The following is a 72,089-nucleotide window of genomic DNA, read 5'->3' on the forward strand; positions in this document are numbered from 1 at the left end:
TGTCCCTCTGTGCAGAGAGAATTTAGAGTCTGGTTTTGCTAATGGTTCCGTTATGGTTGGGTTGGTTGAGACACTCCCAATGTCAGGTGTAACTTTCTTACTTGGAAATGATATTGGTGGAAGTCAAGTGTGTCCAGCTCCTCAGTTGTCTAGTGAGCCAGTGGCTGCGTCCCAGGATTGTGATGTCCCTGATGTGTTCCCTGCATGTGCTGTCACTAGGGCTAAGTCTAAAGTTACTGGTGATTTAGAGGATAATGATGATGATGATGTTATCCTAGCTGACACTTTTCTTGCTAATTTGGACCACTCACCAGATGAGGCAGTACCCCGTAGTGTCGATAATTTGTCTCGTCAAGAGTTGGTTGAGTTGCAGGTTGCTGACCCTGAGTTGAAAGGTCTAGCTAACTCTGCTTACAGTGAAGAAGAGTCAGCTGGTGCTTCTACTTGTTATTATGTAAAGTCAGGAGTACTTATGAGGAAGTGGAGACCTCCAACAGCATCAGCCAACTGTGAATGGGAGGTTGTACATCAAGTTGTCATCCCTCGTGTTTGTAGGCAGGATATCATTCGAGTGGCTCATGATTCCAGTTTGGCAGGACACCTTGGAGTGAGGAAGACTGTGGCACGCATTTTGAAACACTTCTACTGGCCAGGTATCTTCAGGGATGTTTCCTGGTATTGTAAGTCTTGTCACACCTGTCAAGTTGTGGGGAAGTGTAATCAGACCGAAAAGGTTGCACCTCTAATTCCCATTCCTCCTTTTGAGGCGCCTTTCACCCGTGTGTTGGTGGATATTGTGGGCCCTCTTCCTAAGACTTCTTCAAGATTTTCTTAAGTGTTGACCCTGATTGATATGGCTACTCGTTATCCTGAAGCCATTCCACTTAGAAACATCTCAGCAAAGAACGTGGTTAAGGAAATGCTAGGGTTCTTCACAAAGTTTGGTCTGCCCAAGGAGGTACAGTCAGACTGGGGAAGTAACTTCATGTCAAATGTTTTCAAGCAGTCTCTGAAAGAGTTGGGCATCACCCAGATCACGTCTTCAGCTTACCATCCCCAGACCCAAGGAGCGTTGGAGAGATATCATCAAACACTCAAATCGATGCTCAAGAAATACTGTTTGGAACATCAGAAAGACTGGGATAAAGGTCTTCCATTCGTTGTGTTTGCCGCAAGAGAATCTCCAAATGAATCACTGGGCTTCTCACCTTTTGAACTACTGTTTGGCCATGAAGTAAGAGGACCCCTTAAGTTACTCAAGGAATGCTGGCTGTCGGAGGAAGATGACGTCAACCTGCTGGAGTATGTGATGAAGTTCAAAGAACGGCTGTCCACTGCTTTACAGCTGGCGAGAGAGAATTTAGGAGCTGCTCAGGAGAAGATGAAGACTTGGTATGATAAGAAGTCCAGGTTACGCCACTTTCAGCCAGGAGATCAGGTTTTGATTCTGCTACCAGTTCATAGGCAACCTCTTCAAGCCAAGTTTAGTGGCCCTTATTTCGTGGAGAAGAAACTCAGTGATGTCAACTATGTCATCGCCACACCAGATCGTAGAAAGAGCAAGCAACTATGTCACATCAACATGCTAAAGTTATATCACAGGCGGGACGAAAATAATCCAGTCTGCACTGTAGCTGTTCCACCCGAGTCTACAAGTGAAGTTCTCCCATGCAGCATGAGCCTGAGTGATAGTTTGGGGAAGAATCCTGATATCATGAATGATCTCCAGACTAAGCTTTCTCATCTACCTCCCAAGGAAAGGCAGGAGTTTTCGGCATTACTGCAGGAGTACCCGCAAGTGTTCCGTGCCACTCCAGGAAGAACTACTGTGTTGATGCATGATGTCGAGGTTGGAGACGCAAAGCCAATTAAATTGCCTCCTTACCGTGTGAACCCAGTGAAAGTTCCTCTCATCCAGAAGGAGCTTGGCTACCTGTTGGACCACAAGATGATTGAGCCCTGTCAGAGCGAGTGGAGTTCTCCTGTCACTTTAGTCCCTAAGCCAGGTGGGTCACAGCGGCTTTGCATTGACTACAGACGTGTTAATCAGATAACCAAAACAGACACTTACCCTCTCCCTCGCGTGGAAGATTGCATAGACAAGATCGGAAAGGCTAGGTACATAAGTAAGTTTGATTTGTTAAAGGGATACTGGCAAGTACCTATGACTGAACGTGCTAGGGAGATCTCATGTTTTGTAACATTAGGAAAGACTTTTGCATGTTCTGTAATGCCATATACAGATTGTTTTAGAGTAATAAGAAATTTCCTTTGTAAATTTCTTTTTTCTTTGTGGGGAGGTGTTACATAGCCTATGATTTCATTATCCTTTGTGTAATTTTAACGCACAGTATGCTGCATGTTTGATCACGAGCGTGTTCTGCCTCAGTCCCCCCCTTCTACCGTTATAGTAGAGTAAGTAGTCCTTTCTGTTATTCAGTGCGGGATTGTCAACTCTTCGTCCCCATGACTTCATTTGCGCGTCCTTCTTACAAGTTTTATCAAGCTCTGCCGGCCCCTATATAATGAGCTCAGTCTCTGCATCATTGCCACTTAGATCTGCTCCTCATTTTGTTCACATCTCTGTCCTCCCCTGTACAGTTATTATTATTGTGAATTTCTCAGGAAGTCTCCAACCATCTAGCAGCTGTGTGATTTGAGTATGGGTGTTGTTGCATTTTTTCTTGTACTGTGTAGCATAAGGTTAATTCTTGGGCCTAGTGAGGTTTTTGATTAATGTTGGGTTTTATGTCAGTCATTTTTGATAATAGTTTGTATCTGTAATAATTTATCTGGCATTCACTGAGTATTATCTGGTATCTCATTTTATCAGGGCTGACTTAGATAAATTTACTCTTGCTAATTTCGTGTTAATAGAGGCTATTGCAGTTAACCATATATTTAACCTGTTTATTTGCCATTACATTATCCTTATGAGTCCTGAATGTTTTGTTGTTAGTTTGAGCATTAAACTTTAACTTGTAATTTTACCTAACTCTTTTGTTTTGAACCTGGAACTTTACGGGACAGTAGTGACTCTTAGTATTCTCACTTAAAGTGTACGTTATCTTTCTCTGTTCCGTAACACAATAAATACAATAAGGGTGAAATATGACGAAGAAAAATGGGAAACACGTGAGAGCCCGGGGTTAGTGTGGTGAGGATGATGGCGGGAATAGTGACTTTTATGGCTATGGTGGTGATGATTAAGTGGCTGTGGTGGGGGAAGGTTCAGTGTGTGGTTGACTGTGGTTGTGGTGGAGGGGGTTAACTGGCTGTGGTGGTGAAAATTTCGGTGCGTGGTTGACTGTGGTTGTGGTGGAGGTGGTTGAGTTAGGTGGCTGTGGTGGTGGTGGTTAAGTTAGGTGGCACTGGTGGGGGAAGGTTCAGTGTGTGGTTGACTGTGGTTGTGGTGGAGGTGGTGTGAGTCCTGAATGCGCGGTTCTGATGAAGGAAATGAGAGTTCCTGATAGGGAGGAAGTGGATGTTAGATGAGTGTGATTTATACTTCCTAAGACACTGGTTGAACTATACGTCTATCTATCTATCTATTGCCAGACGCCTCAATCCCGTTTGGGGTGGCCACAAACAAATCGCCTCCAAGTTGCCCTGTCCCCCGCCATTTCACTCCCCTGCTCCCAACTCACACCCCCCTCTCTCATATACCTCTCCACCCCATCCCTCCATCTCATCCTCGGCCTCCCCCTCCCTCTTCCCCCCTCCACCTCACTCACATACACTCTCTTCCTCAGTCTTTCACCCTCCATCCTCTCCACATGGCCAAACCACCTCAGTGTGTTCCTCATAACGCTTCCTATCACATCCACATCAACACCACAACGCTCCTTTATATCCTCATTCGTCAGCCTGTCTCTCCACGTGACTCCACAGGCTCCTCTTAAATAACTCATTTCCACTGCTCTCACTCTTGACTTGTGTCCTTCCAACAATGTCCAAGCTTCACTTGCGTACGTTAGAGTTGGTATCACAATACTGTCATGTAGTAACTTTTTCACTTCCATGCTCACTTCCCTGTTTCTTATCACTGCTTTCAAGAAACCAGCAACCTTTCTTCCCGCTGTACCCTTTCAAGCACTTCACCCTCCAAACCTCCATCCTTACTCATCACACTACCCAAATACTTAAACGTACTCACATTTTCCAATTCCTCACCATCCAACCTCGCTGTACATTCACTAACTTCACCTCTCTCAAAGACCATCACTTTACTCTTCCCTACATTCACCTTCAGGTTCCGTTTCTTACACACTCTCTCAAACTCATCCACCAAGCCTTGCAGCTCCCCTTCGTCTTCACTCAACAACACAGTATCATCTGCAAACAACAGTACAGGGAGTTTCCAACACTATCCTCTCTCACCAGGGCCACTCCAACATCCACTACCCTACCTTGTACCTCTTTTATTACCCCATCCATTTACAGATTGAACAACCATGGAGACATGACACATCCCTGTTTCAAACCAACTTTCAAAGAGAAAAATTCACTTAATTCACCATCCACACGCACTGCAGCCTTCGCACCATCGTACATACTCTTCACAGCTTTCAACAACTTCCCATCTACTCCATATATTCTTAACACTTTCCACAATCCTTGTCTATCCACCCTGTCATATGCTTTCTCCAAATCCATGAAAGCCGCATACAACTTCTTTCCCTTCTCTAGAAACTTTTCCACTAAAGATCTAAGAATGAATATCTGATCTACACAACCTCTTCCCTTCCTAAAGCCTCCCTGTTCTTCTCCAACTAATTTCTCTGTTCTTTCTCTAACTCTGTCTATAAGTATCCTACCATACACTTTTCCTATTATACTAAGAAGACAAATGCCCCTATGATTACCACACACTTCTTTTTCCCCTTTTCCTTTGTAAAAAGCGATCAATGAGATTACAAAAAATTATCAATGCCGATTTTTAAAACGTCCTTGTAGCTTCAAACTCCCCAGTGGTCAATTAATGCTTTAGTTCTGGCCGTGTTTATCAAGGCCTGGTGTTGATAGTGTCTCCCCCACACCCCCTCCCCAGACCCTCCTCGTGTACACCAAGTCAATTACACAGTGCTGGCTGTTACCACCCCTTGTTGTGGGGTGTTGGTGTGGCTGGATTGATGGCTAGGTGTGTAAGAGTGGTCACCCCTTTCCCACCCACCCCCCAAACACACACACACACACACACACACACACACACACAATCTCTGAATTTTACAAGAGAAAAATAAATTATGCATCACAACAACTAAATTCCTATGCCTGATCTCATATAGTACTGCAATGAAGGATACCATCTAATACTTTATATCCTATAGGGAAAAGCCACATACCGGTATCTTACGAAAAAAACTCACACATCTTTCGCAAACCTTATGTTGACAATTATTTCGACCAGTATTTTTATCAGTGACTGTGAGGATGATGATGCAGCCAAGGTGTGGTGTGGTGCAGTGTGGTGTGGTGTGGCGTGGTGTGGTGTGGTGTGGTGTGGTGTGGTGTGGTGTGGCGTGGCGTGGTGTGGTGTGACGGTGGAGGTGGTGGCCCCTGGCTTTATAAGGACTGAAGAAACCAATATTAATGAACCAGGTACTACGTAGGCCATCAAGAAATCAATGTCGACTACAGAACTGGTATATACTGTGCTTATGTAGAGGGTACGACAGAGGGAGCAGGCTTAATTGACTCTATTTAGCTCTGCCTGATTCTGTTAAATCATCTTTGCCCAGGTTATCGTCCATTTCCAGCTAATTTCACGAATTCTGTGGCAGATAGAGAGGATGCTACCACTCCACATACTTTCCATACCACTTCTTCGTGACTAGCATCATATTCTAGTGCTTATTATTAGGAGTCAACAGTCAAGATGGACAGATGGAAATTTTAGGCCAAGTTAGAGTAAAAACAGCATAGTTCTTCCTTCACTGATGTTGCTGAACCCAGATGTAAATGACCATGAGAGTGTTACAGATGGTGCTCTCTCTCTCTCTCTCTCTCTCACACACACACACACACACACACACACACACACACACACACACACACACACACACACACACACACACACACACACTATATCCCTTTAAAAGCAGATGGGAAAAGATGGAAGGATAGCTAATGAAAAAGATAAACGACGTCAGGGAGAACAGGAGCGTGCTGGTATCAAGGGGTGCCACGGGCCAGTATTTTCGTCAGATAAGGAAGCCCCCTAACACCTTTTCCTAGGCTATTTATTCTGCTTAATACACCTTACCACCTCCTTGGGTGTTAAGTCATCCTGATATCGTCATAATCTGCAAAAATGACGTGCAGCATTATACTAACCAGTCGTATCCGAAAATAAATCGGCTAGAGAGGTGTTAGGGAGCCTCCTTTACCGGTAAGAATATGGGGCACAGTCTTGGCATGTACTGTGGTAAAGCTATCCTCGGGGCTCTGTTGTCTGCTTGGTGCTGTCTTCCTCTCGGTGCTGTCTTCCTCTCGGTGCTGTCTTCCTCTCGGTGCTGTCTGCATAGTGCTGTCTTCCTCTCGGAAAATTCTGTCTGGTGCTGTCTTCCTACCAAAGACCCGCCGGCACGTCGTGAAAATACCCCCGCTAATACCAATACACCAGTCCTGTATGAGACAGCCCTAGCATGTATTCAATATGGACGGTGGGTATTGGCGCCGAAGTGGTGACATGTGGAGGTGTATGACACGTTGGAGGACTTCTGGGCCTCAGAGAAAGGACTTAAGCTTATGCCCAGAGTCAGACGAAAAAGAAAAAGAAATTAACAGCTTTGGATCATGTGACTCATCCGCTGTCTTGTAAATGCGACTGACGGCTGTTGGACGCTGCTGTCATGGCTGTTACACCTAACTGCTCTGCCACTAACAGCCCTGGATCGTTACGTGGCTCACCTCCTGTCTTGCTGTGTTGGAGGACCTGACCTGAAGGGTGCCAGAGTGGAGAAGGCTCTGAAAGGAAGTGAAGAGCGAGAAAGTAAAGTCAGATGAGAGAGAGAGAGAGAGAGAGAGAGAGAGAGAGAGAGAGAGAGAGAGAGAAGGCTATGAAAAGTTGATAAGAAAGGAAGGAAATGTTATGAGAAACACAACAACATCCCTCATCTTCATCTCATTCTTCTCTCTCTAACTTCCTTCCATTTATTCATTCATACCTTTCTTTCTCTTGATCAGCTCCTCCCCCTATGTCCGTCTGTCTGTCTGTCCTCCCCTCACACACACACACACACACACACACACACACACACACACACACAATAACCAAACAACACTTGACCCTCTACAATAAGGTGTCAAGATAAACGTTCCCGCAATTGACCTCTTGCACCATAGCTGAAAATGGATCACCAGCATGAGGCATCGTTGAGGAGGTATGGCTCTCACTAAGGATTCAATCGTACACGTTATAACAATGCTAATGTTTATGGTTCGTACGAGCGCTATCATCACCCTCGAAAGTGTCTCTGGAAGCAGGAAAAGAGGAGTGGTGGCTTAGTCTGGTACGATCTGAAAGACTGATTATGGAAGCGCTAACAGTCACACCCCTCGTATACCCATCCCGTGTCGAACATACCAAGCTGAGGGGTATATCAAGCTGCACATCATATTAAGCTGTGTGAGGGAAGAAGCACCACCAACACTGCCTACCCTTGCTTACACTCACCCCGTGTCCAGCGTAGTAAACAGAGTGAAGAGGTCTGGTGGTGGTGATGGGGTAAAGGTCCAACCCAGGTAAGGTTCAATCAGTCGGGCCACACTTATTAACAATACCTATACTATCTATCTCTCTATAGCTAGACACCTAAATCCCGTAAGGGGTGGCCACAAACAAATCGCCTCCATGTCGCCCTGTCCCCTGCCAATTCGCTGCCCTCCCCCCAGCTCATACCCCCCTCTCTCACATAGCCTACCTCTCCACTCCATCCCACCAACTCATCCTTGGCCTCCCCCTCTTGTTGTATTTCGTTTTTAGGTTCAAAGTGAGAAATTTTGGATACACGGGCCACAATTACAATCATAATCTTTCACTGCACTAAGTAATAATGATACAGAACTTAGTAACGTTTAACTAGTGACTTATTCAATAGCGGGTAAACCGAGACCAAGGCCCGCATTCCCGTCAGTTAAGGAGGCTCCCTAGCACCTCTTCCTAGGCGATTTATTTTCCAGACTATCCTATAATATTCTGTTTTTTGCTTCTTGTATCTTTTTAATGTTATCACAGGCTGCATTAATAACACACGAGAATATAGTAACGGGGCGGAATCAGAAATAAATAGGTAAGGAAGAGGTGTTAAGTCAGCTTCCTAACCGCGCAAGAATACCGCCCAAACACCTTAACCCTTGACTTTATGCCCTTGTGGACGGCTAAAGCTCCCAAACACCTTTTTCTTACCGACTTATTTCTGAACATGACACGCTGGTATTCCCTCGTGGCTATGTTATATTTGCAAACTATATGAATGTTAGAATGAAGTGAACAAGAAAAAATGGATAATTAATGTACTATGGAAAATAAATCGCTAATGAAAAGGTGCTAAGGAGAATATGGAATCAAGAATTTCAAGACAAATATTTTCATGCATTTCTTTTTTCAGAGACCCATTTAGTCCTTTTTTTTTCTCTTTTTCTTGTTTCTTCTAACCTATTCCAATTACTTCTCTCTCTCTCTCTCTCTCTCTCTCTCTCTCCCTCCCCTTCCATGTCTACATTTTTCTTTCTTATCTCTGCATCCCTGTCTCCTATCTCTCTCTCTATTTCTCCCACAAATATTACTCTGTAACTTCGTTCTTCCACCATTTCCACATCCACTTCTCTCTCTCCTAAAATAAACCCCTTCCACCTCCCGTTCCACATTCCCTATCCCCACCAGCCATCCTTTCCTCCCTTCCTTTCAGTCTCACCTTCCTTCCCTCACCGCCACACTTTCACGCCCAACCCATTTATTTACGAGAAGTCTGAGCACTTTTATTAAACCACATAATGACTAGCTTGGCCACTGATAGAAGAGATACTGACCAGCCAAGTGTGCCAAATCATTCAGGTGTCGTCTCTCATAAGCTTTTAGCGATGGTCCGATGGTGCTTGTACAATTATCAACCCCGCAACTGGTCAGGGGTGGAAATATATAGCCTGTTACGTGGGCGATATTACCCGTGGTTGATAAGCGGAGAGACGTGTAAGTTGTTAGGAGGGAGTAAAGGTAGAGATGGGGGGATGAGGTGAGAAGAGGATAAGTAAGAGTGAGGTGAATGAGAAGAGAGGAGGAGAGAGTGCATGAAGAGGAACGGAAAAGAACAAATATTTAAGAGGATGACGAGAAAAGAAAGATGAATAAAGAAGATGCACTATAAAGGGAAAAGGAAAGTTAAAAATGACATGAGAGAAATGGGACAAAGAATACAGGAAAGGGAATGGAAAGAAAGGACTGACCAAAATGAATTTAGAGTAATTATGTGACAAAAAAAAAAAAAAAAGGAAAAAAAGGTGACGGGACTAACACGGCAGGGACAAACCAGAAGGGAGGAAGGGAGTGGAGAAGGATGCAAGGATGAATAAGAAATAAAGAAAATGTTAACGTGAAATTACTGGGGAATTGACTTAAGACAGAAAAGGTTCAGGACTGACAGGGTGCTTGGAGCATCCATTCATCCATCAACCAATCCTACGTTGCCCCATAAGGAGCGTAGGAGCCTGGGGCTAGGCAAGTTGGTCCTGACATTTAAGATGAGAGTGACCAGCCTCACTCATCCCTGAGTGGCATTACATGAGCAATAAACCCCAACCACCCCTTGGATATAAACCTTCACCGGCTCAATCCGATCGGAGTGCCGTAATTACCGACTAAACCACCAGGCGCCAAAATTTGGTTATATGGTTACCACCCAGTGTAGTAAATGGTTTCCTGGTGTAGAGGAATCCATTTGGCTTGTCACTCAGTGTAGAGTCACCCATAGGCAGAAGGAAGAGGAGAGAATGATGGAAAGAAAGACAGAAGAGGGAGTGTAAAGTCACCCTTAGGCAGAAGGACGAGGAAAGAATGAAGGAAAGAAAGACAGAAAAGGATGGAAGGAAAGAAGGATAGACGAGAGGAAAGGGCAGACACCCGAGAGCAGCACTACATGGAGCAAAATGGGAGTAATTTAATCTGGACGGAGATAAAAAAAATAATTCCAAAGATTCAGAACTCCACCCACACCAACAGACCGTGCCACATACCCTCGCATGTCACTACCTGAGTACTAATACCGAAACGCCTACAAAAATATGCTAAGGTACAGAATATACTAGATATTCTTTCAGGACTGGTGACTTGGATGTAGTAGGAGTTATTTATGATGTACTGGTGGGTCTCACTGAAGGGTAATTAATGAACTATGAAACAAAAGGGTAGCAGATGAGGCGAGACGGGGGAGGAGAAGGGAAGGGGAAGGGAAGGAAAGGGAAGGGGAAAGGTAAAGGTAAAGGTAAAGGGAAGGGAAGGAGAAAAAATCGTGGACTGGAGAGTGAAAGGCGAGTATAAGGGACTGATATAAGTTTTAGAGAGATGGAAGGCCGACGAGGATGGAAGAATGCAGACTGGAAAAGAAGAAGGTATGTGGGAGGAAGGATAATGGAGGAAGATAAGCAGGGAATAGGAGGAAGGAAGAAATGAGCGACGTGTAGCCTAGAGGAGACGGAACGTGGTAATATAAAGGATTCTGTCACTGGAGAAATGGGATCGATTAACAAGCATAAAAGTATCAACTGGGTGAGCTTCATGGGCCTTCCGATAATGCCCTCGGAGTTATGAGGTGCGGGAGGGTGAGCTTGTGGTGTGTGGTATGGTGTGGTGTGGTGTGGGGTGTTCTGGTGTCGGTAGGTGTGACCTGTCTCATGTCACTAAACTGTAAGGATGTGAAGCACCTCCCATTCAAAAATTGGTTCCGTAGTGAGAGACAGCCGGACCGCGCCGCTCCTAAAGATAGTCCTGTATCTGATAACACTGGAGACAAAAGAAACGTAAGATGGTAAGAGAGGATGAAGGAGAAATGTTTAGAAATATTTACGTATTCTGAACGACAGCAAAAACGAAGGATTTCCAACAAGAAAATAAACCTTTGAATTTCCAGTTAAATTTAACACCACAATATTTTGTTTGATATTAGGACAATTTCCAGTGAATCTATGGTTAAAAGAAATATTATTTCTCTCCTTATTCTTGGAAACTGTCCCTAACGTCGTAAGGGCTTTTAAACACTCGTAAACAGAGAGAGAGAGAGAGAGAGAGAGAGAGAGAGCAGTATACCCCACCAACACCACCACTGCCCTAACATCAGCAACACCACAACACAATAATTAACACAGGTGAGTTACGGAAACCAGGTGGGCGGGTACAAGGTGAAGGGGGCGGACAGGTGAAGCTATCCTCTTCCTCCTCCTCCCCCCTCCCCCTCCCTTCCTCTTTCCCTCCCTCTCTCTCCCTGTCGCTCCCCTCTTCTTTCATTTCTCTATCCCCTCTCTTCCAATTCCACTTCTTCCCTCCCTTCAGCATCTTTCCTCTCCTCTTTCCGCACCACACCCTTCCGTCCCTCTCAGACAAACGTAGTGGATTTTACCTAAGTCCAATGAGGTCTATTTTGATCATCTCATCACTATCACATTTATCCAGACCAGTTCGAATCAATTCAGGTCTAGTCCATGGATATTTGTATTTCTGAGATGCATGTTTTGTTGACGTTTATGGAGAAATGAGGAAAATACCGGTAATAACAATAATAATAATCATCATCATCATCATCATCATCATCATCATCATCAAGGCATGTGGATGTAAAGGACTGGGTGGGACGGGCTGATATGAGGGTGGGTGGTGAAGTGGGCGGCCTAGAGAGGTGGTAATAATAGCGGGTGGGCGGCAAGAAGTGGGTGGGACGGCTGAGATGCAGGTGGGGGAAGAAGTGGGCGGTGTAGATTGTGTGTCTTGGCCAGTGACGGAATAATTCAATATTTTCTCCAAGAATAACAATATTAAGAAGAATGGAAAACTAAGGAGTAAAAATATGCCTATAAAAACACACTAGACACTCACACTTACCGGTATATACACACTTATAGACACTCACTTATAGACACACTTATAGACACAAACGCTTACAGACAATCACACTTATAGACACTCTTACTTCCATACACTAACACTTATAAACACTCACAGGCACTAACGCTTTGACACTCACACTTATGGATACTCATACAGACACTCACACTTATAGACACTCACTCATAGACACTAACGCTTCGACACTCACACTTAGACACTCACTATTAGACACACTTGGAGAGTAAAACTTACACTCACTCAATGTCACTCACACAGACACTCACATTTTATATACCCGGTACATACTGACAGAAACACACACTCACTCATAGACTCTAGCGCTTACACTCACACTTACAGACACTCATACTTACTGACATTCACTTACAGACACACATTCACTTGTATACAGTCACTTAAACTCACACTTATAGACACTAATCGACACACACTTATGGACACTCATTCATTGTCACTCACACTTATAGACACTTACCGACACACTTATGGACACTCGCTCGTTGTCACACTTAGACACTCACACTTATATACACTTATAGACACACTTTCACTCATAGACACTAACGCTTACACTCACACTTATAGACACTCAGACACTCGCACTTATACACACACTTACAGACATTCATTTACAGACACGCACACTTATAGACACACAGACACTCACTTATAGCCACACATATAGACACTCACACTTATGGACACACTCATTGTCACTCACACTTACAGTCACACTTATAGACACTCACACTTATAGACACACTTATAGACACTCACTTATAGACACTCACACTTATAGACGCTCAGACTTATAGACACTCACACTCACCTTGCTTTCCACGGCACACTGTCTGGCTGAAGGTGATGATATGGCTCTGTAATAAAGACAATATCAACGGCCATTAACCCTACGTAAGCTACAGGATTCAGAATTATAACAGGTCTTGTATAGGTATTATTCACTGGTAAATAATGGCAGGATTATAGCAGACCATGGGCCTGTGTGTGTGTGTGTGTGTGTGTGTGTGTGTGTGTGTGTGTGTGTGTGTGTGTGTGTGTGTGTGTGTGTGTGTGTGTGTGTGTGTGAGGATGGTAAGAAGTGAGACGGGGAAGACGGGGAAGACAACGACAGGAGAGAGAGAGAGAGAGAGAGAGAGAGGGAGAGAGAGAGAGAGAGAGAGAGAGAGAGAGAGAGAGTAAACAACCAACCCGAACTTAACACATACCAGTACTGTCATGGAAAATATTACCAGACTATATTAAAAAAAAAAAAAAAATGCAGTTAACACCAGACCAGTACAGTGTTACCAATAAACAAATAAATACCGGTAAATTACTCGGCACACAACAGTCCTACAATCCATTACCGGTAATGAACGAATATTTACAAAGCTAAAGACATCCTGCAAAGCCTTACCAGAAAAAGTTACCAGGGTTAAGAGGCTTTTCAAGTCCTAGGAAATAATTATACTAGGCTAATTACGAAGCCCTGTACAGTATTCGCTAGAAGGATTAACACACTGTTTTGTAAGATTTAATACGGGTATAGCTTCCCTAAAGTCGCAGCGAAAATATTTAATTTAAAAACCCTGTAAAATACCAACCCCAAAATATCAGGCTGATTAACAGTTCTGTACAATCTTACCCTAAAATCTTACCCTAAAATCTTACCAGGACGACACCCAAACTGGTCAGTAATTTGAAGAGAAAAATTTCAAATTCAACTTCATTTTGCAAATATTAACAATAAATTTTTACAGCATTTACATTTTTGCGGCATGGTAGTGGCCAACTATTTAATTCTGAATGCTGGCTCATATGCTATGCTATCAACTGTTACTAAATACAGGATTATTAACGTATTACTACTTTTGTGTGTGTGTGTGTGTCCGACTCTGAGCATAGGCTCTACACCCTGCTATCATGGTCCAGCAGTCCTCCTACATACCATACACCTCTACATGTCACTACTTCTAGTTCTGCTATACTACTAACAATTGTGGTAGGGGGGGACGATCATCATCCACTCACTCGATGTAGTGCTGCTTTGGGTATCTACCCTTTCCACTCTTCCTTTCTTCCTCTTCTGTCTTTCCTTCATTCTTTCCTCTTCCTTCTGCCTACGGGTGACTTTACACTCCCTCTTCTGTCTTACTTTCCTTCATTCTTTCCTCTTCCTTCTGCCTATGGGTGACTCTACACTGAGTGACAAGCCAAATGGTTTCCTGTACACCAGGAAACCATTTACTACGCTGGGTGGTAACCATATAACCAAAATATGGCGCCTGGTGGTTTTGAGGGCAATTAAGGTGCTCCAGTCGAATTAAGCCGGTGCAGGTTTATATCCAAGGGATGGTTGGGGTTTATTGCTCACGTAATGCCACTCAGAGATGAGTGAAGCTGGTCACTCATCTCAAATGTCAGGACTAACTTGCCTAGCCCAGGGCTCCTACGCTCCTCACGGGACAACATAGGATTGAATGATGGATGGATGGATGGATGGATGGATATTACTATAATTAAAAATACTCAATTAGGGACGATACTATATACCTTAATTACTAAATACAGAGGTCCTACATAAAAGACCAAAGGTGAGTAACGATTATAATAATAAAATAAATAAATAAATAAATAATAATAATAACTGATGTCTAAACAGGTCCTAAATGAAAGATGGATGATGATAATAATAATAATAACAATGATAATAATAATAATCATAATAATAATAATAATTATAATAATAATAATAATAAAAATCTCAATCAACCAGCCTAAAAATAAGTTAAAAAAAAAAAAAAAGCCAAGATAAAGGCCGCACAATAACGTACATATCTCCTACCTTCCAGTCAAAACCATCAAAATGACACTGACCTGCACAACCTCCACACTGCCAACTCCATCATTGGTTCCGTCACACAAGCATCGTCACCAGTACGGAAAGAAGTCAAACATCATACGTAAAACACAATAAAACACCAAGCCAAGCATGGACATTCACTATAGCGGCGTTTTTATCGTCCAAGCTGGAGCTTGGGATTCGAAGCGCGTCTTGAGGCGCTTGGTTTCCGTTCGCAAAAACAGTCCAGGGTATGTAGAACCGAAAAATTACAACTGCAGATCGCAATGTAAACAGAGGGGTTCACCGAAGATCATCTAACGAATATGCAATTTACACGTAGCCCTTATCTGTGCTGAACTAGCTCTGTATGTCATTAATATTAGCCACCAGCAGCCTAATTTTATGTAAGTACATCGTGCTAATTTAATTATATTTATCACTTGTCCTGGCTGGCCACTCTCACTCTCCCCAAGTTGCACCAAGATTGCTCACTACCACGTCTGGGTGAGATACGGTCTTGGTTTCAATGGCAAATGCTTGGGCCGGCTTCGTATCACTTAAGCCGACAAAAACAACGCAGCTTGGTTTCATTGAAGATGACTTCGAATCAGACAAAAACGCGGCTTACCTTTTTAATCAAATGTTTTCCTTCACCAGCAGTCACACAAATTTCCATCAGTCCTTTTAAATTGTCTTTATCAAGACAGCGCCACTACAATTTTCACGTCAAGAGCTTTACTGTGGGTTTGTTTTGCACTGTAACGAGCACTGAGTCAGCAAACGAGCACTTTAACCCTCAAATGTGGTCTAATTATGGCAAAGTATACGACACTACCCACCCTCACCGACAGAACCACATAACTGAGGCAGTGAGGCTGGCGTACTCAGATTGGAGATTTCTAACCACGATACCAACCAAACAGTGTTACTAACAATGTCAAAATATCTCGAAACACCAATTAATAGCGCTCCAATAATCCCATAAATATCTATACAACCAGTCGGCTGTACCTAAACATGAATATTTTTGGTAATAATGGTGTGTTAGAAGAAATTATCACTGTGTATCATTGTTGGAACGGTTGGCAGCCTTGATCTGCACAGCCCTTACTGTCAAGTTATGCATTTTCAGTTCCGTACGAAGTTTTTATCCGCTGTACACTACCTTATCCCGAGATCATCATTATGTACATTTGTCGGATTATTGGCTGTGGGTCTTACTAGCGACGATACATTACTCGAATGTGATTAAATTTGGAAAAAATATCGGCAGGGATGAGACGGTAACACCCTCAGGCCACCACTCGCCAGCTGCAGCGCACAATTAAAAAAGAGTGAGACGGAAATTTCATACCCACCACGTTTCAAAAGGAGCAAACATCTGTATTTCAAGACATCTACCTAAATTATATTTCCCACCACTAATTTCCGATCTACAACCCCTCTTATACTGTAATAAAATTTTCTGCTTTTTAACAGTTCGCGGCACTGCTGATAGTCACGACGAAGACCGGCCAGTCAGGTACAAAAATGCAGAGAACAAAGCCGTGTTATACGTTCATAGGAGGTAATTAAGAAGGTGTGGGGTGATTGACGGTGGTGTAGATGGCTGCGGGAGAGGAGACAATGGTAGACATGAGGAGGAATGGAACGGTTAGGCTTTATATACAAAGAAAGAACCCAAGGCTTAGATCCTGGAAAACCCATTCTTTTCCAGTTAATCTAAAAAAGTCATATTTAGTCAGCATAAAAATCTCTGACCTAAGGAGGACATAGATAAGAAGAGGAAGTTCTATATAACAACTCCTTTATGTCGGACGAGGTACGAGGCTGCTTGCAACACACGTGCTGGGTGGTGGGGTCGCCATAGCCTTACGCCCGCACAAAAAATGGAGGCGTCTGCTATCTCACACAATTCCCTTTCAGTCGTCTTTTAGGATACGTGGAATATTCTTTCAAAATTTCCAGACACTTGAGAGAAAGGGGTGTGAGCTGAGGGAAAGACAGCGTAATGGCAGGGGCCAGGGCGACATGGAGGCGATTTGTTTGTGGGTACCCCTTACAGGATTGAGGAGTCTGGCTATAGATAGATAAATAGATGGACAATTCGAACTATGAAAAATATGATTATGTGGACGGATGAGGGCGTTATTCCACTATACCCCTCTCCAGCACCATTTCTTTCGATATTTATATTTGTATGAAACCTTTAAATCGCTAAGTGGAGAGGTTGGAGTGAGAGACTAACGAGGAGAGTGTGAGTGAGGCTGAGGGGGGAGAGGGAGGCAGAGACCCAGGATGAGGTAGAGGGATGGAGAGTGAGAGACAAACGAGGAGTGTATGTGAGTGAGGTGGAGGGGGGAGAGGGGGACTGAGGATGAGATGGAGAGACGGAGAGTGAGAGACCAACGAGGAGAGTGTATGAGTGAGGTGAGGTGGAGAGGGTAGAGGGAGGGGGAGACCGAGAATAGGATGGAGGGATGAAGCAGAGATATATATGAGAGAAGGAGGTGTATGTTGGGGAGAGGGCAGCGAAGTGGCAGGGGACAGGGCGACATGGAGGCGATTTGTTTGTGGCCACCCTATATGGGATTAAGACATCTGGCTATAAACAGATAGACAGATAGACAGACAAACAGAATACAAACCCATAATATTGTAATTTTCGCAGCACCTGTGGTAATTAGGTAGGGTTAGCCTGCATCCCACATTATTGAGTGCTGTCAGCAGTGATAGAGAAAGGCTACATTTGTTCCAGCCTACCCCGTGCCTCAAAAATGGTTGGAAACAATAGCGAGCTTTCATTCCACCTCGCTATTTAGGCCCATATTATCGTCTGCTAAGGAAGCTCCCTAATACCTTTTCTTAAGCAATTTATTTGGTGCATTACCCCTTACTATGCTTTTCTGTGTTACATAAATCCTTCCAACATCGCCATACTCTGCATAAGTAACGGACAAAGAGCTATTAACCAACCATATCCAGAAATAAATCACTAAGGAATAGGTGTTAGGGAGCTTCCTTACCCGACCAGAATATTATTATTATTATTATTTTTTAACTTATATGTCCGATTCTTGGCACAGACTTTGGCAGCCCGTTCCCTAAGACCAAGCAGTCCTCCTACTCGCCACACACCTTCACATGTCTCTGCTTCAGCGCTAATACCCACCATCTATATTGAATACATATTGGGGCTGCCTCAGGTCGTGATGGTTTTAGCGTAGGTATTTTTATGACAGGTAGATGCGTCATGTAAAGGAATAATAAAGACTGTGGCAAGACAGAGTAAATAAGGAAATATAATTATTCAGGCAATTCCCTTTTCGATTTCACGTCCTTTCGAGCTGCATATCACTTCTCTAACCACGTCCGCATCACCGCACATGGAAGGAGTTAAATAAGGCGGGCCAGTGAAGCGGGTCAACAACAGATTTAACATGACAGTGAGTGGCCGTGGAGGTGAGGGAAGGAGGAATCGGACTGGACAGGTGACACGGAAGGGATTCTGGAGATGAGGGAGGAAGGTGCCAGGCCTACACATCATGGCGGGCCAGTGACACACCTGGGCAGTCTCAAAGGTGTGAAGGGATCGTGCCTGGTGGTGGTGAGGGGGTGTGAGTGCCGCCGCCACGCACATCAGCTAGTTGATCTGATCACTGTACCAGTCCAGGGCGTCAAGGACAGGGTGGCATTTGTGTAACAGTCACGGCGCCTGAACTAACAAGGAGCCAGGCAGGGGGAGGGGGAGGGAGGAAGAACTGTCTAGGCGCCAAGTGTATCAATGGAAATTTGCCAACCTTTTCATTATGGTTTCATCAGGAAGTAAGTGGTGAGTGTATTTCTTGGATGCTTCCCTGTAGTGACTAGTACTGCAGTGGAGAATAAGTGAATTTCCCTACAAGTGCAAATAAAGAACATACAGATGATGATAATGATAATGATTATGTGACGAAGGAATGGGGAGAGGGCGGCGTGTGCTGTACAGCCAGAGAACACGGAAAATAGTTATCGACGAAACAAGATTTCGATGTTCCTATATATCTTTGCACATAAGCATACGCTCACACGTGCGATTATATATATATATATATATATATATATATATATATATATATATATATATATATATATATATATATATATATATATATATATAAAATATGCATCCTTTTGTTTAGGCTCATTAATTTACATATAATAAATGCTTATGAATTCCACACTTTCCATTTATTAATAACGCCGAGACAATGGCGTTTTTGAAAAACAATGGAATCTGTTATTATTTGTGATACGCGGATGATGCCTGGTACTTAGCTGGAGGTTAGTGACACACACACACACACACACACACACACAAAGAACCTCTCTCTCTCTCTCTCTCTCTCTCTCTCTCTGCGGGTGATAGTGAGGGCTGACACTAATTTCACGGGTGTTGGGAGTAATTGCCGAGGAGATAAGACAGCACAGTTTTAGAGAGAGAGAGAGAGAGAGAGAGAGAGAGAGAGAGAGAGAGAGGCAATATAACAACCGACGAACATGCGGGTACTGTTAAGGTTTTGTGTGTGTGTGTGTGTGTGTGTGTGTGTGTGTGTGTGTCAGACTGCCCTAAAAGGCAAAAGGAAAAAGTGCTTATCTTCGAGGGGTGGCCACAGACTCTACACCCATACCTGGCCTCTCTCAACTTAATTAGTCTCCCTTTAAAATTCTCCCTCCAGCTTCTTTGTTTCCTCTCTCCATTTTCTCTCCTCCACTGTCTTCTTTTTTCCTCTCATCTTCTCTTCCTCCATTCTCTTTGTTTCCTCTCTCTCTGTCTCTCTCTCTCTCTTGATCATTCTTTCCATTGTCTTTTACTTCTCTCTCTCTCTCTCTCTCTCTCTCTTGATCATTCTTTCCATTGTCTTTTACCTCTCTCTCTCTCTCTCTCTCTCTCTCTCTCTCTCTCTCTCTCTCTCTCTCTCTCTCTCTCTTTGATCATTCTTTCCATTGTCTTTTTCCTGTCTCTCTCTCTCTCTCTCTCTCTCTCTCTCTCTCTCTCTTGATCATTCTTTCCATTGTCTTTTTCCTCTCTCTCTCTCTCTCTCTCTCTCTTGATCATTCTTTCCATTGTCTTTTTCCTCTCTCTCTCTCTCTCTCTCTCTTGATCATTCTTTCCATTGTCTTTTTCCTCTCTCTCTCTTGATCATTCTTTCCATTGTCTTTTTCCTGTCTCTCTCTCTCTCTCTCTCTCTCTCTCTCTCTCTCTCTCTCTCTCGTGATGGTGGTGATGATAGCTACTAATTGGCGCCAAATAAGCATCCCTTACCTGCTAATTCACCTGGACTTAATTACCTGGTGGAGAGATAGGTGTATTTTTATCCCTACCTGACACCCCACTGCCAAAAGACTCTCCCTTCCTCATTTTGCTGTGTTACCTGTCGATCCACGAGCATGCGTTATGCTTGTGTGAAATTCTGAGTCTATTGTTTTTTAATGCAGGGAAGAAGGAACCAAAGGCCATGAGCCCGCAAACCGTTCCTTCCAAGAAAAAAAAACAAAAACAAAAGAGAGCCAATTTCAAGATCCGATCATGTCGAGATGCCTGGACACACTGCGTTTGAAAGACTGGAGATCATGGGAGGTAGGAAATATAGACAGAGGGAGACAGTTCCAGAGTTGACCTGTTGCAAGACCCGCCAAAATTCGACATATCTTCACCATACGGTATACCTGCAGAGAGGGGACAACTACAGCAACACGTACCAGGTATACTTATGGTTAAAAGGATAGGGAATACTACCAGTGTATACCCTACGTGTTGCAGCGATAGGGAAAGAGGGTTGCAAATGTCCCTCAGTGTATTCTCTACGTGTTGCAAAAATAGGGAGGTATGGAGGGTTGCAAATGCTTCTCAGTGTACCCCCTGTGTTGCAAAAACAGGTGGAGGTGGAAAGTTGCAAATTCTCTCAGTGTATTCCCTATGTGTTGCAAAATAGGGAGAGGTGGAGGGTTGCACATCCTCCTCAATTCCCTACGTGTTGCAAAATCGGGGAGAGATGGAGGGTTGCAAATTCTCTTCAGTGTATTCCCTGTGTTGCAAAATAGGGAAAGGTGTAGGGTTGCAAATACTTCTCAGTGTATTCCCTGTGTTGCAAATGCCCCTCAGTGTATTTCCTGTGTTGCAAATGCACCTCAGTGTATTCCCTGTGTTGCAAATGCACCTCAGTGTATTCCCTGTGTTGCAAATGCACCTCAGTGTATTCCCTGTGTTGCAAATACTTCTCAGTGTATACCCTGTGTTGCAAATGCCCCTCAGTATATTCCCTGTGTTGCAAATGCACCTCAGTGTATTCCTGTGTTGCAAATGCCCCTCAGTGTAGTCCCTGTGTTGCAAATGCACCTCAGTGTATTCCTGTGTTGCAAATGCCCCTCAGTGTAGTCCCTGTGTTGCAAATGCCCCTCAGTGTATTCCCTGTGTTGCAAATGCACCTCAGTGTAGTCCCTGTGTTGCAAATGCACCTCAGTGTGGTCCCTGTGTTGCAAATGCACCTCAGTGTATTCCCTGTGTTGCAAATGCCCCTCAGTGTAGTCCCTGTGTTGCAAATGCACCTCAGTGTGGTCCCTGTGTTGCAAATGCACCTCAGTGTAGTCCCTGTGTTGCAAATGCACCTCAGTGTAGTCCCTGTGTTGCAAATGCCCCTCAGTGTATTCCCTGTGTTGCAAATGCACCTCAGTGTGGTCCCTGTGTTGCAAATGCCCCTCAGTGTATTCCCTGTGTTGCAAATGCCCCTCAGTGTATTCCCTGTGTTGCAAATGCCCCTCAGTGTATTCCCTGTGTTGCAAATGCCCCTCAGTGTATTCCCTGTGTTGCAAATGCCCCTCAGTGTATTCCCTGTGTTGCAAATGCCCCTCAGTGTATTCCCTGTGTTGCAAATGCCCCTCAGTGTGGTCCCTGTGTTGCAAATGCCCCTCAGTGTAGTCCCTGTGTTGCAAATGCCCCTCAGTGTGGTCCCTGTGTTGCAAAATTGGGAGAGATGGAGGGTTACAAATGCTGCTGCCTCTCAGCCCCACCCAACACCTGTGCTGCAATTTCCTTTCTCCTATATTTTCCTCCAAGATAAAATCGCTTAAACCTTTCTCTGCAACAAAGACCTTTATTTTTCTTTATTATTTTTGAGTTAAGTTATCCAGCAATGATATTACCCAGGCTAACAAAACCATAGAGGAAATAAGGTCTAATACAACACAGCCTAATTGACAGGATGCTGGGGTGTGATACTCGTAAATATTAACCAGCAATTTCCTGTCGTAACTTTAATTTCTTCCTCCAGGGCCAGTATTCTCTTCCTAAGCGATTTATTTTCTTATTACCCCTATTATCCTCCTCTCGTGATTTAACTCATTCAAATATCGCCATACTCAGCATAAATAATTTACAAACTGATGTTACCTAGCCGTGTCCAAAAATAAATCGTGCAGGAAGAGGTGCTAGGGAGCTTCCTTATTACACGAGATTACGGATCTAGGAAGAACTAGGGGCAAGGAAGGCTATGTATCCCAATTCCTTGTCTTTCCTGCCCAAAAACTTGCAATAATTTTCCTCTCGTAACCAAGACCTGCTTTTGGAAGTGGAATAAGAGACAAGAGATTACCGCCAGACGCCTTAATCCCGTATGGGGTGGCCACAAACAAATCGCCTTCACGTCGCCCTCTCCCCCACCATTTCGCTGCCTTACCCCCAGCTCACCCCCCCCTTCTCCCATATACACTCCATCCCACCCGCTCTACCTCACTCACGTACACTCTCCTCGTCAGTCTCTCACTCTCCATCCTCTCCACATGACCAAACCACCACATTGTATTTCTCCTAACGCTTCCTATCACATCCACATCCACACCACAACTCTCCTTCACTTCCTCTTTTCTCAGTCTGTCGCTCCACGTAACTTCACATGCTCCTCTCAAACAACTCGACGCCTTTTTCCTCGTCGTTCCTGAAAAACAAACTACTTACGACAGGGATTCGATCGTAGGTATGTTCCAAAATCCTACTTTGTTTTAGCTGACTCGAAATACTTTAATTCACCTAGGAAAAAAAATGGCGGTGTTAAAGGGTTAAGGTTTTTATCAGTTCCTGTGAACACTGAAAATGGTTTGAATGATGCTGATATTTTTGACACTTTCCCCATTAATTTTACCTGCCCTGGCTGCCAAGATTGTGTGGTATTTCGTCACATGAAAACTCTCTCTCTCTCTCTCTCTCTCCCTCTCATTTAAACAAACAGTTATTACATGAAGTCCGTAGCTAATATTCTCTCTCTCTCTCTCTCTCTCTCTCTCTCTCTCACACACACACACACACACACACACACACACACACACACACACACACACACACACACACACACACACACACACACACACACACACACACACACACACACACATGATCCATTTCATCCATGGCAATATATAAACACTTCAAGACACATCAATGACCATAATTATGAAGACTTGTATATCTACTTACTGTAGACTTCACTTTCATCAGACCAAGACCCAAGTGTATGTAACTATGACGTAACGATATCTTTTTTGCGGTTTATCTAGGGTCAGTGTCGCTGTCGTGGCCATAGGGGGAGGTGTGCGTCAGGGCCAATTAACCTGTTTGTGTTTGAGCTTACCTGCGTCCGCACCGCCGTGGGTCGCGTCGCTCAGGTGTACCGCAAGTGATTACCTGGTGATGTTGTATACGGTATCTGTCTATCTGTTTTTGTCTATTTAATTATCATTCTGTGTATATATTTATCAGTCCATTTATCTATCTGTCTGTCTGTTTATCTGTTTATCTAATCTCTCCATCCATCTATCTGTCTCTCTGTCTATTTGTTTGTCTTTGTTTGTCTGTCTGTCTATTATATAATGCAAATACAGTGTGTGTGTGTGTGTGTGTGTGTGTGTGTGTGTGTGTGTGTGTGTGTGTGAGCGCGTGCCTATGGCCTCTTGTCTTTTATACTCAATGTATCCAGTCATCCGGAAATGAACGGATCTTGATTTTGACTCTTGTCTGATTTGGTCTTTTTTTTTTTGGGGGGGGGGGTGCAAACTTGAGGGCTTCTATCCTTTGGTTCCTTCTTCTTTGTATCAAAGAAAGTAGGAGGAAGGGTAAACTTAGGTAAGGGTTATGAAGCAGAGGAAGAGGGGAATGAGAGAAATCTGCGAAGTGGAGGAGAGGGAGGGTAGCGAAAGACTGTGACGGAGAGAAATGGTGAGAAAAGGGAAGGTGCAATGGAAAATGGTCTACTGCAGTTATTTGACGGGTTATTATTTGCCTCTAGACACTTACTTCCTGAGTTCACGCACGTTGGCCAAACAGTTACTCCTCTAAGCTTCTCTGTCCCAGCTCACCCCCACTCCTTCCCTACAACCTTCCAACCTATATCATTTAGTCTTCCACCTCCTTCTCGGTCGGCCTATCCTTCGCCCTCCCTCATGTATGCCTCTACTTTACCCTTCCACCACTCTCTCAAAATCCTAATTGCTATAAACTGGTCGGCATTACAATAATCACCACGCATTTCAGACAACACATTAATGGAAATGTTCACGTAGAGCAAAACGATGGAGTTGCATTGGAAGGAAAGTCTTAAATCATAATATTTTTTCTCTCACTTACTGTCACACACACACACACACACACACACACACACACACACACACACACACACCTTTCTAAGCAATCAAAGCTTCTCTACATCCTCCCTTGCTTCCACATCACCCTCCCCATCACCTATCCCTTCATCAGCTTCCCTTTCCCCACACACACATCCCTATCCCCCTTCACCTCTGTCATGATCCCACACACAACGGTACATCTTAGGCCATCATCTCCCCAGCCCTGTCCCTCCTCCATGACACCAGTGCATATTTATCTTTTGCTGCCTCGTCTGTTCTTGCATGAGACACACTACGTCGATTTAAATGCTTCAGTACAGTAGGTGTCCAGTGAGTTCAAGTACTGTCTACTACTACTCCTCCTACTTATACTACTACTACTACTACTACTACTACTACTACTACACCAAATCACCTCCATCCATTTGGGAATTATATTGAGATCAAAACCAACATTGTTAATACAGTTCACCATTTGGAGTTGTAATATAAAGGTTAACACTAACCATCATATTACAATCCGTTGGCCCCAAGCACGCCAACGGCTGTGCTTACTAATCATCTACTACTATTTTCATTATTTTTCTTAATTTACATTACAGTGTTAGTAATGACGTTAATCTATTGGGGTTGCTGGTCTATGCGACTCTCGACCGTAGTAGCTTCGTAATCCATACCCGCCAGAGAGACAGGCCTGAGGGCTGATGATCTTGTGCCCCTGAGGCATAGCAGAGCAGACCTCACGAGGGAGAATGACAGTCGACATCTCATCCAGGCCATAACAGAACTCTACTGCCACCACTATTACAACAACAGCAACAACTACTACTACTACTATTACCACCACCATCACCACCACCACCACTACTACTACTACTACTACTACTACCACTACTACCAATAAAGGAGGTACATGATAAAGGAGATAAAGGGAACGTCACTTTACTGAGAGGGGTACCGGATACTGTGTCTAGCCCTTCACCCAGCCAGGTCTCACATATAAACTGCATGAAGTAGTCTGGAATGCAAGAACCTATTGAAAAAGACTCTGATAAACCAAGAGAGCATGGCAGTGAAAGAATCTAAAACAGAATCACTCACAATGGTCTTTCCAATCAAGTTTCTCTGGTGGAATTGGTTTATGTCTTTCACGCTTGCTTATTTTGCGACCAGGGCTGGAATGAAATCAGATACCACTTCCTCACTACACGAGAGCAGATACTGGTGTTAAGGTGATAATGGTGCAGTATATTATTGCATGTTGTGGATGTTTGATGGCAGGTTGTAGGTGCTAAGATGATATGATAAGAATTCACAGGTGTAAAGGTGTTAATTATGACACTTTATAGATGTATGGCAGGAGTTTATCGCTGTTAAGGTGAAAATGGTGCAGCGTATTATGGCACTATATGGGTGTATGACAACACTTTACAGGTGTTAAGGTGATAAAGGTGTAGTAAATTATGACACTATAGGTGTAGAAGACGGTGCCTGTGTCCCATCTTGCATCAGCCTGGGAGGTCTAGTTTCAGGGGAGACTGTTCATCTACCTATTGCCAGACGCCTTAATCTCATAAGGGGTGACCACAAACAAATATCCTCCATGTCGCTCTGTCCCCAGCTATTTCTCTGCCCTCCCCCCAGCTCACACACCCCTCTCTCATATACCTCTCTACTCCATCCCTCCATCTCATCCTTAGCCTCCCCCTCCCTCTCATATATCACTCCCTTAATATCTTCATCTGCTGCCAAACACACAGTCTAGACTCAAAGAAGGTGACCACGACAAGAACTCCCATCAATCAAAGCCTCCACATCACGGCACTCCTTATAAAGATGGATATTCTCTATTCTCTGACTGTCATAGCTATAGATAGTACACAGTAAACACGCCGCCATACTGAGTGATCAAGCTTACTTTAACATCGATTTAATCCAGAAAATCAAAAGTTAACATGTACATGCTACATCAAAAGTCCTGTCCCCTGTCCTGCTTTCTTCATCATGAACCGAAAATCAGTCTTGTAATTCCACCTCAATCGACTCAGACAACAATGATCTGTGGCCACAAAAGTTATCAGTGTCGCCTGCTTCTCGTTACCCACACTTATTATCGCCATCTACTGAGGGAAAAGCGGAGATGACTGAACTTTTGATGCCGACTGTACATCTGTAGGTGAAAGACTAATGGCCCCAGGACATGTGAAGGCTGGGCCGTGTTCCTCGACTGCACTGCTATTTATATATTTTTTAAATAACAGAACAGAGGAAGGAAAAACAAATGAATCCAAAAAATGAAGAAATTAATAAAAAAAATAATCTGAAGCACTGTTAAAAATACACTGTTTGAGAAATCTTTTGATAACACTGGTACGAGTGTTTAAGAAATAAATCTTTTTAAGGCGTATTTTTTCGTCATAATCCTACACGAGAATAATTGCCTTATATACCTACTGCATTCTGATTAACACGATGATTTAATTAATGTGAGGTTAACCTAGTTGATAAACAGGTCAACTCTGGAACTGTCTCCCTCTGTCTGTATTTCCTGCCGCCTATGTTCTGCGGTCTGTTAAACGCAGTGTGTCCAGGCATCTCGATATGAACGGATCTTGAATTTGCCTCTCTGTTATCTCCTTTTCGTTATGCTCTTGGGGGAAACAATTTGTCGGCTCTTGGCTTTTGGTTCCTTCTTTCTTGCATAAAAAAATCAGCATTGCCAGAGGAGGGAGTGATGGCAAAATAAATAGCAAAGTGAACATTAGTCAGCACCCACCTTCAAAAAACATCAACTAAAATAATGGCCGTGAGTCTGCAAATAAAACTATCAGTGAAAATGTATTCTATTATGTAAATGAAGGATCACTTACGGTACACACAGATGCAGGAAGGTAAATAGGTATCCCGCCTGGACACACAGCTTGTTGCACACAGATATGTTTGACGAAAAGCCTTTAACACCGTGGAGAAGGACGGACGGCAGTGTTAGCATATTTAGCAGAATGGAGAGCGAGAGACTGATGAGGAGAGTGTATGTGAGTGAGGTGGAAGGGGGGAGAGGGAGGGGGAGGCCAAGGATGAGATGGTAGGATGGAGTGAAGAGGTATATGAGAGAGGGAGGTGTGAGCTGGGAGCAGGGCAGTGAAATGGCTGGGAACAGGGCTACAAGGAAGCGATTTGTTTGTGGCCACCCCTTACGGGATTTAGGCGTTTGGCAATAGATGGATAGTTTATACTTTTAGCATAATGTACTCTCAGATTTAGTGTTGGCATAAATTCTAGCATAATGGATCATTAAGCATTATTCTGGCATAATCCAGCAGTGTTTAAATTAAAGTTTAAAATATCTCTTACCTGCAGGTCACTGGGTTACCAAATTGGCGGATGGAATTACATCTAGATATTTTCACTTTTACTTCGTGACAAATATTTGATAGAACGCCATGCCTATTTTTCAAAGATATACCTGCTAAGACGTCTGAGAGGACTGCTAAAGAAGGGCAAGACCTGGAGAGTGATCTGATGGTAAAGAAGAAACAACTGTTCTCTCACAACGCGCCAACACTGACGGGGAACCACTGAGCTCTATATGGAGGGGCTATCTCCGCAGCAAGAGTGTGACTTGGGTCATATTGAAACGCCCGCACCCGTCGCCTCCACCATGGTAATGCTCTTAGCTTGCTATTTCTGTTTTGCTGTTGCATCCGTAAGCTGCGCAGTGGACCACGGCACTGTATATTCCGGATTCATCGGCTGATTGGTAAAGGCGTGGGCGTCAAGACGTGGTGCATAAACATGACTGCCACTACATGACTGCCACTACATCAGCGCCGCCCCAAGGCCCTTGCGGCGGGTACACAAACTACGCTGCACTACCCATAAGAAAGCCACTACATAGTATAGAGGTCAGTGCGGTGAAGTGTGGTCAGAGTGGACAATACCCAACCCCTTTCAAATTTCCTGAAGCACTGCATATCTTTACAGTTTGTCGTGAAGACTGAGAGGATGTTTTCTCTGGTTAATTTGAAAGAGAGACGGAGCAGACCCAAAAACAGTATTAGGAAATGAGACATAAGACTGACGAGTGTAGGGCAAGATTTGATCCCAAAGAGGCCATGACAAAAATAACAGAGACTAGCAACCTAAATGGCATCATAATTCATAAGATATTATTTCACCTTTGGGGAAACGAATCGGAATCTTGCTGGAAGTATAAAGCTGTGTGGATATTATGGGAACGTAATGATTTACTGGTGGACATGGTATATTTCTCGTGGCTGTGTCAGACGAACAGACATGAAATGCAAGAACCACCTCCGCTATTTTCTTGTATTCATCTTCATTTAAACCGTTTCTTTCTGCCTAGTTTTTATTGTGCATTTCCCAACCAGTACTTTGTATCATTGTATTGATGACAGAGGAGCTAGTTGGAGAAGAACAAGGGGGATTTAGGAAGGAAAAAGGGTGTGCAGATCAGATATTTGTTCTAAGATGTTTAGTGGAGAAGTATCTAGAGAAGGGAAGGAAAGTGTGTGCTGCCTTCATGGACTTGGAGAAAGCTTATGACAGAATAGATAGGCAAGGTATGTGGAAGGTATTAAGAATATATGGAGTGGAGGGGAAATTGCTGAGTGCTGAAAAGAGTATGTACGAGGGAGCTAAGGCTACGGTGCGAGTGGATGGTGAGCTGAGTGAGTTCTTTGATCTCAGTGTGGGACTGAAACAGGGTTGTGTGATGTCTCCATGACTGTTTAATATATACATGAATGGGGTTGTAAAGGAGGTGCAAGGTAGGGCAGTGGATGTGGGGGTGGCCCTAATGAATGAGGGTGAGATTTGGAAGCTTCCGGTGTTGCTGTTTGCTGATGATACAGTATTGTTGAGTGAAGATGAATGGGAGTTGCAAGGTTTGGTGAATGAATCTGGGACAGTGTGTAGGAGGAGGAATCTGAAAGTTAATGTAAACAAAAGTAAAGTTATGGTGTTTGAGAGGAATGAAGTCACAGAGTGTGCAGTGAGGTTGGATGGTGAGGATATGGAGAATGTGAGTGCATTCAAGTACTTGGGTAGTGTGATGAGTAAGGATGGAACTTTGGGGGATGAAGTGCTTGAAAGGGTACAGCAGGGAAGGAAGGTTGTTGGTACACTGAAAGCAGTGATGAGAAATAGGGAGGTGAGTATGGAAGTTAAGAAGTCACTGCATGATAGTATTGTGATCCCTACCCTGACGTATGGAAGCGAGGCGTGGACCTTGCAAGAGGGGAACAAGTCAAGAGTGAGAGCAGTGGAAATGAGTTACTTGAGAGGAGCATGTGGAGTGACGTGGAGGGACAGGTTGACGAATGAAGAAGTGAAGGAACGTTGTGGGGTAGATGTGGATGTGGTTGAGAAGATTAGGAGAAATACACTGAGGTGGTTTGGACATGTGGAGAGAATGGAGAATGAAAGACTGACTAAGAGGGTGTATGTAGGTGAGGTGGAGGGAGGGAGAGGGAGGGGTAGACCGAGGATGAGGTGGAGGGATGGAGTTGAGAGGTATATGAGGGAGGGGGGGTGAACTGGGGGGAGGGTAGTCAAATGGTGGGTGACAGAGCGACTTGGAGGCGTTTTGTCTGCGGCCACCCTTTGCGGGATTAGGGCGTCGGGCTGTAGATAGATAGATAGATAGTATTTATTTCATGTATTAAAGACATGTTTACCAAAGCAATGGGCAAGTTAGCATATAGTTAGAGCAATATAATCTTTCCTTTGGCATATTTTGAGCTAAGCACATTTTCACTAGCTTAGCATAATTTCGCTCCTGTGATATGGTAACACTGACAGACGGAGACGGAAACAGACACCCACACCCTTGTGCCCATTGCCACACCCACACACCCACACCCACACACACACACATTGCATGCATGTATCCTCACCCCTCTACCCTCAGACCCCCTCCTACACAATCACACCAATGCACACACCCTCTACTCTCATCTCACATATACCCACTCACCCACACCCACACATTGTACTGTACATTGAAATCCTCACCCACCCACCCACGCCCGCACACTGTACATCCACACTCTCACCTACCCACCCACACCAACGCTCACACGTTCACACTCGATAACTGTACAGTACATCCACACCCTTATCCGCCCACCCATCCACCCACACCAACACCCACGTGCTCACGCCCGCACACTATACAACATTCTCATCCATTCACCCGCCCACCCACCCACCCCCACACACACTGACCTAACACAGACAGCGATATAGCATGGTACTAATGATAAAAAAATGCATCCACGTTCATACCGACATTTACCTTGTTATAACCACCTGATAAGCATGTTCTTCCCTCACATATATATTAGTTCATTATGCTTTACCGCCTGGATTGGGAGGAGAGGAGGGAGGGAAGGAAGGAGGAAGGGAGGTATGTAGAGAAGGGAAGGAGGAAGGGAGGTATGTGGAGGTAAGAGAACGAAGAAACGAGGAAGGGAGGGCGAAGTAGGCCTACAGAATGGTTTGTAAATACGGCTCAGTCTGCTGGTGTGGGCGTGGGTGTGGCACTGCGATTAGGAGATGAGAAATGACACAGGGAAGACACTGATAGCACATGAGAAATAGCCCGGCAGAGAGGAAAGAGAACCACCATGCATAGGAGAGAAAGAAGATAATGAAGGAAGGAGAGACTGAGAGAAGCCTGGGAGGAGAGTGGAGGTGAAAAGTGGAGGAAAGAAGGGGGGAATACACGACAGAGAGGGGCTGAGAGGAGCTGAGAGGAGGAGGGAGGCTGGGTCATGTCAAGAAAGGGCAGACGATATTAATTAAATGAGGTCCCAGTCACCCACTATCTCCTCCTACGCAATACGTCACGAACAACGATCCAGGAAGCTTGGCCTGAATACCGTCTTATTACCCAGGTCAGCGGGCCTTATGTTAGTGAAAAAGCCTTAAATTGAAGGAGGGTCGGGCTGGACGGCGGGCGTGAGGGGATAATGAGGATTTACGGGCTGGGTAATCAAGGCAGGATTGAAATTTGATTCCGATAAGGATCTGAGTCGATTAAGATCTTTAGCGGCAAATATTATCAGGTCCTCAACGACATGGTGAGGCGAAGTGCATGAATCAATAAGGGAAGGAGGCTTAGGATGGTAGAAGAGAGAGTGATGGGGAGAAAGAGGCTTATAGTATACACGAAGGAGGGTGGGACGCTTAGAGTCATAGAGTTTGATGTACGGTCAGGGAGTGGATTATTGGAAATTTCAAGACGTAACCCCAGTAAACTCCGAGGCTATGTGCACAGCAAGAGAGACTGAAAGATACCGGAGACGATGAGGGCTGAAGAGTCCATAGACGGCAGCAGATGTCGTGTGGAAGGATGGTGTGGTGTGGTGTCGAAGGGTGGTGTGGTGTGGAAGGGTAGGGTGGTGTGGTGTGGTGTGGAAGGATAGTGTGGTGTGGTGTGGAAGGGTAGGGTGGTGTGGTGTGGTGTGGAAGGATAGTGTGGTGTGGTGTGATGTGGAAGGATAGTGTGGTGTGGTGTGGTGTGGCGTGGCAGGATAGTGTGGTGTGGTGTGGTGTGGCGTGGCAGGATAGTGTGGTGTGGTGTGGTGTGGTGTGGAAGGATAATGAACTGTAGTGTGGTATGATATGGCAGGACAGTGTGGTATGGTGTGGTGTGGCAGGATAGTGTGGTGTGGTGTGGTGTGTCAGCTACCTAATCTGAGCACACGAGAGGGCATCAGCAGGGTGCCCGTTCAACTGGCGATCTTGCATGAGGAAGTGTGAGATAATGCGCGTGTCATTACCAGTTTAAGGCTGCTTATTTGTTAACGACGCGTGGCGGAGACGGAGTTGGTGGTGATGGTGGCAGTAGTAGTGGTGGTGGTGGTGGCAGTAGTGATGGTGGTGGTGGTGGTGGCAGTAGTGATGGTGATGGTGGTGGTAGTGGTGGTGGTGGTGGTGGTGGTGAGGCTTGTCTGTAGTAGGAAGTGACCACGAGACTGAGCACCTCCAGTAGCTGCTGTGCCCAGTATTTTTAACCCTCCAAATCCCAGGGTTGCTACACGTGAGTCTGATTTAATGGGGTGGGTATGTGGCCTTCTTGTGGATACAGGGCAATGATGATCTAGATAAACACTGAAACAAATGGCATTCATTGCTAGACACCGTGGGACGCATTACAGTCAGATGAAAAGCCTGTCAGATCAGGTAGATTGCCCGCCGGTGTTTGATCCTGTACTTGGTCAGGAAAATGGACCTACAGTGTTGATGGAGTCAGTATTCGTTTAGGGATATGCTCTGAATCTTCTACAAATTTTCCAGTCGTAATTAATGTATTTATCCTTCCCTCTGTGTTCAATGATTTTTGTAAAAGGACACGATATCACTTATCCCTGAATATGTAAAAATCCTACAGTGAAGAACGCAAACTGTCCCCCTTTTCTGTGTTGAGAATGAGAGCTCCAATGTTAACCTAGGGGGAGGTGTGTGTGTGTGTGTGTGTGTGTGTGTGTGTGCTATTATGTGACAGCAATATGAAGCACACAGTAAAAGAGGTTAAGAAGGTAGGATGCTCTCAGTCGTCTGGGAAAGAATGAGATACATGGAAGGTACTGTAGGACATAATGTTGACTTTTTCACCCTGGTTTTATATACAGATTCATGCTGCTTAATATCATCAGCACGCCAAATAATGTATACCTCATCTTTGCCAACAATTGAGTATTCCTGGATGTCTGTCGGGTGTGGTGGGGTGTAGCAGGCGTGTAAGTACCGGATAATGGCTACACTGGCCCCAGGTAATAGAGATATTGAGAAGGCGGGATCCTGGAGGCGCCGTGGGTCATCGGATCAGACAACCGGGTCATGATTCACCAGGTAAACCAGGTAATTGTGTATTGAGGTGCATACGGAAGAGATCAGAATGGGAGACAACGGGGAACGCAGCACTCAATCTCCTGCCCTATTCTAAACTCAGGCCAAACGCACACACACACACACACACACACACAGAACTATAAAAACGGAAACTATCATCCGCAACCAACCAAACCCAAACAGCAAAGACTCCCTTCAGACAACAGAAAATGAACCTTCCTTCCTCTCCACACCCCATCGCCACAAAAATTTCCTCCTCCCTACCTCCATATCCCTCTCCCTTCCCTCCTCCTTACCTCCACGTCCCTATTCTTTCCTCCACCTCTTCCTCGACTTAGCAAGGGGTTGGTCACGATCCAAAGTTGGTTCGTGACGTCACAGTGTAAACAATGACGTCAAAGTGTCAACAACAGGGCGGCTCCGTGTCACAAAGATTATTTTTTCTCTCGAGTGCATGGTGCCATATGTGTGTGTGTGTGTGTGTGTGTGTGTGTGTGTGTGTGTGTGTGTGAGAGAGAGAGAGAGAGAGAGAGAGAGAGAGAGAGAGAGAGAGAGAGAGAAGGTGTCTGTGTGTGTGATGGAAAAGGAAGGTGTAGGCAATGAATGTGAGTGTAGACAAGTATACATATAAACTACTAAGCATAAAAGAACTCCACATAAAGAATAGGTCAATGACACATCTTTACATCAACACACCAATACACTCGGTAAAATCCAACAAATACCAAGAGGCCATCGCTGACAGCCATCATCTCGCCCGGGTGTACTGTGTGGCAGAAATTGTGAGTTAAGCATATACCGTCAACACCCTACACTGGTATACTTGAGATATAATTACTGTCATTTACCCACAATCATACCATCTGTGAAGAATAATTATACCCAGAAGCCAGAGCTGGTCTAATCGTACCTATAATTGTTTGGGTGATTTGACGCGGCGGTTACTGATTAGCACACCCTTTTCATTAATCCTGATTTATGGGTATCCAAACTCACCCCAGACGCACATGAGCTTGTATATATATTACCGACAGGTTGTAATATACCGTAAAGCACCTTCATCTGTGTGGGACTCGAATCCACCTCGGCACTGCAGGTCTAACAGATGTGTGGCCGTCTTGTTATGACCTTTTCCCATCGGATCCACACATCCCGACCTATTGCAATGGCGGTCGTTGTGACTTTAGGCTCGCACGATGGTTGACGAGTTGTATAAACAGTAACAAGTTAGCGCTGCAGCAGTGAGGTGGGTTCGAGCTCCACACAGATGAAGGTGGTTTACGGTAAGATATTACATTACATGAGTATATTTCGTCTCCTTGGTGTTGGTGCAGCCTGTCTACTGCTTCAACCGGCTATTACAATTTCTTAACTTTTCCAACGATATGTGGATGTCTGTTGTACTTCTATTATTTTCCAAAGTTACACAGTTCTGGTGCTGCTTTCTGCTCATTTTTTCCCCTTCAACAAGCGTTCTTACTATGTGGGTAGATCCGCAATAACATTCATGGTGTTGGTGCTGCGTACTGTATTGATGAAACGTGACTGGTTAAATATTTCTTGCTCTTTTTGCTCGCTCTATCAATAAAACAAGTCAGTAAGTTCTAGCTAGAAAAAAATTAGTCTCCTATTGAGATACATTAAAATCTTCACATTATTTGACCTGTCACGCTAAATTTGAGTGATTGTTAAAAACCTGTTATAATAAACCTGAATGATTTTTTCCACAACCTAGATCTGCCCTATTGTTGGCTTGGGCCTCATGTACACAAAGATCTGCCACTTACAACGAGGAGAAAACTTATTTATAACCTCTTTTAGGAGAATCACAAAGGTAGTCTTGAATATGGTGGGTTTAGGCTTCCACATTTTCCACGGATACTGTCCCTCTGCTGACTAAATATGGTGACGGAAAGAGGGTCGGATGTGATGTATTTACTGCAGAGTGACGCGGTGGTGTGGATGTGGATGTGATAGAAAGCGTTAGGGAAATACACTGTGGCGGTTTGGCCATGTGGAGAGGATGGAGAGCATGAGACTAACGAGGAAAGTGTATGTAAGGGATGTGGAGGGGATGAGGGGAAGGGGGAGGCTGGGAATGAGATGGAGAGATGGAGTGGGGAGGTATATGAGATAGGGTTTTTTGAACTGGGGGGAAGGCAGAGAAGTGATGGTGGATAGGGCGACGTGGAGACGATTTGTCTGTGGCCACCCCTTTACGGGATTAAGGCGTCTGGCAATAGATATATAGATAAATAGACAATGATGAGGTTACGTTGGGATGCGACCTTTTTATAAGGGTAAGTCTAGGATGACACTGGAGATGCTTGCTACCGTAGCCAGATACGGTCTACGGTTGACGCAAATGGACACTACCCGCCTCAGTACGTAGATCACAATGTCTAATATGGCGCCCTGACTCCTTACACCCTTCACTGGAAATGTGTGCTTCTGCTGCCAAAAGGAGTGTAAAGTTGATGCACACCAGACGCTGCCGTTTTAACAGATCGCAGTGTCACAGCTTCCTGCACCCTCATTGTAGGTGTAATGGGACAAAGCGGTGCTGTGTATCGCCCTGTAAAAGCCCATGAAAAACAGCTGTGTCGCCTCCAGCTGGGTTTAGGGGAAAATGTCGTGGCACTATAGACTCACTGGGGTAGACAGGCCTTGTCACATATTTCCTTAACCAGTCGAGGCCATCAATATATTCATTAATAATCACCCACAGCCTCCACTTTCCCCCAATCGCCCTTCTCTACGCTAACAATATATATAAATCACTGTACCGTACACACACCACGCTCCCCTTCATCACACTTCACTGCGCTGTCAGTACATAGTAAATCACTGCACCATAAACACCCCACGCTTCTGTACACCGCTCTGCTCTGTGCCACCAATATACAAGGGGCGGTAGGAGAGAGTCCTGATTATGGTCTTGCCAATTAGTAATGAGTGGCCAGTGATTCGCATTGGTTCTTGTCGTACGTCAGGCACTCTTCTACTTGCCAAATATTATTAGGCAACATGGTACAGTACGCAAGTGTACATGTCACCACTTCGGCGCTAACACTCACCGTCCATATTAAATATACGCTAGGGCTGTCTCATACAGGACTGGTGTATTGGTATTAGCGGGGGTATTTTTACATGTCGGCGGGTCTTCCAGTAGATCAGTAAAGTCTGTTTTTTATTAAATTCAAATCCATAAACTGTTCCCTGCCCGAACGGGGATTCGAACCCGGGTCCGGTAGGACTGCAGGCCACCTCTTTACCGACTGAGTCACCGCCTCCCCCATTACGATTATGTGGCCCCTCCACTGTCCACTTCCATCAGTCAGGTTTGTCCACGCATCCATACAGACAGCTAACAGGAGCAGCCGTGATTTCTTCCTCCAGCCTGATTGATCGACGTCAGTTCTTGTTTTTCTTACCCTCAAAACGCCATGTAATTTTTAAAGCATTATAGAATGAATCAAAGGCTGAAAGGCTCTAATGTTGTTTCCCTAATGAGAGTTAAACAAATAAAAGCTAAAATCAAGATCCGTTTAATTTAGACATTTTACTGAAAGGACAGGAAGCTACAGGCAGTGGGAAAACCTACTGAGGAAGGCAGTTTGAAATCATGTCAGGCTGGGTAAGCTATGTCAAGTATACTCCTTTCACCATCACTTGGCCCAGATATTTATCCCTTTGCAGCTTATTTCACGTGGCTCAGTGGCAGAAAAAGACAATACTATGACTCTACCTTCTTCCAGTAGCACTCCTTCGTGACTTACATCATAATTCTAGTGCTAATCGATTGCTATAACTCAGCATTCAAGATGAAGGGATGGCAATTTTAGGCCAAGGTAAAATGAAAAGAGTATAGTCCTGCATAAGCCACCTACTCCTCACTCTTAACTTTCCTCTCACCTCTTAGCACCTTCTCCTTCCCCTTATTAACCTCACCTTCTCCCTAACTCCACCTTTAGTCTTAATAATAATTATGCCCTTAATTACCCTTGGGTGAGTAGACAAGCCGCTGTGTGCTACGGGCCATAGGGTAATTACCGTAACTAATGGCCCTGCCGCCGCCTCACTGCCATAATTAGTCTCCATTAAGCCCTCCATAAAGCCATATATCACCGGTCATCCCACCCGATGTGCCATTTACCAATTACAATATCCGGAAAACTGGGTAAGCGAAGAAACAGCGTATGGAAATTGTGATAATAAAAAACAGCAGCTCCGCCTTCACTAAATCTCCTTTTTACGTGTTTCTCCTGAGGCTAAGACTCCTAATGGACAGACTCTTATTTGATGTTCCAGTGTGCACAGCCTCATTCTCTCCGAAATGGAGAGTATGTTTTCACCCCTGTTTGTCTGTTAGTTTGTTAGTTTGTTTGTCTGTAAGCAGGATTACTCAAAAACTAAAAGAGAGATTTGGACCAAATTTGGTGGGTAGATAGCCCATGTCCCAAGGAACAACCGATTAACTTTTGGCTCCGTTTCGTGTCGTATTACAGATTCTGGATCCGGAAAACGCTTTTTGCGAAACCTTGATCAATGATGAGAAAACCTACCCCATTATGAAGAGTGGTTTGGAAAGTGCGTTGCCCATGTCGGAGAGATGCGCTCCACTGAGTGCCCGTCTAATCTGACCTGGATCACCGTGTCAAATGCATGTGATAATATAAGAGCAGGAGAAGAAGAGGAGACCGAGGAAGAGGTGAAAGATCAGTGTAAATGAGAAGGATGGGTTGGAATGATAGGAAGGACTGTGTGTGTGTGTGTGTGTGTGTGTGTGTGTGTGTGTGTGTGTGTGTGTGTGTGTGTGTGTGTGTTTACATAAGTTACTGGGTATGTGTAACTACGTATGCAAATAGACAGACCAGTAGATAGATAGCTAAACAGGCAGACAGATTTCACTCTCATCGTGGCTATAATGTGGCAAAACATAACTTGCACAGCCCATCACATAATGACCAAACCTGTTGCCTCAATTATAAGACCTTTAATGCTGAGAATTTAATCCCTAATGATTGGGTAGAGACATTATTTATTATTACACACACACACACACACACACACACACACACACACACACACACACACACACACACACACACACACACACACACACACACACACACAAAAAAAAAAAAAAACCCACCACCGTTTGTTATTGTGATGACCGCGCTTGCCTCTCCCACTCGTTGCATCCCCCCCTCCCGCACCACCACCACCATCCTGGCAGTGCCCTCGCCATCTTCCAACCTTAATTATCGCCACATTGAGGCAGTGGGACCCAGGTGTACTTAACTGACACCCCGATAATAACCAAGAAGCTCTAATGCAGGGAACCATAACTACGCCGACCAATCTACAGTAGACCATCGCTGGGGAGGCAAACAGTGCCAGTTCTCGATGCGCCAAAACGCCTTCACCCAGTCCCTGTGTTTAGCTTTTTAGATCTCAGGCTAACTGTTCTGAAGGAGCTTACGATGTCCTCTCCTTGGCCACAGAAATATTTAGAGAACCTGGGGAACAGAAATAACTGCGGAAATTACTACGTCCTCTCCTTGGCCACAGAAGTATTTATAGAACCTGGGGAACAGAAATAACTGCGGAAATTACTACGTCCTTTCCTTGGCCACAGAAGTATTTAGTAAACGCAGGAAACAAATACAAACTGGAGAACGCCATGGCACTGGTCTGGCAAATGGTCCAAGGTGATCCCCAGGGCCGAGACAAAACTACCCTCTTCCCTTACTTTACCTTACTGGTCCAGGGAGTGAAAGGAACAGGACGACACTATTACAAGCAGTTTAGTAGTAGAACACGCCAACCATATTGGGTTATTCCAGAAACTGCTAAAGCTACACAGGATTTTTTTTTTTTTTTTTCAAATCAAGGAAGAAGGAACCAAAGGCCAGGAGCTCATACGACTGTTCCCTCCAAGACAAAAAACGACAAGAAAACAGACAGCCAAAGTCAAGATCAATTTATTTACAGATGCCTGGACACTGCATTTGAAAGACTGGAGATCATAGGCAACAGGAAATACAGACAGCGGAAAACAGATCCAAAAGAGTTTATGGGAATGTACGAGCGTTATATAACTGACTTACCTCAAAAATCTGCCAACATATTGCCGGAAAAAAAAAAAAGCCGAAAAGGGTAAAATTTAGTACGACAACTGGGTAGTCTTGAAAATTATTAGAGCTACAACACTAAAAGATAATAATAATAAAGAAATAGGTGTTGCTTAAATGACTTTTCAAATAAAGGACTGGATATTGCACAAGTCATGTATGTATGTGTGTATGTATGTGTATATTTGTATGTATGTATGTATGTCAATCCATCCATCCATCCATCTATCTATCCATGTATTTCTATCGATCTATAAGTATATAAATATATAAATAGATATAGATACAGAGAGAGAGAGAGAGAGAGAGAGAGAGAGAGAGAGAGAGAGAGAGAGAGAGAGAGAGAATATACTCAGACATATTCTCGTGCTTATGGCTGGAATTTGCGTGCGTGCTTGTCATTATCGATGTCCACACAATATACAGTATATCCAAATTCGCCTGTGCGTGTGTGCTTGTGCGTGCGTGCGAGACTGCAAGTGCATGAGCTTCGGTAATAGCAAACAGGTCTTACCTCATTCTAACAACACTTTTCGCCACAATATCTCTTTGGATATTCGTCGAACAAAAGGCCGGGGGAGTGGCCATCATCCACTCACTTGATGTAGTACTGTCTAATTCATCCTTCACCTTTATCATTCTTTTTCTGTGACTGTCCTTCCCTCTTTCTCCCATCTTTCCTGTCACTTTTCATTACTCTTCTGTCCTTTTCAGGTGGCTTTACAATGAGTGACAAGCCTACTGGTTTCCTGTAAGTCAGGAAACCATTTACAACGCTGGGTGGTAACCATATAACCAACTCATACGTGTTCCCTATGTGTCAACAAGTGGGTTGGCGGAGGGTTAGTGCCCCTCCCCGTAAACAACTAAAAGACAAACGGCCACCCCTTATGTGATTACGGCGTCTGGCTATAGATAGATAGATAGATCGATAGACAATGGTATTTTGCCAGTGATAAGGGAAGCGGTGCTAGACGGGGAACAAGGTGGGGCAGTGTAAAAGAGAGTTTGTGGAAGAAAGGATCGTTACTTAGTAGGGACTGCAGAGTTATCTACAGTTAAAGATATAGGGGATTATATAACGCGACAGAAGGCCACATCTCACAAACACCTCACACTGCTACAACTCACACCGACACGCCACACATTTCCACACCACATACTGCTACACTTCAGACTGCATTACAGCATACTACAACACCCCACACCACCAGACCTCAAACTGTTACACCACACAATGTCACAACTTACACTGCCACACCTCAAACTATAATATCGCATACTGTCACACCACACACTGTCACACTTCAAACTGCCACACCACATACTGTCATACCACATACTGTCACACTACATACTGCCACACCACACAATGAAAAAACTCGAACTGCCACACCACACACTGCCACACCACACACTGTCACACCTGAAACTGCCATACAACTTTCAGAATACATACTGTCACTCCACTCACCGCCACATCTCACACTGCTACACCTCACACTACTTCACCTCTAGCAAACGTTCCTCCTCTTAATGCATGAAGTATTTTCCAACAATGCACAACGACAATGATAATAGTGGAAATGAGTATGATGACAATGATGATAACTACAACGGTGATAATGGTTGTGATGACAGAGGTAGTGGTGATAGTGAGAACAGTGGCATTGATGAAAATGGTAGTGGAGACAGTGATGTGGGGATAGTGGCAGTACTGAGTAATAGTGATAATGGTGAGTGCGATGACAGTGAGAAGAAATGATGATAATTATAGTGACAGGAGATGGTGGTGGTGATGATAGTGATAATAATAAGTGTGATGACGGTGATAGTGAAGACAGCGATGATCCATACTTTGTTTTTACTGTTTTTTTTTTTGTTAACCCAAGCAAAGATGGATACGTTTGTTAGTTACCTTTAAGTTCCTTGTTTTGTTTGCAAAGGAGTGGATACATGAATTACCTTGAGTGTAATATTTGCGTGGGTGGATGAGATGAGAGGTGAGAGAGAGCATGATAACAGAGGAAGGACTGATTATTAACAAAACATTCGTAGCATCATTAAGTCAGGCTCAAGAGAGTGGGAGGAAAGGAGGAAAAACAGCTAATGAGAGGTTGAGAATTAATGGCTGATATTACGTGAGCGAGTAGAAGGAATGTACTCTCTCTCTCTCTCTCTCTCTCTCTCTCTCTCTCTCTCTGAAAAAGGTGGAAAAGAAAGACTAATGACTCTGAGGTTTAGAATTAGTGATCGGGGGCGAGCAGGCTGAAGGAATTTACCGATTATAATCTTTCTTTCTCTCTCTCTCTCTCTCTCTCTCTCTCTCTCTCTCTCATTAAATATCAAAGAAGCCAGTAATGTGTATTCATTCAAAGCAACTCTAAAGGAATTCCTTCTGACTTAGGCACATCAATTTATGTAGACTATTGTACACTATTGTATATACCATTGTCAGTACGATGTATGAAGAATAACCACTCATGTGAAAATAGTTTATTATTATTATTATTATTATTACTCTTTCTTATGCGGCTCAAAATCCTCAAGTTAATCTAGCGAGGATGACCACAACAAAAAGGTCTCAGGTCTCCATCAAAACTCATCACAACTCCCTCCCTGTAACCCAAACTGTCCTGCCTCATGTCCTGCACACACACACACACACACACACACACACACACACACACACACACACACACACACACACACACACACACACACACACACACACACACACACACATCACCATCACCATCAGCGGAGGGACGTGTGTACTGTGGGTGAGATCTGTGACCGTATATGTGGAAGGGAATACCTGCTGGTCTGTTCGCTGGTGGTGATGGTGAAGAAGTGATGATGGAGACGAAGAGAGGAGGGAGAAGAGGAAGGGGAGGGAGGGAAGGTCTGAAGATGTGTAGGTAAGACTTTGTAGGTAAGAATGTGTGGGTAGGAATGTGTAGGTAGGAATGTGTAGGTAGGAATGTGTAGGTACTGCAGGAATGTGTAGTTAAGAATGTGTGGATAGGAATGTTTAGGTAGGAATGTGTAGGTAGGAATGTGTGGGTAGGAATGTGTAGGTAAGATATGTGAGTCTTGAAAAACAGAGAAATAAAATCGATTCACGAGAGTGGGAGTGATGAGGAGGTTGTTTAAGGTGGAAGGTGTTGGTGTGGAAGGGTAGGTTGGGATGTGTAAGAATATTTAGGCACTATCCCCCTTTCACTCTAACTTGGCCCGAAATTGCATCTCTTCATCTTGCATACTGATAACAATAACACCAAAGTATGATGCTAGTCACGAAGAACTGCTATGAAGGGTGCAGACCCACAGCATTGTCTTGTTCTGCCACTGAGCTACGTGAACTAAGCTGCAAAAGTACAAAAATCTGGGTCAAGTTAAGGTGAAAGGACTACAGGATGGTGGTGTGTGGGGAAGGTGTGTGGAGGTGTAGAGTGAGAGGTTAGGGTGGAGGGTATCTGAGTTAGGGTGTACTGGATGTGAGATATGAAATGAAATGTGTTGTGATCTTTAGCTAGGGATACAAAGGAGTACAGAGGAAAGCAAACAGCAACAGATCCAATAGTCCTTTCGAGGCTCTCTGTTATAGGGTAGGTTATAACTATGGTAACAGTGAGTGGGGCAAGGAGGACAGGGTGAAGCTAAGAAAGAAAGGACTTGGGTTAGGGCTGGGTGCTTAGGTACAATCATAGGCAAAAATTAGTGAACAATTCTCAGCAGTATGACCTGTCTTTCATACTTCCCACTCCTCTCCTACCGCCAGACAGTAACCTTCCTTCTCATCCTCTTGTTGTGTGTTTTATAGTGCTGTTACACAAAATTGTTCCTGCAATACCTTCTGTCTGTCTGTGTCTCTGTCTGTCTGTCTCTGATAAAGATCTGTCCACTTTATCTAAGGCGACAACTCCTTCATAGTCGGCCACCATATATGACAGGGGGAGGGAGGGTGGAAAGGACCCGACCCTGCCTCTCCATCCCTCACCTTAAGTCAAACTGGCTCATATTGTCGTCCCTAAAACCTCTTCTTTAGCATTTTTTTTTCCAAACTACTAATTAACATCCTCTTTTTTTGTTTGTTCTTCCCATATCTTTTTAATATCGACACAGACTGCAAGAATAACACACAAGGATGTAGTAACGGAGCAGAATCAGAAATAAATCGGTAAGCAGGAGGTGTCAGGGAACTTCCTTACCCACCGAAAATACCAACCACTGTCACCACTCACTCTGTCATCCTTCACTCCTTCATTATTCCCTCATTCTCTTTCCTTCGTCCTTCATTCTTTCCTTCCTTCCCTTCCACTTCCTTCTTCCTCCAGTTCTTCCCTTCTTCTTCGACTCCTCCTCCTTCACTCACCACGTTCCTCCCTTCTTCCCTCAAGTTACCTCTCTTCCCTCCTTCCTCCTTCCTCCCTTCCTTCATTAGCTCTCTGCTTCCTTTCTTCCTTCCACCACCATTTTTCAAACCTTCCTTCCCTCACCTACACCCACTTCTCTCTCTCTCTCTCTCTCTCCCTCATGTTAACTCTGTCTGTCTGTCTGTCTGTCTGTCTGTCTCTCCTTAATCTTAACTCTGTCTGTCTGTCTGTCTGTCTCTGTCTCTATCTCTGTCTGTCTGTCTGTCTGTCTGTCTGTCTGTCTGTCTGTCTCTGTCTCTGTCTCTCTCTCTCTCTCTCTCTCTCTCTCTCTCTCAGGTGGGTGTGAGTGATGCTGTGTGAGGGGGAATATTAACAATCTTCCCCGCCCAGGAGCAAGACAGAGGGTGTAACCTAAGCAATATGGATATGTACGTGTTTGTGGTGGCGACCATCATCCACCCACTTGATATACTGTAGTGCTTCCTACTTCTTCCTTCACCTTTATCATTCTGTTCTTCTGTCTGCCCTCCTCTCGCCCTGTTTCTCCCATCTTTCCTGTCACTTTTTATTACTCTTCGTTCCTTTTCAAGTGGCTTTACATTGAGTGACTAGCCTAATGGTTTCCATTAAGCCAGGAAACCATTTACAGCTCTGGGTGGTAAACATATAACCAACTCATACGTGTTCCCAACGTGTCAACAAGTGGGTTGGCTGAGGGTTTGTGTCCCTCCCCGTAAAACAACTAACTCAAAGACAAACGGCCACTCCTTACGGGATCAAGGCGTCTGGCTATAGATAGATAGATAGATAGATACCGGTAGATAGATAGATAGATAGACAGATAGATAGATAGAAGTGTTTGTAGTGGGTGGTGAATGGACGAGGGAGGGAGCTGAGTTAATAGTACAGGGAGAAAGATGGGAAGGGAGAAGGGAGAAAGAGGGACAAGATAAGGGAGAAACAGAAGAGAGTAAGACAAAGGCATGAAGTGAGATAGAGTAGCTTTTGGTATGAGGCAAATGATGCCGAAAGGAAGAAGAAACAAAGGTTGAGGAAGTAAGGTAAGTGGGAGAAGCGTAATGAATGAAGAAGGATAGGAATAGAAAAGAAGGGAGATAGATAAACAGATAGATAGACAGATAGACAAATAGATACACAGACAGCTAGAGATATGGAGAGAGAGAGAGAGAGAGAGAGAGAGAGAGAGAGAGAACAACAAACCTAGAACATATAGATGATCTAGGTTTCACTCTGGCTAAACAATCAAGAGTTTTGTCTAATTATATATATATATATATATATATATATATATATATATATATATATATATATATATATATATATATATATATATATATTGTTACATAGCCTATGATTTCATCATCCTTTGTATAATTTTAACGCACAGTACGCTGCATGTTTGATCACGAGCGTGTTCTGCCTCAGTCCCCTCCCTTCTACCGTTATAGTAGAGTAAGTCGTCCTTTCTGTTGTTCAGAGCGGGATTGTCAACTCTTTGTCCCCATGGCTTCATTTGCGCGTTCTTCTTACAAGTTGTATCAAGCTCTGCTGGCCGCTATATAATGAGCTCAGTCTCTGCATCATTGCCACTTAGATCTACTCATTTTGTTCACATCTCTGTCCTCCCCTGTACAGTTATTGTTGTGAGTGCTCAGGAAGTCTCCAACCATCTAGCAGCTGTGTAATTTGAGTGTAGCTGTTGTTGCATTTTTCCTTGTACTGTGTTGCGTAAGGTGTTAATTTGTGGGCCTAGTGAGGTTTTTGTGATTCGTGTAGGGTTCTTTTTGTCAGTCATTTTGATAATATTTTCTATCTGTAATAATTTATCTTGCATTAACTGAGCATTACCCAGTGTATTTTCATTTTATCAGGGCTGACTTAGATAAATCTACTCTTGCTAATTTCGTGTTAATAGAGGCTATTGCAGTTAACCATATATTTAACCTGTTTTTTGCCATTACATTATCCTTATGAGTCCTGAATGTTTTGTTGTTAGTTTGAGGATTAAACTTTAACTTGTAATTTTACCTAACTCTTTTGTTTTGAACCTGGAACTTTACGGGACAGTAGTGATTTTTAGTATTCTCACTTAAGGTGTACATTATCTTTCTCTGTTCCGTAACATAAATTTGGCGACCTCGCCAGGATATTCAGGATATTATCATAAGGATATTGCTTGATATTTTGTGACTGTGATTTATTCATGATGTCTACTATTACTACGCTTGATGAAGCCAAAGATTTTTTGTCGAATGTGCAAACAGTGTGTGATGTAGAAAACAGAACAAAGAATGAACTTAAGCTTGTTGCTCAACAATTGGGAATTGCTGTTCGCTCTCATCATTCTAAAGATCAAATTGTTGACATGATTAATGAAAGCTTGTTTAATGTAACTCCTCCAAATGAGCAAACGCAGATTGAATTAGCTAAGTTACAGCTAGCCCTGCAGGAGGCTCAGGCTAATGAGGCGGAGTCTCGTGTTAAGGAGGCTGAATTTCAAGCATGTGCTAAGGAGGCTGAGTCTCAGGCTCGTATTCAGGAGGCACAGATACAGGCACAAATTGAACTTGCCAGGATTCAGACAGACCATGAGTATCGCATGAAACAAGGTGGAACTGGATCATCTAGCTCTGATAATTTTGATGTGGCTAAAAATGTTAAACTTGTCCCTCCTTTTAATGAATCTGATTTAACAAAGTATTTTCAGTTGTTTGAGAGGGTAGCTACAGGTTTTAATTGGCCAAAAAAGTATTGGCCAGTACTCCTTCAAACTGTTCTCACCGGTAAAGCTCAAGTAACTTATGCATCTTTGCCTCAGGATCAATCTGATAATTATGATGTACTGTAGTTAAGAGCTTGATTCTTAAGGCCTATGAGCTTGTTCCTGAAGCCTATAGAGTAAAATTTAGGACAACTTACAAGCAAGATAAGCAATCCCATGTTGAGTATGCAAAAATCAAAGAAGGTCTGTTAGAGCAGTGGTTAAATTCTAAGAATGTGGATTCTGATTTTGACAAATTTAAGCAGATGATTTTGCTGGAGGACTTCAAGAGGTGTATAAATAAAGATGTAAGCCTATATCTTGATGAGAGAAGAATATATAATTTGTCTGATGCTGCAGTTTTAGCTGATGAATATGTTCTCACTCACAAGAGATATTCTAAAGAAAAAGGGAAAGCTGAGAGTAAGTACGTTGCCTCTACTCAGAGTACAGGTAACAGGAAAGAGAATAAAGATGATGTTTCTCAGGAAGTAAATACCAGCTTCACCTCTAGATTTCAGAAAAGTAAATGTACTTATTGTAGTAAGCTTGGTCATACTACGGAGAAATGTTTCAGGAGACAGCGTGATGTGAACAAAAAGGAGTCTATAAATATTCAGTCAATTGGTCTAGTGTCCACTCTTGAGAGTTCCCAGAATTCTTTAACTGAGTTAATTGAACCTGCTTTGACGGGTAACTTAAATTCTCATGATGGAGCTCCTCTTTTGAGCAGTAACGTGGGTGACACTCTCAAGAGTTCATGTGCTAATTTCCTATCTGATGGTTTTGTCAGTCCTCTGGACAGTAATGACAGGAAATCAGTTAAAATATATCGTGATACAGGTGCTTGCCAATCCCTTATGCTGACCAGTGTTCTAGGCTCTAATGTTATTCCTCTGATGAAACTGTAATCTTACAAGGTGCAGGGAATAATGACTTCTCTGTCCCTCTGTGCAGAGTGAATTTAGAGTCTGGTTTTGTTAATGGTTCCGTTATGGTTGGGTTGGTTGAGACACTCCCAATGTCAGGTGTAACTTTCTTGCTTGGAAATGATATTGGTGGAAGTCAAGTGTGTCCAGCTCCTCAGTTGTCTAGTGAGCCAGTGGCTGCGGCCCAGGATTGTGGTGTCCCTGATGTGTTCCCTGCATGTGCTGTCACTAGGGCTAAGTCTAAAGTTACTGGTGATGTAGAGGATAATGATGATGATGATGTTATCCTAGCTGACACTTTTCTTGCTAATTTGGACCACTCACCAGATGAGGCAGTACCCCGTAGTGTTGATAATTTGTCTCGTCAAGAGTTGGTTGAGTTGCAGGTTGCTGACCCTGAGTTGAAAGGTCTAGCTAACTCTGCTTGTAGTGAGGAAGAGTCAGCCGGTGCTTCTACTTGTTATTATATAAAGTCAGGAGTACTTATGAGGAAGTGGAGACCCCCAGCAGCATCAGCCGTCTGTGAATGGGAGGTTGTACATCAAGTTGTCATCCCTCGTGTTTGTAGGCAGGATATCATTAGAGTGGCTCATGATTCCAGTTTGGCAGGACACCTTGGAGTGAGGAAGACTGTGGCACGCATATTGAAACACTTCTACTGGCCAGGTATCTTCAGGGATGTTTCCTGGTATTGTAAGTCTTGTCACACCTGTCAAGTTGTGGGGAAGTGTAATCAGACCGAAAAGGTTGCACCTCTAGTTCCCATTCCTCCTTTTGAGGCGCCTTTCACCCGTGTGTTGGTGGATATTGTGGGCCCTCTTCCTAAGACTTCCTCAGGATTTTCTTATGTGCTGACCCTGATTGATATAGCTACTCGTTATCCTGAAGCCATTCCACTTAGAAATATCTCAGCAAAGAACGTGGTTAAGGAAATGCTAGGGTTCTTCACAAAGTTTGGTCTGCCCAAGGAGGTACAGTCAGACCGAGGAAGTAATTTCATGTCAAATGTTTTCAAGCAGTCTCTGAAAGAGTTGGGCATCACCCAGATCACCTCTTCAGCTTACCATCCCCAGACTCAAGGAGCGTTGGAGAGATATCATCAAACACTCAAATCGATGCTCAAGAAATACTGTTTGGAACATCAGAAAGACTGGGATAAAGGTCTTCCATTCGTTGTGTTTGCTGCAAGAGAATCTCCAAATGAATCACTGGGCTTCTCACCTTTTGAACTACTGTTTGGCCATGAAGTAAGAGGACCCCTTAAGTTACTCAAGGAATGCTGGCTGTCGGAGGAAGATGACGTCAACCTGCTGGAGTATGTGATGAAGTTCAAAGAACGGCTGTCCACTGCTTTACAGCTGGCGAGAGAGAATTTAGGAGCTGCTCAGGAGAAGATGAAGACTTGGTATGATAAGAAGTCCAGGTTACGCCACTTTCAGCCAGGAGATCAGGTTTTGATTCTGCTACCGGTGCATGGGCAACCTCTTCAAGCCAAGTTTAGTGGTCCTTATTTCGTGGAGAAGAAACTCAGTGATGTCAACTATGTCATCGCCACACCAGATCGTAGAAAGAGCAAGCAACTATGTCACATCAACATGCTAACGTTATATCAAAGACGGGACGAAAATAATCCAGTCTGCACTGTAGCTGTTCCACCCGAGTCTGCAAGTGAAGCTCTCCCATGCAGTATGAGCCTGAGTGATAGTTTGGGGAAGAATCTTGATATCATGAATGATCTCCAGACTAAGCTTTCTCATCTACCTCCCGAGGAAAGGCAGTAGTTTTTGGCATTACTGCAGGAGTACCCGCAAGTGTTCCGTGCCACTCCAGGAAGAACTACTGTGTTGATGCATGATGTCGATGTTGGAGACGCAAAGCCAATTAAACTGCCTCCTTACCGTGTGAACCCAGTGAAAGTTCCTCTCATCCAGAAGGAGCTTGGCTACCTGTTGGACCACAAGATGATTGAGCCATGTCAGAGCGAGTGGAGTTCTCCTGTCACTCTAGTCCCTAAGCCAGGTGGGTCACAGCGGCTTTGCATTGACTACAGACGTGTTAATCAGATAACCAAAACAGACACTTACCCTCTCCCTCGTGTGGAAGATTGCATAGACAAGATCGGAAAGACTAGGTACATAAGTAAGTTTGATTTGTTAAAGGGATACTGGCAAGTACCTATGACTGAACTTGCTAGGGAGATCTCATGTTTTGTAACACTAGGAAAGACTTTTGCATGTTCAGTAATGCCATATGGTATGAAGAATGCACCAATCACATTTCAGAAGCTCATGAATGTTGTAACAGAGGGTTTGGCAGGGTGTGTTGTTTATATTGATGATGTATTAATCTTCAGTGACAACTGGAAAGATCACCTATGCCATGTCAGTAAATTTCTTGAGCGTTTAGTTCAGGCTAATCTTGTAGCTAATTTATCAAAGTGTGAGTTTGGTCAAGCTAAAGTTCAGTACCTTGGATATGTAATTGGTGAAGGACATGTTGCACCACCAGGAGCTAAGGTTCAGGTTATAAGTGATCTTCCCAGACCTAAAAGTAGGAAAGAGCTACAATGATTTTTGGGAATGGTAGGTTATTACAGGAGATTTGTTCTTAACTTTTCAATTCTTGTATCACCACTTACAGACCTACTGAAAAAGGGAGTTAAATTTGTCTGGACCGATAACTGTGAATCCTCTTTCAACAAACTTAAAGCTATTCTATTAAGTCAGCCAGTGCTCGCTACTCCAAATTTTGCTAAGCCTTTTAAGATGGCTGTTGATGCAAGTGATACAGGAGCTGGGGCTGTTTTGCTACAAGAGAATGATCAGGGTATTGAACACCCTGTATCTTATTACAGTAAGAAGTTCACTCCATCTCAAAAGAACTACTCAACTATTGAGAAAGAGCTTTTGGCCTTGATTTTGGGTTTACAGCATTTTTCATTTTATTTGTGTTCTGGTTTTGACCCCATAGTCATTTATACCGATCATAACCCACTGAAATTCCTTAGTAAGTTTAAAGATAAAAATCAGAGATTGACAAGATGGAGTCTACTTCTTCAGGAGTATTTATTAGACATACAACATGTTAAGGGGAAAGAAAATGTTATTGCAGATTGCTTATCTAGACTTTAGACAGATTGTTTTAGAGTAATAAGAAATTTCCTTTGTAAATTTCTTTTTCTTAGGGGGGAGGTGTTACATAGCCTATGATTTCATCATCCTTTGTGTAATTTTAACGCACAGAAATATGTGCAGCATGTGATGTGGTGTGTGGAAGGAAGAGAAGACGGAGGGGGGTGCAAGGAACAGCGTGGTGGACTGAAGAGGTGAAACAGGCTGTGGCACAAAAGAAGAAAGCATACAATGAATGGATGAGAAATAGGGGCGTGGAAGAAGTTGAGAGGCAGAAGAGAGAGTTATATGTGGAAAGGAAGAGAGAGGTGAAAAGATTAGTAAGAGAGAGTAAGAAGAGAGTGGATGAGGAATTTGGAAGGAATTTGAGTGTAAAGTGGAGGGACTGTAAGAAAATGTTCTGGAGAGAAGTGAAAAGAGTAAGACAGGGTGGAAGTGAAGTTAGCAGGGGAGTGAAAGATAAACATGGTAGATTACTAGTGGAGAAGGGAGAAAAAGTGAGCAGATGGAGAGAACACTTTAAGGAATTGTTGAACGTAGAGGATGGAAGTAATGCGAGTATAAGTGGCTGGGGAATGGCTGGGAGAAGGAGGGAGGTGAGAAGACAGGTAGTAATCAGTAGGATAGAGGTTGTGGAAGCAATGAAGAAAGTTAAATCGGGAAAGCCCCAGGAATTGATGGAGTGTGTGGTGAGATGCTGAAGCATGGGGGAGAGATAGTAGTAGAATGGATGTGGAAGATGTGCAGATTGGCCTGGGAGGAAGGTAGAGTCCCGGAGGATTGGAAGTCAGGTATAATTATTCCCTTGTACAAAGGAAAAGGGGAAAAAGAAGTGTGTGGTAATCATAGGGGCATTTGTCTTCTTAGTATAATAGGAAAAGTGTATGGTAGGATACTTATAGACAGAGTTAGAGAAAGAACAGAGAAATTAGTTGGAGAAGAACAGGGAGGCTTTAGGAAGGGAAGAGGTTGTGTAGATCAGATATTCATTCTTAGATCTTTAGTGGAAAAGTTTCTAGAGAAGGGAAAGAAGTTGTATGCGGCTTTCATGGATTTGGAGAAAGCATATGACAGGGTGGATAGACAAGGATTGTGGAAAGTGTTAAGAATATATGGAGTAGATGGGAAGTTGTTGAATGCTGTGAAGAGTATGTACGATGGTGCGAAGGCTGCAGTGCGTGTGGATGGTGAACTAAGTGAATTTTTCTTTGAAAGTTGGGTTGAAACAGGGATGTGTCATGTCTCCATGGTTGTTCAATCTGTACATGGATGGGGTAATAAAAGAGGTACAAGGTAGGGTAGTGGATGTTGGAGTGGCCCTGGTGAGAGAGGATAGTGTTTGGAAACTCCCTGTACTGTTGTTTGCAGATGATACTGTGTTGTTGAGTGAAGATGAAGGGGAGCTGCAAGGCTTGGTGGATGAGTTTGAGAGAGTGTGTAAGAAACGGAACCTAAAGGTGAATGTAGGGAAGAGTAAAGTGATGGTCTTTGAGAGAGGTGAAGTCAGTGAATGTATAGCGAGGTTGGATGGTGAGGAATTGGAAAATGTGAGTACGTTTAAGTATTTGGGTAGTGTGATGAGTAAGGATGGAGGTTTGGAGGGTGAAGTGCTTGAAAGGGTACAGCAGGGAAGAAAGGTTGCTGGTTCCTTGAAAGCAGTGATAAGAAACAGGGAAGTGAGCATGGAAGTAAAAAAGTTACTACATGACAGTATTGTGATACCAACTCTAACGTACGGAAGTGAAGCTTGGACGTTGTTGGAAGGACACAAGTCAAGAGTGAGAGCAGTGGAAATGAGTTATTTAAGAGGAGCCTGTGGAGTCACGTGGAGAGACAGGCTGACAAATGAGGATATAAAGGAGCGTTGTGGTGTTGATGTGGATGTGATAGGAAGCGTTGTGAGGAACACACTGAGGTGGTTTGGCCATGTGGAGAGGATGGAGGGTGAAAGACTGACGAAGAGAGTGTATGTGAGTGAGGTGGAGGGTGGAAGAGGGAGGGGGAGACCGAGGATGAGATGGAGGGATGGGGTGGAGAGGTATGAGAGAGGGGGGTGTGAGTTGGGAGCAGGGTAGTGAAATGGCGGGGGACAGGGCGACTTGGAGGCGATTTGTTTGTGGCCACCCCAAACGGGATTGGGGCGTCTGGCAATAGATAGATAGATAGATTATTATTATTATTATTATTATTATTATCAGTTATATTTAGTGATGGAGTGGAGAGGTATATGAGAGGGGGGTGTGAGCTGGGGGGGAGGGCAGTGAAATGGCGGGGGACAGGGCGACATGGAGGCGGTTTGTTTGTGGCCACCCCTTGTGGGATCAGGGTGTCTGGCAATAGATAGATAGATAGATAGTTGCTGCATGTTTGATCACGAGCGTGTTCTGCCTCAGTCCCCCCCCCTTCTACCGTTATAGTAGAGTAAGTCGTCCTTTCTGTTGTTCAGAGCGGGATTGTCAACTCTTTGTCCCCATGGCTTCATTTGCGCGTTCTTCTTACAAGTTGTATCAAGCTCTGCTGGCCCCTATATAATGAGCTCAGTCTCTGCATCATTGCCACTTAGATCTACTCCTCATTTTGTTCACATCTCTGTCCTCCCCTGTACAGTTATTGTTGTGAGTGCTCAGGAAGTCTCCAACCATCTAGCAGCTGTGTAATTTGAGTGTAGCTGTTGTTGCATTTTTCCTTGTACTGTGTTGCGTAAGGTGTGAATTTGTGGGCCTAGTGAGGTTTTTGTGATTCGTGTAGGGTTCTTTTTGTCAGTCATTTTGATAATATTTTCTATCTGTAATAATTTATCTTGCATTAACTGAGCATTACCCAGTGTATTTTCATTTTATCAGTGCTGACTTAGATAAATCTACTCTTGCTAATTTCGTGTTAATAGAGGCTATTGCAGTTAACCATATATTTAACCTGTTTTTTGCCATTACATTATCCTTATGAGTCCTGAATGTTTTGTTGTTAGTTTGAGGATTAAACTTTAACTTGTAATTTTACCTAACTCTTTTGTTTTGAACCTGGAACTTTACGGGACAGTAGTGATTTTTAGTATTCTCACTTAAATTGTACATTATCTTTCTCTGTTCAGTAACAATATATATATATATATATATATATATATATATATATATATATATATATATATATATATATATATATATATATATATATTGTTACGGAACAGAGAGAGATAATGAACACTTCAAGTGAGAATACTAAAATCACTACTGTCCCGCAAAGTTCCAGGTTCAGAACAAAAGAGTTAGGTAAAATTACAAGTTAAAGTTTAATGCTCAAACTAACAACTAAACATTCAGGACTCATAAGGATTATGTAATGGCAAAAAACAGGTTAAATATATGGTTAACTGCAATAGCCTCTATTAACATGAATTTAGGAAGAATAAATTTGTCTAAGTCAGCCCTGATAAATGAGAGAACCGAATAATGCTCAGTTAAAGTAAGATATAATATTATTACGGATACAAAATATTACTAACTCTGGCACACAATAAAAACTTTACGTGAATCACAAAAACCTTACCAGGCCTGCGAATTAACGCCTCAGGCTATACAGTACAAGAAAAATGGTAATAACACTTATACTCAAATTATACAGCAGCTAGATGGCTGGAGACTTCCTGAGCACTCACAAAAATACACTATACAGGGGAGGACAGAGATGTGAACAAAATGAGGAGTAGATCTAAGTGGCAATTAATGCAGAGACTGAGCTCATTTTATAGGGGCCGGCAGAGCTTGATACAACTTGTAAGAAGGACGCGCAAATTTAGGCAGAGGGGACAAAGAGTTGACAATCCTGCTCTGAACAACAGAAAGAACGACTTACTCTACTATAAGGGGGAAAAGGGGGGAGTGAGGTAGAACACGCAAGCCTGGTCACTATGGAAGCCACGAGGCGAATCGTGAACAAACATGCAGCATACTGTACGTTAGAATTATACAAAGGATGATGAAATCATAGGCTATGTATCAATATATATATATATATATATATATATATATATATATATATATATATATATATATATATATATATATATATATATATATATATATATATATGAAAACAAATGAAGAAAGTAATTATGGAAGGGGAGAGGACAGCAAGATAGATGCAGTTAGAAAGAAGAGAAATATAGACTTGTGACATACATGTGGGTGGATAAACATTACAACAGGTCCTGTCTCATGCTATCTTCATATGTGTTCTTTATCTCTGTTTATATCTTTTTCTGTTGTTCTGGGTTCTTTATCACACGTGTTTTTCCTTACTGAGTGTTTAAGTGTCTTTATGTGTCCTTCTCATGTCTCTCTTCTCTATATTGTTCCCGTTTTTATCTGGTAAGCTTACATATCTCAGGCCATCGCGTCGCAACGCACACACACACACACACACACACACACACACACACACACACACACACACACACACACACCAGGGCAGGCACAGGGCACGAAACAACACGACTACCACTGCCTTAAACACCAAAACAGAGAAGGCGAAGGAACAGCATCGGAATAATATAAAATTAAGAAAAAAAGTCTGCGGGAAGTGCCAGACTTATTTCACGTCGCTAGTAACTCGGCTCTGCGTGGAAAGGAGGAGGAAACGTAAAGCTGCAAGCATTTTTTTTTTTTTTTTTGATAATTCTACTCTCTCAATGATAATATAAGAAACTGGTAACAACAAACCGAGAAACTAGGACATTGACACATACATTCCTCCATGAAATTTTTATGTGGGGTGCAGCTGAGTCTGAGATATTTCGCGTGCTGTTTTCTGTTCGTTAGTGTTCCTATTGTGGTCAGGGTGACGGCAGGAGGATATTACTTCTCTCTACTTCTTTTCTTCCTCGATCCTCCTGCAGCTTCTTCCCTTCACCCCCCTCCCCCCCACACACATCACAGCATCCTCCTCTCCCCCTCCTTTCGTCCCTATTTTAGCTCCCTCTCCTCGACTATCTCATCCTCCCCCCAAACACAGCACAACACTCTCCTTTCTCTCCCTCGACTCTCCTTTTTGCCCCTCCCCTCCAGTATTCCTTCCCCCACCCACCCACCCACCCACCCACACACCAGAACACCCTACTTTCCCCCTCTACCTTGTCCCTCCTCTAGTCCCTTTCCCTTCACTATCCCCCGCCCTCACCCTGGTCTCCAACACCACAACCCCTTCCCTAGCCCCTCCGCATCCATTATCCCCTACCCCCTCTCACACCACAACACCCGCGGCCAAGGAGTCAATAAACACCTCACATAGGACTCATTGTCGCCAGGGTACCGCCAACCACCACAACTATACCCACGTCTTTATCTATGGTCGGACACCGGGCGAATAGGATGTTGTAAATAAGATAAGGAGATAGGTAGGAAAGATGAGAGTAAGTCACTGAGAGTAAATATAACAGCAACAGCCTGTCTTCAGTAACACTCGTAGGAACTCTCTCATAATGGCCTCAATATTGATTATATCACGCGAGAGGCAGACCATCAGTTAATCAAGAAGCTTTAATATTTTCATTGCTAAGACCCCTATGTGGATTTCTACTCTGGCTGTCTCAGAACGATTGCCTATCTATCTATCTACATAGGTAGATAGCCAGACACCTTAACACCATAGGGGGTGGCCACAAAAATTGCCCCCATGTAGCCCTGTCCCCTGCCATTAAGCTGCCCTCCCCTCATTCACACCCATCTCTCTCATATACCTCTCCACTCCATCCCTCCATCTCATCCTAGGTCTTCCCCTTCCCTCTCCCCTCCTCCACCTCACTCACATACTCTCTCCTCGTTAGTCTCTCACTCTCCATCCTCTCCACATGGCCAAACCACCTCAGTGTACTGTATTTCTCCTGAAGTTTTTATCACATCCTCATCAAAAAAACGTTTACATCTAAATGAGTGAAACCCTTAGCCATGAATGCGTTAATTTTTGAGAAACGTGAAGGGTTGCCACGAAAAAAAAAACAAAAAACAAAAAGAAGATGGTATGAACAGGGTTGAAAATGAGGAGAAAAGATTTATGAGGAAGGGCAGGACAGGAGCAAGAGGAATCCAGCAGGTGTGGGCGAGGTACTGGCAGGCGTTGGTGATGGTGTAGCTAGTACTTTTTTTTTTTTTTTTTTTTTTTTTTTTTTTTTACAGCTGGGGGACGAGGCGGGATAGACAGGTCAAGTAATTCACAGTAAATTGAACCCAGGGAATGGACATTTGTAAAAAGGAAAAGTCTGACTGTAACAAACAAGAAGAAAAAGACGAAAGTAGAGACAGCTGCACGAAAGGACGAAAAGGACGTTTAAAGAGTAAAGGAATATGTGGTGGTACACGACATGAGGTGCGTAGCAGCGGTCCTCATCTCGCTAATTTAGTCCTTTGAGCCTGTGTCGGGCAGTTCATCTCCTATCTTGAGGTACTGTAGGTCATTATATATCTATGTTACCGTAGACACCTCGTCATGGTGTTACGTTAGGTACACATGTTACCTACCCACCCGCAAAGGATGGATAGACGCCAGAGTCAAGTGAGGCCAGCTGGCCGCACCCGAGTTCAAACTCTGGCCAGGGCTGGATCCGTCTCTTGGGAAAGGGAAACCTTGATTCCTGGAGGAATTACCACAAGTCTGAATTCATGCTAAGATAAAAGTCCTCAAAATTTATTACATCTTTTCACAGAAATGATTCGATGAAAATATTTGGGTAATGTATTTACTGCATATGTAATTTAGTAGACAGCATTGCCCTTGTATGTTAGGTAATAACTAGTCTGCCGAAAACAGGGGAGGGGGGGGTATGCTCCACCCCCGTCCTCCTCATATCCCTCCCTGCCGGCTCCAACAGGCCGGCAGGTTTCGTAGTCAACAGTGGAGAGAGGCATTACGGAAGAGGGCAGGAAAAGAAACGAAGAATATTCCAACCAGGCCAAAGCTTTTCTTCTCGTTAACTCTCCTCTTACTGACTCCCTTCAACCTGTGTCTCTTCACCGTACTGTTGCATCTTTATCTCTTTTCTGTCGTTACTTCAGTGGTCACTGCTCCTCTGAACTGTCTGCTTGCATTCCTCCACCACTATGGCGGGCGTGTTGCACCCGTCTAGCAACAAATTTTCGTCCCTTTTCTGTCCAACTCCGTAATGGAAGAGTTAACTGTTATTCCCAGTCCTTCATGAATACAACAGGTCAACTCTGGAACTGTCTCCCTCTGTCAGTATTTCCTACTGCATATGACCTCCAGTCTTTCAGTGTTGTGTGTCCAGGCATCTCGAAATGAACGGATCTTGAATTTGGCTCTCTGTTATCTTGTTTTTGTTTTTTTCATGGAGGAAAACTCTTGCGGGCTTCTGTCCTTTGGTTCCTTCTTCCTTGCATTAAAACAAAGACAAGAGGAGTAAACAGATATGCACAAAAAGCGAGACCGAGAGAGAGAGAGAAAAAAAAAACGTATAAAGAGAAGTGAAAAAATGAACACAGGAAGAAAACTGATAATAATACTAAATGGAAGGGGACGCCGCACGGAAGAGAGTGATAATGTAGTAAATTCCCGCGCCGTTTAGTTTATCTGGATTCGTTTGGATTCGTGTGTTTGATTTGTATTCACTTTTTTCCATTAGTCCCGCCTATGCTTATGTATACGCTTGAGTGCTGGTTAAATGCTGAAAATTATTTAAACCCTGAATTCAGTTATTATCAATTCCTTGTAAATTCCATGGCGACTTTAAGCATTTACTGTTATATTATCTGACTGTATGACGAGCGCGAACTCTCTTCGGTTAAGGAAGCTCCCTAACACCTCTTCCTTAGCTATTTATTTTTGGATACGGCTGGTTAAGATAGTTTTATGTAACACCTCTTCTTTACCGATAAATTTTAGGATACGGCTGGTTTATATAATTTTGCGTGTTATTTATGCAGAGTATTTTGATAATAGAATGATCTATGTAACTCAGACGATGACAGCAAGGTGTAACAAATAAAATAAATCGCTTAGGATGAGGTGTTAGGGGGCCAGATCTAGTTCTAGGGAGGGTGGCCTTCACGCGATGGCACAGAGCGTACACAAACGTCCTTCAGCTCCCTTCCTATGAACCTACAGTTCTCTGGGTTCATATTCAAATGAAACTGGGACTACAAAGTCAACAATACCAATAACATTAACAACAACAACAATAACACAGCAATACTAACAACAGCAGCAACAATAACAAAGAGGTCAGTTGATGTGAATATGGTGGGTTAGGTGAGGCCAGGTTCAGAGCAGGTTTGGTTAAGTTAAACCACGTTAATCTCTCTCTCTCTCTCTCTCTCTCTCTCTCTCTCTCTCTCTCTCTCTCTCTCTCTCTCTCTCTCTCTCTCTCAAGTATCAACACCAAAATTAACCACTGCATCACGGTACTGGAAGATACAACTCTCTCTCTCTCTCTCTCTCTCTCTCTCTCTCCAACATAACCACAAGTATCAACACTAAGATTAACCACTGTATCACTGTGCTGGAAAATATAACTCTCTCTCTCTCTCTCTCTCTCTCTCTCTCTCGTATCAACACCAATATTAACCACTACATTCCTGTTCCGGAAGATACAACACAACCTTCGTCTAAACATCAATTAAAATATCAACTTTATCATGCTGGATCACTGCTCGTATTTACTGCCTGATAATATAACCCATTTATTAGTAAAGCCATGAGTAATATCGGTGACTAGACCCTATTTTTTTTTTTTATGCAGGAAAGAAGGAACCAAAGGCCAGGAGCCAGTAAGATTGTTCCCTCCAAGAAAAAGCAAAAACAAGATAACAGCGTCAAATTCAAGATCCGTTCATTTCGAGATTCCTGGACACATTGCGTTTGAAAGACGCATAGACAGTAGGAAATACAGACATAAGGAGACAGAGGGAGACAGTTCCAGAGTTGACCTGTTGCATACATGAAGGACTCTAACATGGCCCAAAACTGCCCCCTCGCTAGCTTGAATGCTGAGGGACAATACATTAGCATTAGAATGAGATGATAGTCACGAAGCAGTGCCAAAGAAGGGATCTATGGCCGTAGTACTGTCTTATTCTGTCACTGAGCTACGTGAAAGAGGCTGCAAAAAGACGAAAATCTGAACTAAGTTAAGGTGAAAGGACTATGTTTTTACGCAATTTACGAAGGTATCTGATATAAAAAAGGGTTCTGAAAGCCATATTAAATCCTCCAGTATAAGTCGATTATATAACCACAAGTATAAAGCCCTTCACATCATGATATACATAACTAGACTATAGTATACCTATTAATCAATAAGGATAAATATACGAAATCTTTCTCAAAATATATCAAGTCCTCTTTAGGTATATGCTTTATTATCTTCCAGTGTGTTTGACGTGATGAGACTTGGGGCATTTGTGTGTGTGTGTGTGTGTGTGTGTGTGTGTGTGTGTGTGTGTGTGTGTGTGTGATAGGTGGAGTGGCCCTGACCCTTCCCCGACCTTCCCCACACACATATGGCCGACGCGGACACACACCCACTGTGGTACCTCATTAATACTGCATTCTCATGGTAATCTCACTGACTGCTTCCTCCTGTATTAAGTTAAAGGAACTGTTATCTTATTGTCAGGTGTTTCTTGCAGGCTAACATGATGCTTAGTTACGTCTCATGCTCTCCATATCTATCTATTGCCAGACGCCTTAATCCAGTAAGGGGTGGCCACAAAAACATCGTCTCCATGTCATCCTGTCCCTTGCTATTTCGCTGCCCTTCCTCCAGCTCACATCCCCCTATCTCCAATACCTCTCCACTCCATCCCATCATCTCATCCTCGGCCTCCTCCTCCCTCTCAGACTGACTTTCTAAACATGGAAATACAGTTTTGTTCTGGAGCGCTGTCCATAAATGAATGACAATATTTTGCCAAGCATATGTTATCAATTTTGAGTATGGGCGTAAATCACTGGAATTTTTTCTCACATAGGACTATCTATCTATCTATATATCTATTCCCAGACGCCTTAATCCTGTAAGGGGTTGCCGTTTGTTAGTTGTCTTACTGGGAGGGGCACTAACCCTCCGCCAACCCACTTGCTGACTCATAAGGGACATGTATAGGTTGGTTATATGGTTTCCGCCCTGCGTTGTAAACGGTTTCCTGTCTTACAAGATTAGGCTTGTCACTCAATGTAAAGCCACCTGAAAACGAAAGAAGAGTAATAAAGTGACAGGAAAGATGAGAGAAATAGGGAGAGAGGAGGACAGACAGAAAAAAAGGAATGATAAAGGTGAAGGAAGAAGTAGGCAGCACTACATCAAGTGAGTGGATGATGGCCGCCACCACCTACCACACACATAAGACACATATTGAAAATTTAGGGGCAACCGTTAAAGGGGAGCTAAGGCAACATGACACACACTCTATCCCCCACCTGATGGAAGCAGTGGAACAGGTGTTCAGGAATAATGACCCACAACATTTAAGGACCCTGGCATTGTCCCAAAACGTCTCAAAAAGTGCCTGAAGATGAAAGGAAGACCTCTGAAGTACTCATTATTTGTCAGTACCCATTTTATAAATATTAAGTTATTGTTTAGTATTGTTTACAATTCTTGCATCAGGGACCGCACGAACTTTTGGCGCTGTCTATTTACTTTGAGGTACAATCGATATAAGGTGTATCTGTAAGATGAATAAACTACTCAGACGTTGACTGGAATTAAATACTAAAATATCATCTTAATGAATTAGTTAATTGAAATAGGTTTCGGTTATTTGGCAGTGAAGTACCTGTGTCCTTTTTCGACTTTCAGTGGCTTCTCTGCATTTAGCCACTTCCATTACTCTTCTTTTTCTTTTTTCTTTTCTTTTTTTCCCAAACATACCAGTAGTAGTCGTTGATTACACACGATACAAGAGAGTTCCTCGCCTGCCAACTTGCATCATGCAAGAGTGGACAAAGGGGACTGGTGGCAAGTTGGCTAATTGGCTGGACTGCACATAGGAGAAGGCATCAACCCAACTGTTTCAGTCAGTAAACAGAGAACCTAACGATATAGAACTGTTAATGCAAATCACTTACTGTTCCCTCGTTGAAGTCACAGCAAGACAGAGAGCGAGAAAACAGGGTGACAGAGCAGGACGAGGGAGCACAACCTGTGAAAACAAGCGCTGTAATTAGGTCGATAATGGCAATGTCAAGGTTTAAAAGAGTCACCTCACAATACGGAAGACAACGCAAATAATACCATCACCATTTGGATCCCTTGGCAAGGATCTCTTTCAATTTCCCTCAGCACACCTTCCCTACTTTGTGGTATCCTGACGCAGACCCACACCCAGGCAGACACGTAAGAGTTGTAAGAAGCAGGCGAGGAAGGATATCAACCTGTAGGACTTGGCTGGTGACTGTACCAATCATGTGAATATGATACACGGCATGTACGTCTAGTGAAGTGTCATCAAGCCAAAAGGTTACACTAAAGGAAAAGACGTCAAGTCACAGCGCCCGTGGAAAAGATTGCAAAAAATAGAACAGTATCACGTCACCCCCCACATACCCACACAAACACTACCACAGGCCATACAAGACCCTGGTTACTGACCCTCCAGCATCCGGCACCTACTGTTGGCTGGTTCAGAGTACAGTTAATTACACTCGACACACTGCCTTTTTTGTTAATGGTGGGTTCACTGGACTGGCCACACCACCAAGCGGGGCGAGAGGCGTCAAAACACACACACACTAATATCCTCACGTACCATATAAGGTGGAATTAATAAGGAGCGTTTACACCACCAATAACTAAGTTTGTTATGTAGTTATCAGTGTGCTGACATCCGGGAGTAGAAGCAAACTCGCATGCCCGCACGTCCGCACACACAAGTGCAATGTACACACACACACACACACACACACACACACACACACACACACACACACACACACACACACACACACACACACACACACACACACACACACACAAATCTCTGGCAAAGGAAAAACCCTATCTGTATACGAAAAAGAAAAGGTTATAGCAATCCACCTGTACCAAGAATATTTGCAGATACTGACAAGGACAGAGGAGAGGAAGACCGAGAAGGAGGTGGATGGATACAGTGTAGAGGTATGTTAGGAAGGAACTATTTGGTGTAATAAAGCAAACGACGATGCTGTAATTATGACAAGAGTTGCTTAGGGGTGTTTTATTTGGTTTCTGTTTTATTATTTGTTTACCTATCTATCTATGTAATCTATGTCTGTCTGTCTGTATGTATGTATTTACGTATGTGTCTATCTGTCAAGTAGCTTACCGGTACAGAGGTTGAGAAAAGGAAAATAACAGCGAATTAGTAGGTAATACATGGCCTGAAGATAGATAGATAGATAGATAGAAAGATATAGATATATTTTAAGATACATTTATAGACAGACAGACAGACAGACAGACAGATAGGTAGACAAGTAGACAAATAGATAGATAGATAGACAGATATATAGATAGATAGACAGATGGATGGATGGATGATGGATGGATGAATGGATGGATGGACGGACGGACGGACGGACAGACGGAGGACGGACGGATATATAGATAGATAGATAGATAGATACACAGACAGACAGACAGATAGATAAAGATATATAGACAGACAGACAGACAGATTCAACAAAGTGGATGACAGTGTCCAAATGACCACTGAAGGTTGAAAGAAAGACAAATAACAAGAAGCAGAGACAAGTTGGGGAATTAATATAAGCTAAGGTAGTTTGCTAGTCTCTATGTGCTTTCTTCTCCCTTAATGCCTGTCTGTCTGCTCCTCATTCACCACCGCCAGTCAACCAGCTAACCTTACCACCCCAAACCTACCCCAGTTTACCCACCAATATACGAAATCCAATTCACTTAATGGCGAAGGTAACATCAAGGTGTGTCTCTCGGGCAAGGAGGCTGTGTGCTTGTGACGTGAGTCTAGGGTTGGCGAGCACTTCAGAATCCCATCATTTACCCATTATTTACCCAGTGCCCATTATTTACCCATCAACCATTATTTACCCATTATTAACCCATTAACCAATATTTACCCATTATTAACCCATTAACCAATATTTACCCATTAACCATTATTTGCTCAATATATTTACCCATTAGCCATTACTTACCCATTACCCATTATTCACCCATTAACCATTATTTACCCATTACTTACCCATTAACCATTACTTACCCATTACCTTCCATTACTTACCCATTAACCATTATTTACCCATTATTTACACATTAATCATTATTTACCCATTAACCATTATTTACCCATTATTTACCCTTTACCCGTTATTTGCTCATTAACTTTACCCATTACCCATTATTTGCCCATTAATCTATTTACCCATTAGCCATTATTTACCCATTACCCATTACTTGCCCATTAACTTATTTAACCATTACCCATTATTTACCCATCATTTACCCATTAGCCATTATTTATGACAAGAGGACACCAGTAATCTGGTGTATGGATTATTTTTTATTCATTTGTTTTTCCTTCCACCCTTCTGTTATTAAAAAAACAAAAAACATTAGCCATTATTTACCCATTACCCATTATTTACCTGTTAGTCATTATTTACTCAGCCATCATTTACCCAGTATTTACCCATTACTCATTATTTACCCATTACTCATTATTTACCTATTAGGCAATATTTACCCATTATTCCACAGCCATTATTTACCTAAGACCCATTATTTAACCATTAGCCATTATTTACCCATTATTTAGTGCACCTGAGTCAACACCAGAAGGCCAGGCCCGTCTTCTAGCTGGGTAAGCAAGCTCCCTAACACCTCTTTCTAAGCGATTTATTTTGTTATATACTTCTTATTATCCTCTTCTGTGTCATTAAATCATTCTTATACCACCATACTCAGCAGAAACAGCATACAAACTTATTATCTTTAGCCGTATCAAGAAATAAATCGCTAAGGAAAAGGTGCTAGGGAGTCACCTTAACCGACAAGAATACGAACCCAGATCTAGCTTTTGAGCAGGTGGGGACAAGATGAGAAAATTTAACCATTGTGAATAAGGGAAAGGAACTCCAGCGCCATAAAATGATTTCAGTAATTTAACAGAATGAAAGATTAACAGTGTATATGCTAGTAAGGCGTTTAACTTTAGGTGAAGAAGATGGATGAAAAAAAATATATATAAGGCCTCCAGCTCTAATTTTGGAAAGCTTGTAGTGAGGGGGGAGGAAGAAACTTGAAATTGAGCTGAAACTTAAAGGTGAAGGAAAGGAAGTCTGGATAGGTTGGATTGAAGAGTGCAAGATTAAAGGATATGGAAGGAAGGAGACAGAATGAAACATCAGGAAAGCGGATAGATGAGTGTAGACCTGATTTGGGGACGATAACAGTAAGGGAAAAATATGCTGAAAAGTGAGCTTAAACTTTCGTGAAGGAGAGGAAGTCTGAACAGCTGGATTTAAGAGTGCAACGGGAAAAGATGTGAAGTGTTAGAGATAGAATGTGACATCAGTAAAATGGAGAGCAGATGAATGTACACCAGAGAGAAACCTATCTTCTGCGTGGCTATCAGTAAACGAGGATTCAAAGAGAAGGTTTAATCTCCTTCTATAATAGTCCCTGCTCTTCTGTTTCCCTTCTGTCATCATGTCTCTCCTTCCCTTCCTCACCTGTCTTCTCCCCATTCCTCCTTCTTTCTCATCCACCTCTTTTGCCCATTCCTCCTCTCTGTCCTTACCGTCAAGCCTTTATCCTCACTCATTTTCGACTTGCGACGTTGAGTGAGAAGGAATCATAAAAAATACTGTAAACTGAGAAAAGGAAGAGACTAAAAACAGGAACAAGGAGAAATGAAACTGGAGGGACTGACAGACTGACTGATCAATGGATATGAAATGAAGAGGAATGAAAAGGAAAATAAGGGAGGAAAAAACAACAGCAGTAGAATATATTTAAGGACAGATAACCAGCCTAATCTACTGGGTAAAATTCTATCTATCTACCTATTGCCAGCCGCCTCAATCCCTTATGGGGTGGCCACAAACAAATCGCCTCCATGTCGCCCTGTCCAACGCCATTTCACTGCTCTGCTCCCAGCTCACACCACCCTCTCTCATTCTCCAGCCACGTCTTGAAGCTTGAAGTCATGTTGTAACCGCCAAAACAACAGACGCCTAAAGACTAAGAAGAGAAAGAAATAAGACTAACTGGAGGAAGAAAGAGGATACTTCAAGAGGAGGTGGGGAGGGATGGAGATAGAATGGAAGCCAAAAAGAAAAGAGGGCTGTGGAAATATACGAGAAGAAAGAGCCGTTGAGGAGAAACATGCAAGAGGAAGGGAGTGTCATCAAGAGCCATGAGAAACGTGGCCAGGATCAGTCCCTAGAGGCCTGTGATGGTGGCAGAGCGTTAATGGCCGCGGTGATGGCAGTGATTTTATTCGATTTTATGAGCTTCACACGCCGATCTCACCATCCACACTGCATCACCTCACACCACGCACACGTACGCACACAGGCACGCACTTTTGCAAGTATGCAGACAGACAGACAGACAGGGAGATTGGTACAAAGAGAGACAGGAAGAGAGATAGGCAAGTGTAATGACAGGCAGGCAAGTACAAAAGCAGACAGACGGGGAGGCAGGCAGGCAGGTACTAAGACACACTGGCGGAAAAGAAAACAGGCAGATCGGAATAATAATAATAATAATAATAATAATAATAATAATAATAATAATAATAATAATAATAATAAATCAATTATCAAGCGGCATGTAAACGCTGGAACATGAATCAGTGGTGCAGTTGAGTCTTAAATTCTGTATACCAATGCCAAGTGCCTTAGAAATAACAAGAAAAACTCTCCCACATTCCTCAACCCCTCTCCACATTACCCCAGACCAATTGCTGACAGCTTATTCGAAAGGTGTTATCATCAGTGACTGTAGGGGATGATGGTGCAAACGTGTGGTGATGGTGGTGGTGGTGGTGGTGGTGGTGGAAGTGGTAGTGGTGGTGGTGGTGGGTCTTGACTTATAAGGTGTGACGCTTTTGTGGATAATGAGACAGGTAAGCCATCAATAAATCAATGCTGGCCAAGACCTGAGTGTGTTGTGCTTACGTGAAGGTTACGGCAGAGGAAGTGGTCTTAAACACTGAAGTTACTTACAAAAATTTAACACTACTTGCCAACACTTTCGTTGCTGTTAAGCATAGCAAGAAATTTAAAATGAATTTCGCAAAAGAAAATTAATTTACACACACACACACACACACACACACACACACACACACACACACACACACACACACACACACACACAAGGGATTCAAGCTAGGTGGACGTGTGACACCGGCGCTCCGTACCAATCACGGCCAGTGGCATTACCTAAATAGTATCTTTGTATGAGTCAAGCTCAGTACCAGGTTAAACTAAATGATTACTCATTATAAAAAGGAAAAAAAAAAAAAGTTTCAACAAGACTTGTAAAAACAGGAAATAGAACCAAGACGAAAGAATACGCTGAGTCATCTCTGAGGTTTGTTTACAACAAGACGGAGATTGTAAGTATATGCTTTGCACTTTAAGTATTGCAAAATGGATACATACTTCAGTAAAACAAATTTGGAAAAGAAAAGGGATAAAGGTAAAAAGCAAAATGATGATTTCTACCAAGAACTGGTTGAAGTAGAGACCCACAATAGACTGGTTGAACGTGTAAACAAACTAGAAATGGCTTTCAAAAATGAAATTGATGAAATAAAGAAGCAGATGCACTTGCAAAAGGAAGAAATAGAAAAACTAGGAAGGCAGGCCAATAAGAAAGACACAACCATCAGTGAACTAACCGTGGAATTGAGTACACTTAGGAAGAAAATTAGTGAAATGGCAAGTACAGTAGTCAATCACGAGAGTGTTATGGAAGAGTTCAAAAATGACACAGAGACAATTAGGCAAGTTAGCAGTCTTATTGACCAGAGCAGTGATATTGAGAAGATAACACAAGTAAATGAAGCTGTGCAAAGCTACAAAAATGATGTAGAAACCACGTATGCAGAAATGGTGAAAGTAAAGAAAGACTTAGAAACAAGGGTGGAGGAAAAAAGCATTAAAAAGGAGGTGAAGAGAATAATCCAAAACAATGCAAAGTTAGTCAGAGATTCAGTAGAGATAAACAAATCAATAGTAATCACTGGTATAGAAGAGGATGAAGTTAAAAACAAGATCACAAGAGACAAAAAGGAGATGGCAAATGTAATGAGCTTACTGAAAGAAGTATCAGAGGAAATCTGTAGTAAAGACATAGAGGAACACAAAAGGTTAGGGAAATACGAGAAAAGCAAGACAAGACCTCTAAAGGTGACTTTCCAGAGTGTAAACACTGTGGAAGAGATACTAAAAAATACAAAGAATCTTAAGGAAAAAGAGAAGTTCAAAAATGTATGGATAAAAAGATGTCTAACACAAGAGGAAATGGAATTACTGAAAGAGAAAAGGGAGGAAGCAAAAACAAAAAATGAGGGAAGATCAGAAGAGGACAAGAAGAAATTTTTTTACAAAGTAATAGGATTGCAGGTACGAAAGTGGTACACAAGCAGGATGGAAGAAAAAGGAGGAAGGTAGTAGAACCATGTCAAGACAAGTATATAAACAAGATGATAAAGTTGATGTACTCAAATGTGGATGGAATGGTATCTAAATTACTAGAGATGAATGATTATGTCAGAGAAAATGAACCACAAATAATATGCCTAACTGAAACAAAATTAATACCAAGGATATCAAATGACATACTAAACTTAGAGGAATACAATATATGGAGAAGAGACAGATATTTAAAAAAAAGGAGGAGGAATTATAATATTAACTAAGAAAAATCTAAAAGTCAAGGAAATAAAACTAGATATACCATCACAAGTAGAACTGATTGCAGTAGAGATCGACACATCTGAAGGTAAAGTAATTATAGCAAATTTGTACATGCCACCCAGATCAAACACATGGGAAAGAGACGAATATGAGGACCTGGCAGAGAGTACAATTCAGAGTGTAAGATCATTGCTACATAAAATGGAAGAGAAATCGGAGAGAATTATACTAACTAGGGACTTCAATACAAATATAAATTGGAATACTCTAGATATAAATAGCCAAGAAAGCTGTTGGGACCAAAAGCTCCTGGATCTCGTACAAGAGTTTTTCTTAACGCAACATGTGAGGGAAACCACCAGAAAAAGAGGACTTGATGTACCTTCAGTGCTAGATCTAATATTTACAAGGCAAGAAAATGATATTGACAGTTTAATATATCACCCTCCACTCGGCAAAAGCGATCATGCAGTACTAAACTATAACTTCAGGATAGCATATGACATAGTAAACAGCAATGATAGTTACAAAAAGAGCCTAAACTATAAAAAGGGAAATTATCAAGACCTAAAGAAGTATTTCTTAGAAGTTGATTGGGAAAATGAGCTTAGAGGACAAGATTTAAATGCTGTATATAAAAATTTTTGTGAATTTTATGAAATAGGAGTCCAGAAGTACATCCCACAGCACAAAGAAGCAGATGAGAAACACACACACACACACACACACACACACACACACACACACACACACACACACACACACACACACACACACACACACACACACACACACAAACACGACAAACGACTATACAAGAATAAGGAGGGAAGCCCAAAAACAGTTTGAGGAGGATATAATAAATAAAAGTAGTGATCAACCAAAGCTGTTTTACAGCTATATCAGAAGCAAAACTAAAGTAAAAGATATAATACAATCCATTACGGACGAGGGAATCACTTATACACAAGAGAAAGATATTTGTGAAGCACTAAATAAGAATTTCCAATTAGTTTTTACAGAAGAAAAAAATTTTGAGAGGGACTATGTGGAACACGCATGTCCACACATACTAACAGATATACAAATAGCAGAAAAAGTAATACAGGAGGAGTTAAGTAGATTAGACAGAGGAAAAGCAAGTGGTCCTGATGAAATTTCATGTTGGGTATTACGAGAATGTGCAAAGGAGTTATGTAAACCATTATTTTTAATTTTCAAGAAATCCTTGAGTCAAGGTAAACTACCAGATATTTGGAAAAAAGCAAATATTGTCCCCTTATTCAAGAAAGGAAATAGACAAAATCCACTCAACTACCGACCAGTATCACTGACCAGTGTTGTAAGCAAGGTATTAGAAAAACTTATAAGAAAAGCTTGGGTAAATCATCTAGAAGAACAAAGTATGATAACAGAAAGACAGTTTGGTTTCAGAAAAGGAAAATCATGTGTTACTAATCTGTTGAGCTACTATGACAGAGTAACAAACACAATACATGAAAGGGAAGGATGGGTGGACAGTATCTATTTAGATTTCAAGAAAGCTTTTGACACAGTACCACACCAAAGACTTTTATCGAAACTGTACCATCAAGGAGGAATTCGAGGTAAACTGTTTTGTTGGATGCAAGACTTTCTCATAAAAAGAGAAATGAGGACAGTACTAAGAGGAAACTACACATCATGGAAAGAAGTGACTAGTGGAGTACCACAGGGTTCAGTGCTGGCACCAATCATGTTTTTAGTGTATATAAATGATATAAACAGTAACTCTGGAAATGAGAACTATCTGAATATGTTTGCAGATGATGCAAAAATACAAAGGAGAATTACTAACACAGACTCTTGTAAAGAGCTACAAGAAGAATTAAACAAACTTCATGAATGGAGTAGTACATGGCAAATGGAATTCAATGTGGACAAGTGTCATGTAATCAAGTTTGGTAAAAGTGGAAAAAGACCTGATTGGGATTATAAGTTAGGAAATAAAACCCTATATACATCAGAAAGAGAGAAAGACCTAGGTGTGATTATCAATAACAGACTATCTCCGGCTGACCACATCAGCGAGAAGGTACGGAACATGTATACACTGCTTGCAAATATGAGAATAGCATTCACATACATAAATGAAGACATGCTAAGAAGGATAATAACATCATTCATTAGACCAACCCTGGAATATGCATCAGTAGTCTGGAGTCCTCATCTCAAAAAGCACATAGACAAGATTGAAAAAGTTCAAAGGGCCGCTACAAGATGGATACCAAGCTTAAGGGACCTGAGCTACGAAGAAAGACTAAATAAACTGAATCTACCAACACTACAGGAGAGAAGGAAAAGAGGTGACATGATAATGCTATATAAATGCATATCAGGAAAGGAGAAAATAGACGTAAATGATTACTTAACATATGGAGAAGCATCAGCAAGAGGACACTGCAAAAAACTGCATAAGAAGAGAGGTGATAAAGACGTAAGGAAATTCAGTTTCCCAAACAGAGCAATTGATCAATGGAATGCACTACCGAATGAAATAGTGTGTGCCAAAACAATTCACAAATTTAAGGATATGTATGATAAATATGGTTTAAGACACGGGACAGTACGAGCTTGACTCATTCCTGTAAAGATACAATTAGGTAAGAACAATTAGGTAAGAACACACACACACACACACACACACACACACACACACACACACACACACACACACACACACACACACACACACACACACACACACACACACACACACACACACACACACACACACACACACACACACACACACACACACACACACACACACACACACACACACACACACACACACACACACACACACACACACACACACACACACACACACACACACACACACACACACACACACACACACACACACACACACACACACACACACACACACACACACACACACACACACACACACACACACACACACACACACACACACACACACACACACACACACACACACACACACACACACACACACACACACACACACACACACACACACACACACACACACACACACACACACACACACACACACACACACACACACACACACACACACACACACACACACACACACACACACACACACACACACACACCTGTCCACAACATCACTTCATTTTCCCATTCAAGCTTTCTCACACCCACACCCAGCCTTTCACCCGCCACTATCCTCGTCTTTGACCTACAGAACAGCTACGATAACCGACCCTACAACAGCCTGGAGGGGACTAATAGATATGGTGCTGTTTGCTTTCCTTTGTATTCCTCCGTCCCATCCACAACATT

The sequence above is a fragment of the Coenobita brevimanus genome, chromosome 16 (assembly GCF_032717465.1).
Source record: "Coenobita brevimanus isolate Jiangsu-jjx chromosome 16, ASM3271746v2, whole genome shotgun sequence".
In the NCBI taxonomy this organism is placed as follows: Eukaryota; Metazoa; Arthropoda; class Malacostraca; order Decapoda; family Coenobitidae; genus Coenobita; species Coenobita brevimanus.